Here is a 72,089-nt window from a genome sequence, read left to right on the forward strand (position 1 = left end):
TTGCACATGGTCTCTCAAGAAATGATACCTAATATCAATATGTTTTGTGCGAGGGTGATCAATGGGGTTCTCGGAGATCTTTATGGCACTTTCATTATCACAGAGAAGAGGAACATGTCGATACGTGATACCATAATCCTTTAGGGTTTGCCTCATCCACAACAGTTGGGTTGCACAGCTTGCGGCTGCAATATATTCGGCCTCGGCCGTGGAGAGAGAAACACAGTTCTGCTTTTTCGAGGACCAACTTACCAAGGAGCGTCCAAGAAACTGACATGCACCGGAAGTGGATTTCCGTCCCACTTTGTCACCGGCCCAATCCGCATCGGAGTACCCAATAAGATCGAACTTTGCATCCTTAGGGTACCATAAGCCTAACTTTGGGGTGTGAACAAGGTATCTAAGAATATGCTTAACCGCCGTATGATGGCTTTCCCTAGGGGAAGCTTGAAATCTAGCACATATGCCTACACTTAACATGATGTCCGGTCTAGATGCGCAAAGATAAAGTGACGAACCAATCATGGAGCAGTAAGTAGATGGGTCAAAAGGAATACCGTTGGTGTCTTCATTTAGAACTACATCTGTGGCCATGGGTGTCTTCATTGGTTTAGCATTTGTCATATCAATTTTTTCAAGAATGTCCTTGAGGTACTTAGTTTGAGACAAGAAAATTCCTTCTTGAAATTGTTGTATTTGAAACCCAAGAAAGAACTTCAAGTCCGTGTTGAGTGACATCTCAAAGGTCTTGGTCATGGAAGCCGCAAACTTCTTGCATAAATGGATGTTAGGAGAACCAAAAATGATGTCATCTACATAGATTTGGCATAAGATCAAATCACCATTTTCCCTCTTAGTAAAAAGAGTGGGATCGATCACCCCCACCACAAAACCATCATCGAGTAAGAACTTCTTAAGATGATCGTACCAAGCACGGGGTGCTTGTTTGAGGCCATACAGAGCCTTGTGAAGTTTGTATACATGGTCTTTGTGGTGAGGGTCAACAAACCCAGGTGGTTGTGATACATATACCTCTTCTTGTAGGGGACCGTTAAGAAAAGCACTTTTCACATCCATTTGATGCAAAGTAAAACCATTGAAAGCAGCATAGGCCAATAGAATGTGAATGGATTCAAGATGAGTAACAGGGGCGAAAGTCTCACCAAAGTCCAAACCTTCAACTTGGGAGTACCCCTGTGCTACTAACCTTGCCTTGTTGCATAGGACAGTCCCATTCTCATCTTCCTTGTTCTTGAAGATCCATTTAGTTCCAATGACATTGTGTTCCTCAGTTGGTCGTTCTACCAATGACCATACTTCGTTGCGTGTAAAACTGTTTAACTCTTCTTGCATAGCAAGGAGCCAGTCATTGTCACATAATGCATCCTAAACCCTGTGTGGCACGGTACTAGAGACAAACGAAAAGTGAGCACAAAAGTTTGTTAATTGTTTACGAGTCACTCTACCTTCCGATACGCTGGTGAGGATTTGATCAATATCAACACGACCGGCCACACGTGGCATGATGGAGGTTAGGGTTTCACGAGGTTCGACTTCGTTTCCATCATCAACATCCTCAACATATGGATCATTTACGTGCGGTGGAAGATATTCTTCTTCGCGTTGCACCTGTTGAGGTTCATCATCAAGCATATCCATACTTTGGTCTAGCTCTTGAAAATCAACTTGTTCTTGAGTGTGATCAAAGTGAGAGACATGTTCTCCCACTTGATCCTCAACAACTGGCATGATATGTGTGCTAGTATCTTGTGGAGGTACGGGCAGTGAACTGTCTTGAGGATGAGAAATACTCTCATCATCTTCATCATCATCATTGGGTCTTTGTTCCATGGGAAGAAGTGCACCTATACCCATGTTCAAGATATCTTGTGAGGAGTCTTCTTCACCTGCATCACTTAGATCAACTTGCTCCCCATGGGAGCGGTTAAATTCATCAAATGTCACATCACAGGTTTCTATAACACATCCAGTGGATTTGTTGTAGACTCGGTAGGCGTGAGAGTTTGATCCATAGCCAACAAAAATCCCTTCGGCTGTTTTGGATTGAAATTTTCCTAACCGTTCCCGTTTGTTGAGGATGAAACACTTGCATCCAAACACACGAAAGTACTTAACATTGGGCTTGTTCCCAGCTAGGAGCTCATATGGAGTCTTCTCCAATATTGATCGAAGGAAGAGCCGGTTTGATGGATGACATGCAGTGTTGACGGCCTCAGCCCAAAAACTATGTGGTGACTTGTATTCGTCTAACATGGACCTTGCCATTTCCACAAGTGTCCGGTTCTTCCTCTGTGCTACACCATTTTGCTGAGGGGTGTAAGGTGCGGAGTACTGATGTTCAATTCCCTTATCACTAAGAAATTCTTCTAGGGTGTAGTTCTTGAACTCGAAGCCATTATCACTTCTTATTGCCTTGATGTCCTTGTCAAACTTCCGCTGGACTTGTTTGGCAAAATCAATGAAGGTGATCTTCGTCTCGTCCTTGGACTTGAGAAAGAACACCCATGTGTATCTTGAGTAATCATCAACAATGACTAGGCCATACTTTTTCCCTCCAAGACTTGCCCATGAAGGAGGCCCAAACAGATCCGCATGAAGGAGCTCTAACGGCCTCGAAGTGGATACAATGTTCTTGGGTGGATGTTTTGATTGATGTTGTTTCCCAGCTATGCATGCACTGCACACACGATCTTTCTTAAAAGATACATTTGTTAGTCCTAGGATGTGATTGTCATTTAAGAGATTTTGAAGATTTCTCATGCCGACATGGGCGAGCCGGCGATGCCACAACCATCCCATGTCGGCCTTGGCCATTAGACAAGTTGTATGGAAGGTGCTCTCTTTCGAGAAATCAACCGTGTAAAGGTTGCCATCCAACTCTCCAACAAAGGCCACTTCGAGAGTGTCTCTCTTAAAGACTTTCACATCTGTTAGTCCGAATAATGTGCCATAACCAACGGAAGCCAATTGGCAAACTGAAAGTAAATGATATTGAAGACATTGGACAAGCATGACATTTGCAATAGACATGTCATTAGTGATTGCCACCTTGCCCAACCCAATTACCTGCCCTTTCGACCCTCCACCAAATACAATGCTCATGTATGGTTGAATGGCTTGCATGAAGTCATAGAGCAAGTTACTATCTCCGGTCATATGATTGGTGCATCCACTGTCGATCACCCATTTGGCTCCTCCGGAGAAAACAACCTGTAACGAATTAAGACTTGGTTTGAGGTACCCATTTCATCATGGGGCCTCTCACATTAGTTACAAGAGTCTTAGGGACCCAAATAGCATAAAATCGGAATGCATTACGGGGACCAACGAATTTAGCATAAACCTCTCCTTCCTTTGATTTGCAAAGTACATAGGATGGAGGCATGAATTCAGTTGTCTTGTTGTGAGTAGGCGAACCCCTAGTGGCCGACCCACTCACAACCTTACCTTTCTCCTTGTGTCCCTCTCGTACAAATATTTCTTTAAGCGGAGTGGTACACTTGAGAGGAGATGCACTTTTCTTGGCGGTGCTTGGATTGAACCCAAGCCCTTCCTTGGCAAGGCCTCCATTGTGTTGACTTAAGATCTCATTGAGAGTCTTTTGTCCTTGTGCACATGTCATGAGACCTCTATCTAGTTGTAGCTTTAGCAAACAGTTTTCCTCAAGGATAGATGTCAGTTCACTACTAGAGTTAGTGGTGCAGGTATCAACATTAATAATAGGTGAGGAGTAAGCCTTAGCAAAAGTGTCAAGATAAGTAACCTTGAGTGCCTCAAAGCTCTTTGTAAGAATACTGAGTTTCTCTTCCTTGTCTTTGAGAGACAAGGATAGACGCTCACAGTCCTTAGAAAGGGAAGCATGAGAGTTCACTAGTCGGTTTTTATCATTTAGTAACTCTTTGCGCACAGATTCAGCCTTTTTCAAGGAGGCAAGATCATTAGCATGTTTATCAAGGTTTTCACCAACTTTTGAGCATAATGCATCATTTTGTGCTTCCTCATACAGGACTTTCTGCTCAAGGATTTCATTTCTTTCCTTCTCCTCAGTGACGAGTGTCGTGGGTATAAGTCTGACAGTAGATGTGTAGGGTACGAAAGGATGGGCAGAGCCTTAGCTACGGCGAGGTTGTATGAGTTCAGGCCCCTCTACGGTGGAGGTAAAAGCCCTACGTCTCAGTGCTCTTGGGAGCTTAGTGTCGAGTGGAATATAGGTTACAGTAAATGCCAACCCCTGCACCAGTGGGGAAGGGCGGCTTATATAGAGTGCGCTGCCCTTCACAACGGCCCGGTGGACAGGGGTGGATTAGTGGTGAATAAATGCCTACGTTACAGGTAATGTATGCCTTAAATGCTAATAATGGTGTATGAAAACGTATGACCATTGCCCTCCAGGGAGGTTACGATGTACAGAGTGGAATCCAGTCGGTACGTTTAATACGCTCCGAATGCTCGTCACCGACTGGATGATGGGGGAGTCGTCACCGACTGGATGATGGGAGGTCCTTAGTTCAGTCGGAACTGTCTAAGGGCCTTGTCCTTTATGAAGGGTAGTAATTGGATAGGACCTATAGGGCAGGACTATGAACATACCCTGGGACTATAACCCCATCATTAGTCCCCGAATGGATCGGGGTTGGAACGACGAAGTGATGCCTGGAGTACGGATCCGACTGGTATGGATGTGACTTTGGCGTTGTTTGCCTCGATCCATTTTATCCTCTCGACCAGTGATCCGAGTGAATATATCCGTGAAACGAATCGTCAGGGACCGAGTGCTTCCGCGGAATCTTTCGATGTGACCGGTCAACTGACAGCGGCGGATTTTCTGGGATCCTCAAATTTCGGTTGTCGCGCGCTCAGCGGGGATGACGACATCGTCATCGAGTAGTTTCTGCTGCCTCGATTACCGCGCCTTTATCTTCTCCACTAATATCGCAGCAGCCGGTCGGGGGATAAGATTTCGGGGCCACCTGTTAGTGACCCAGTCGGAAGCTTATTTAAGCATCTCCAGCAGGGGTTTCTTGTTGCGCTACCTTGGTTACTCGTACTCGCCTCGCTTCTCCCGTAGCTCCCTGCGCGCTCCAAGCCTCCTTCTTCCTCTCTTCCTCTGCGGATCTGCTGCCTCCACCATGACAAAGGGGCAGACGAGCAAGATCGAGTCGCAGAAGAAGAAGAAGGCGGCGGCCCCTGCTCAGCGGCGACAGCGGGCACTGCCGGCGGGTTAGATCCAGGGGGATTTCCTCCCCTCCATGGTGACGGCGGACGACCTGCTGGAGCTGGTGGAGCAAGGCATGATTGCCAACAAGTCGTGGAGGTTGCCGGCGGAGGGCGAGACGGAGCCGGCGCCGCAGGAGGGGGAGCGCGTCTTGCTGCTCAGCCACGTGTACAGGGGCTTCTCTCTGCCTCCCCACCCCTTCTTCAGAGGTATTATGAACCACTTCGGGGCGCAGCTCCATCATTTTCCTCCAAACGTGATAGCCCATCTCGCCGCATTCGTCACCCTTTGCGAGTGCTTTATCGGATGTCCCCCCCATTGGGGGCTCTTTAAGTACATCTTCTCCGCTAGGTCCCAGACTGTCAAAAAGCTTAGCCAGTCGGACGACAAAACCCATCTCCTCAGCTCTGCGGGGGCTTAGGCTTCCAAAAGAAAACGAAGAGTAGCGACCCCTCTCTCCAGTTGTCCGAGTCAGTTAGGAACTGGCAGTCGACCTGGCTTGTCCGAATGCCACGACTGGGTTGCCACCCTTTAGCCTAGACCGTCCGGCCCCTCCGAGGCAGCTTGCGCTCACAAAGGTGGAGAAGATCCAGATCCAACCTCTGGTCGATGCACTGATTGCTGTCGTCCGCAAGGGGGTCACCGACACGGATTTGCTAGAGACTTTTCTGGGTCGGCGCATCCAGCCGCTGCAAGCCCGACACCACGCCATGTGGCACTACACGGGGCCTGAGGACTCCACTCGGACTCATCCAAAATGCGTGATCGGGGAGGTTGTGACGGCGTGGGTCCGCGGCATCACAGGCGCCTGCGATAACCCCAGAGGAGCCCGGCGAGTGAAGCCCTTCCGCGCTGACAATCCTCCTTCGAATGAGGTGAGCACATCTTGTCGAGTGCTTTCAATCTTCTTAGATTTATCGTTTTTTCTTGTACCACCGCCTGACGTCTGACGTTGTCGACTGTACTTTGTGCACGAGTGGACCAACTGGTATTCTCCCGTCTCGAACGAGAATCCAGCTGAGGAAGAGGAGGGCAGCCAGGAGGGCAGCGTGGACAGCGCCGAGTACGACTCCGACAGTGGGGAGACGAAGGAGGAGACTGAAGAGGAGGAGGGGAGGTTGGGGAGCAGAGCTCACCACCTCCACCATCAGAGCCTCGAACTAAGCGCCGTCACGAACCTGCGACTCCGTCGGCTCCTCCAGTGGCCCCGAGTGCCCCGCCAGCTCCTCCCGTGGCTCCGAGTGCTCGGAGCGTGAAGAGGACCGGGGACGCTGCTGCCGAGCCCACGGACCAACCTTCCAAGGTGGCCAAACCGAGTGGGTCCAAGCCTCGGAAAGCTTTGCCTCGGATGAGGATCGCTGTTCCAGTTGCCTCAGCGTAAGTATCTTGTTCTCCTATCTTCTTTCAGTATTCGATTGAACTCATGCTTATCGGTCGAGTGGATTTTACTCGACAGAGCTGCTACCTCCGCCACCTCTCTGCCACGCCAGGACGACGATCCCATGGATATGGATAATGCTGCCACATCCCAGCAAGGTACGTTGTGACGACTCCGAGAGTTTGCATTATTGTTTCGTGAGTGCTGTCTTTAATCTTGCCCTTTTTCTGTAATCTCATGTTGTTCAGTCGGGCTTCCTTCGGAGGTGATTCATCTGGAGGAGGACGACCAAAAGGGGCCAGGGTCAACTTTGGCGCCTGTCCTTGAGGCTGTTCCATCTGCTGCTGCTCCCACCATGGACGCGCCACCGACCGAGACGATGTCGTCGACTGAGGCGGTGCCCCTCACGGCGGAACCGACTGGAGCGGGACTTGGGATGCCCAAGGAGTCTTCTGTCGTGCCGGGTCCGTCGACCGTCCAGTACGACGTCCGACACCTCCCGGAAGACCAAGTGGGAGCCGCCAAGGAGGCCATGGTGCAGGTGGAGTTGATGGTGGGTGATGCCAAGGGAGCGTACGACTCCATCGCGTCTTTGTACAAGAGAAGCTTGGAGCTCCGGGACGATATCCGAGTAAGTGCGCTAGTAAGTGTTTGCTTTCCTCTTGTAACCCACTCGGGGTTTAAGTGATATACTCGGATACAGTAGGATTATTTTGCAGTGGGTTCACTCCGACTGAACCCAGTGGGTGTAGTCCCCGAGACTTCTGTCGAGTGCTTGCACCGGCAGTTGTCTTTATATGCATTTTCCGTGACTTGATCGGATCAGAGCTGGTCTGTCCGAATGGTACCAGTGGGGGCACTCCGAGTGCACCCACTGGATGTAGTCCCCGAGAGTAGTTTTACTCAGGTCGGGTAATAGTAGTCTCATAGGCTTGTCTGTTTGTCATGTAGCTCAATAGGGCGGACCTGTTCGAGCTTCATGCCAGTGGGGTCACTCTTAGTGAACCCACTGGGTCTAGTCCCCGAGACCGCTGTCGACTGCTTGCGTCGGCAGGGGCCGCAGAAGACTTGCGAAATGGGATCCGCGTACAATGCTCTGAAGGCTGAAAAGATTCAGCTTGCCGCGGAATTGGAGGCGGCTGTGAATGACTTAGCCGGTGTGAAAGGGGCTCTTGCTGACCGAGAGAAGTCTTTGGAGGAGTCCCGGGAGACCAACAAGGCATTGGTGGCCGAAATTGAAAAAATGGGCAAGCAAAGAACTGAACTGATGGGTCAGATGAAGTTGATGAACAGTCGGTGCATTTCGCACGAGAAGTACGTCAGCGACTGGGCGAAGAAGATGATTGCGCTGCTCGGTGTTAAGCTTTTTGTCGAGTGCTTCCTGACTTTGTAGTTCATTATGCGCTTAATTTCTGCTCGTCTTTTCTTTGCAGATTTTTGTATGGACGCTCAGGCTGAAGCAGCTGACATTGAGCGGTCGGTTATTCCAAACGTTCCACTCGGCGACGAAGCCAATCGGGACATGCTCCGAGCGCATATTCGCCTTGGCAGAGTGGGACCTTTCATCGGCCGCCTGAGAGAAGTCATCGGTCGGATCGACAAGGAGCTGTGGCCCGAAGACGATTCCCGGCGGAAAATAGAAGGGTTGATGACTCGGTTGGAGGACGTCCCGAACAGAGTGCAGGCGTGGAAGAAGCCTGCCGCTCGTTGTGGTGCGGACGTGGCGCTATCGCTGGTCCGAGTGCACTGCAAGGAAGCTCGCGAAGAAAAGCTAAAGGCGTTGCAGGTCGCCAACACCAAGAAGCTTCGATTCGAAGATTTCATGGAGACCTTCCTCGAGACAGCCACTCGCATCGCAGACGGGATCGACCTTGACACCTTTGTGGAGCCTGCCAGTCCCGGTGCCAGTCCTGGTGACGCTTGAAAAACTTTACCTCGGTATGCCGAGTGGTATCTATATCAAACTTTGGCCACTGCTCTTGGTCGTCACATTCGTGGTTCGGTGTGGATAAGCTTGATCCACACCGGGCCGACTATCGTAGATCCAACTTTGAATTCGAATTGAATATTTTGTTGTTCTTTCGCCAAAACAAAAATTGACATGATTTTGACTCGTGTTTTTTGTTTGGCATTTCTTGGTGAAGCCAATGGCAAACATGCGGAGCATGTAATTGTCAGTTCTCTTCACATCCACTGAGCCTCATTGAGGGTCTGCCAAGTCTCCGGGTGCGCACTCGGAGCGAGCTTTCACTTAGGCGACTCTTCGTCGCGGCTAAGTCTCCGAGTGCGACTTTTAGTGCACACTCGGAGCGAGTTGTTACTCATGTGGATGTCAGTTGTCTTCACATCTACATGAGCCTCAATGAGGGTCTGCTAAGCCTCCGAGTGGATCTCTAGGATACTCTCGAAGAAGCTTTTTACTTAGGCGATTCTGGATCGTGGCTAAGTCCCCGAGCGCGACTTTAAGCTCGCACTCGGAGTGAGTTGCTACTCATGTAGTTGTCAGTTGTCTTCACATCCACATTAGCCTCAATGAGGGTCTGCTAAGCCTCCGAGTGGATCTCTAGGATACTCTCGAAGGAAGCTTTTTACTTAGGCGATTCTGGATCGCAGCTAAGTCCCCGAGCGCGACTGTAAGCTCACACTCGGAGTGAGTTTGTACTTAGGCGACTCTATGTCGCAGCTAAGTCCCCGAGTGTGACTTTTAGTGCACACTCGGAGAGGATTTATACTTAGGCGATTCTGGATCGCAGCTAAGTCCCCGAGTGCGGCTTTTAGTGCGCACTTGGAGAGAGTTTGTACTTAGGCGATTCTGGATCGCAGCTAAGTCCCCAAGTGCGGCTTTTAGTGCGCACTCGGAGAGAGCTTGTACTTAGGCGATTCTGGATCGCAGCTAAGCCCCCGAGTGCGAGTTTTAGTGCACACTCGGAGAGGATTTATACTTAGGCGATTCTGGATCACAGCTAAGTCCCCGAGTGCGGCTTTTAGTGCGCACTCGGAGAGAGTTTGTACTTAGGCGATTCTGGATCGCAGCTAAGTCCCCGAGTGCGCTTTCAGTGCGCACTCGGAGAGAGTTTGTACTTAGGCGATTCTGGATCGCAGCTAAGTCCCCGAGTGCGAGTTTTAGTGCACACTCGGAGAGGTTTATACTTAGGCAATTCTGGATCGCAACTAAGTCCCCGAGTGCGGCTTTTAGTGCGCACTCGGAGATAGTTTGTACTTAGGCGATTCTGGATCGCAGCTAAGTCCCCGAGTGCGACTTTTAGTGCACACTCGGAGAGGATTTATACTTAGGCGATTCTGGATCGCAGCTAAGTCCCCGAGTGCGGCTTTTAGTGCGCACCCGGAGAGAGTTTGTACTTAGGCGATTCTGGATCGCAGCTAAGTCCCCGAGTGCGACTTTTAGTGCGCACTCGGAGAGAGTTTGTACTTAGGCGTTTCTGGATCGCAGCTAAGTCCCCGAGTGCGACTTTTAGTGCCCACTCGGAGAGAGTTCGTACTTAGGCGATTCTGGATCGCAGCTAAGTCCCCGAGTGCGACTTTTAGTGCACACTCGGAGAGAGTTTGTACTTAGGCGATTCTGGATCGCAGCTAAGTCCCCGAGTGCGACTTTTAGTGCACACTCGGAGAGGATTTATACTTAGGCGATTCTGGATCGCAACTAAGTCCCCGAGTGCGGCTTTTAGTGCGCACTCGGAGAGAGTTTGTACTTAGGCAATTCTGGATCGCAGCTAAGTCCCCGAGTGCGACTTTTAGTGCACACTCGGAGAGAACTTGTACTTAGGCGTTTCTGGATCGCAGCTAAGTCCCCGAGTGCGACTTTTAGTGCCCACTCGGAGAGAGTTTGTACTTAGGCGATTCTGGATCGCAGCTAAGTCCCCGAGTGCGACTTTTAGTGCACACTCGGAGAGAGTTTGTACTTAGGCGATTCTGGATCGCAGCTAAGTCCCCGAGTGCGACTTTTAGTGCACACTCGGAGAGGATTTATACTTAGGCGATTCTGGATCGCAACTAAGTCCCCGAGTGCGGCTTTTAGTGCGCACTCGGAGAGAGTTTGTACTTAGGCAATTCTGGATCGCAGCTAAGTCCCCGAGTGCGACTTTTAGTGCACACTCGGAGAGAATTTGTACTTAGGTGATTCTGGATCGCAGCTAAGTCCCCGAGTGCGACTTTTAGTGCACACTCGGGGAGAGTTTGTACTTAGGCGACTCTGGGCCGCGGCTAAGCCCCCAAGTGCGACTTTTAGAGCACACTCGGAGCGAATTTTTTAAATTTTTTAGACCGGAGTCTGCCAACGCGGAAGAATTTTGAACTTGCAAGAAATCAATCTGCTTTGTATTACTTCAATGATACTTGTTCTTTACATTGCCTCCGTCGGCGGTCACGTGTAGAAGCGCTTCAGGAGATCTCCGTTCCATGCTCGCGGCTCGTCCGTTTCCCTGTCGAGGTTGTAGAGTCGATATGCTCCGTTGTTCAGCACCTTGGAGATGATGAAGGGTCCTTCCCAGGCGGGAGCCGACTTGTGAGGTCTCTGCTGATCCACTCGGAGCAGCAGGTCGCCTGCTTGGAATGTACGACTCGTGACATGTCGCGCGTGAAAACGCCGCAGGTCTTGTTGATAAATTGCTGAGCGAGTCAGTGCCATCTCGCGCTCTTCTTCTAGAAGATCCACTCCGTCTTGCCTGGCTTGCTCTGCTTCGGCTTCGGAGAAGAGTTCGTCTCGTGGAGAGTTATGAAGCAAGTCACTCGGAAGGACTGCCTCTGCTCCATAAACGAGGAAGAACGGGGATCGCCCTGTAGATCTATTTGGAGTTGTGCGGAGGGCCCACAACACCGAAGGCAGCTCGGTGACCCATGCGCCGGCGGCATGTCCAACTTCTCGTTGGAGTCGAGGTTTCAACCCTTGAAGAATAAGTCCATTCGCCCGCTCTGCTTGCCCGTTTGTTTGGGGTGCGCCACAGATGCAAAATCCACTCGGATACCTTGGCCAGTGCAAAAACCTTTGAATCTGTCCGAGTCAAAGTTTGTGCCATTGTTAGTGATTATGCTGTGCGGAACCCCGAATCTGGCGATGATGTCTCTGACAAACTTGATGGTCGTAAGGGCGTCAAGCTTCTTGATGGGCTTGGCTTCAATCCACTTGGTGAACTTATCGACTGCTACCAACAGATGAGTGAATCCCCCTTGGCCTGTTTTGAATGGTCCGACTGTATCTAATCCCCACACTGCGAACGGCCAAACAAGAGGGATTGTCTTCAGCGCAGATGTTGGCTTGTGGGACTTGTTCGAATAGAACTGGCAGCCTTCGCATCGGTCGACCATATCTTTCGCCATTTCATTCGCCTGCAACCAGAAGAAGCCAGCTCTGAATGCTTTGGCGACGATCGCTCTGGAGGAGGCCTGATGGCCGCAGGTTCCCGAGTGAATTTCTTCCAGGATTAACTGTCCCTCCTCAAGGGAGATGCATCGCTGAAGGATGCCTGAAACACTTTCTTTGTACAACTGGCCATCAATGACGGTGAAGTACTTCGACCTGCGGACGATCTGCCTCGCTTGGACTTCGTATTCTGGTAATTCTTTCCTCAGGATGTACGCAATGAATGGCACAGTCCAATCGGGGATGAGATCAAGAATCTCCATGATCAAATCAACCACTGCAGGGACCTCGACTTCAGTCGGATCTGTTGAGCTCTTCGGTTGTACCGGTTCCTGTGTGAAAGGATCCTCTTTTACTGAGGGGAGATGTAGGTGCTCGAGGCAGACATCACTCGGGACTGGTCTCCGAGTGGATCCAAGTTTAGCCAATTCATCAGCTGCTTGGTTTTCCAGTTGTGGAACGTGGTGAAGTTCTAGACCTTCAAACTTCTTCTCGAGCTTCCTTAATGTGTTGCAGTATGCAGTCATGGTGGGATTCCTTATGTCCCACTCCTTCATCACTTGATTAACCACCAAATCTGAATCGCCGTAGACCATCAGGCGACGGACGCCGAGTGTGATGGCCATACGCATTCCGTAAAGGAGAGCTTCGTACTCTGCCTCGTTGTTGGAAGAATCAAAATGTATCTGCAACACATACTTGAGTTTATCACCTTTTGGCAATATGATCACTACGCCAGCGCCGGAGCCATTCAACATCTTGGACCCATCAAAGAACATTGTCCAATGAGCCGAGTAGATGTGAGTCGGTTGTCGTTGTTCTACCCATTCTGCTATGAAGTCAGCCAGAGCTTGAGACTTTATAGCCTTCTTGGCTTCAAACTTGATGTTGCAGTATAACATCTCCATTGCCCACTTCGCCACTCGGCCTGATGCGTCCCGATTGTGGAGGATTTCTGACAACGGAGCATCAGAAACGACAGACACCGAGTGGTCTTGGAAATAATGAGACACCTTCTTTGCAGTCATGTAGATCCTGTAAATAAGCTTTTGATAATGGGGATACCTCTGCTTGGAAGGAGTCAGGACTTCGGAGACATAATATACTGGCCGCTGAACCTTGTACGCTTTGCCTTCTTCTTCGCGTTCGACTGTGAGAACAGTGTTGACGACTTGATTTGTAGCCGCGATGTACAGAAGAAGGGGTTCTTTACTGAGCGGGGCAGTAAGAACCGGCTGCATGGAAAGCAGGGCTTTGAGGTCGTCGAATGCAATTTGGGCTTCGTCTGTCCACTCGAAAGTATCTGATTTCTTCATGAGTCGATACAGAGGTAGCGCCTTCTCGCTGAGTCGACTGATAAACCTGCTCAAAGCCGCTAGGCAACCTGTGAGCCTTTGAACATCATGTATTCTGACCGGCCGCTCCATTCGGACGATGGTCCCGATCTTTTCGGGGTTGACATCGATCCCTCATTCGAAAACGAAGAAACCGAGTAACTTTCCGCTGGGAACAACGAATGAACACTTGGCAGGGTTGAGCTTGATATCGTACCTACGAAGGTTGGCGAATGTTTCTGCCAAGTCATTCAGCAGGTCAGAACCTTTGCGTGACTTGACTACGATATCATCCATATACGCCTCCCATTTCGACCGATCTGGTCAAGGAGGCATTTTTGGATCATGCGCATAAAAGTTGCTCCTGCATTCTTCAAACCGAATGGCATAGTGATGTAGCAGAAGCACCCGAATGGGGTGATGAAGGCTGTTTTTAATTCATCGGGACCATACAGACGGATCTGATGATAGCCCGAGTAGGCATCAAGGAATGACAAACGCTCGCAACCCGCAGTCGAATCAACAATTTGATCAATGCGGGGGAGCGGGAAATGGTCTTTCAGGCAGACCTTATTGAGATGCTTGAAGTCAATGCACATTCGGAGAGACTTGTCCTTCCTGGGCACCATGACAACATTGGCGAGCCACTCGGAGTGGTGTACCTCATGAATGAAGTTGGCTGCCAAAAGTTTAGCCACCTCATCTCCGATTGCCTTCCTCTTGTGCGTGGCGGACCGACGCAGGCGTCTCGGACGGGCCGAGCAGCAGGATCCACATGCAGTCGGTGCTCAGCCAACTCCCTGGGTACACCTGGCATGTAAGCGGGCTTCCATGCGAAAATGTCCCAGTTCTCACGGAGGAATTGGATGAGTTCGGCTTCCTATTTTGGATCAAGGGTGGTGGAGATGTTCGTCGGGGCAGCAGTGTCGTCCGTTGGGTGCATGCTGACCTTCTTCGTGTCTCCCGCCGACTGGAATGCGGACTCCGGAGCTGGCTTCTTCGAACACATCAAGTCAGCGGGGTCGGCTGTCTTCTTGTACTCGTCCAGCTCGAGGATAGTCATCTGCTAATCGGCGATCCTCGACCCCTGCTACAGACACTCCTCAGCCCGCTGCCGATTGCCTGTGACAGTGATCACACCTTTGGGACCCGGCATCTTCAACTTCAGATACACGTAACATGGACGGGCCATGAAACACGCATACGCCGGATGGCCCAGAATCGCATGGTATGCACTCTGGAAGTCCACCACCTCGAATGTCAGCTTTTCCTTGCGGAAGTTCTTGTCGGAGCCGAAAACGACGTCAACGCGATCTGGCCGAGTGACTTGGCCTTTCATCCAGGGACGACTCCGTGGAACTACATGCTGCTCTCGCTAAGTTTGGACATCGGAATGCCCATCCCCTTGAGAGTGTCGGCGTACATGATGTTCAAGCCGCTGCCGCCGTCCATGAGGACTTTGCGCAGTCGGACTCCTTCCACCACCGGGTCGACGACCAGAGCCTGCCTCCCTGGGGTGGGCACGTGTGCTGGATGATCCGACTGATCAAAGGTGATCGCAGTCTGAGACCATTTGAGGAACGTGGGGTTGGTTGGGGTGGCCATGTTCACCTCCCTGTTCACCGGCTTCAGTCGGCTCTTGCTTTCCACGTCAACAAAAATCATCAATGTTGCATGGACTTGGGGGAACGGATCCTCCTTGTCCTTGTCATCCTGCTCGTTGTCCTTTTCACTCGGCTGCCCTTCGCCGAACCCTTGGACCAGGAGGCGACATTGCCGAGTGGTGTGCTTCGGGAATATGGCGTTGCCTTCTTCGTCCATCTTCGTGTGGATTGGACATGGCTGATCCAGGATGGAGTTTCCGAACTGCTTCTTCTTGGGGGTGTACTGAGCTTTCCCCTTGCCCTTGAACTTGGCATTGGTAACGGCTGCTGCCTCTGCCTGCGGAGTGGACGGAGCTTTCTGCTTCTGCTTCCGATTGTTGTTCCCATCTCCATCGGCGACTGCCTTATGCTTGCCGCTACGAATGCGGTCCTCTTCTTAGCCATTTGTATAGCGTGTGGCTATCTCCATCATCCTGCTCATGGAGATGTCGCCTGTCCGACCGAACTTCAAGTACAAATCTCTGTACCGCACGCCTGCCTTGAAGGCGCAGACTGCTTGGTGCTCTGTGACGTTCTCCACCGTGTGGTAGAGGGTCGTCCAACGCTGGATGAAATTGCGCAGGGGCTCATTCTGCTTCTGGACACAGTGCTGGAGCTCCAAGAGACCAGCAGGGCGTTTGCACGTGCCCTCGAAGGTCCTGATGAAGACTCGGGCCAGATCTTCCCAGTTGTAGATGCTTGAAGGGGCCAACTGGTTCAGCCACGCTCGTGCCGAGCCGTCGGGCATCAGGGGGAGATGTTTCATGGCGAGCTGGTCATCTCCGCCACAGATCTAGACCGCCACTCGGTAGTCGTCCAGCCACGTTTCTGGCTTGGATTCTCCTGTAAACTTGCTGATCCCCGTCGCCAATCGGAAGTTGGGAGGGATGTCAGCTGAACGGATGGCCCAACTGAAGCACTCGGGGCCAGAGACGATGGTCCTGCTTCCACTCAGACGGTCTCTAACGTGACCATCACGGTGGGCTCGACTCGTGTCGACCTTCCTCTAGGCGATGTACCCTCTTGCGTCGGGCCTTGGATCATACGTGTCACTAACTGAACGCCGATCATCATGATGTCGGGGCCCGTAAGGCCCACCCCGCGGAGGGGTGCGTGAACGGCGACGATCTTCGGGATTCATGGAACGGCTGCCTCCTCTGCATCGATGATGAGAATCGGGGCTGTAAACTGACCGATGCATGTTCGCGTGAACAGAACTGTTGTGGATCCTGTTGTGCGACTGGGAGACCGCCGAATTCTGCTGCTCCGCCGTGTGCAACAGGGCACGGATCTGCTCGATCCCTCTACCAGCCTCTAAATCAGTCGGTTGGAGGGAATCAGCTATCTTGGCAGCGGCAGCCAGGTTGAGGACGGGTGTGCGCAACACCTCCACGTTGCTCTAACAAGTGCGTCGACTGGCAGAACGACGGGGCTGACGGCGAGCGTCGGATGACTCGCCGACCTCGTGCTCGTTCCGACCAGTCTGGCGGGGACTTTCATGGGAATTGGCCATGAGAACTTCGGTTGTAGGCCCGCGACCCAAGTACTCGGAATGCAACTCAGTCGGAACTGAGTCCAAGCACTGGGACGGTGGCGCGACCACAACCGACTCGAGGACCGCCACTTGAGAGGACGTGTTCTGGTGCGCCTGGGCGTGTCGCACCCAACGCTGGAGCCGCGGATGGCGGGACCGCTTGTTGCGGCACGTGACGGGGGCGAAGATCGACACCGGAGCCGATTGCTGGAGAAGAAGGACGCCGCGGGCACCGGCACGGAAGTGTGTAGCCCCGCGACTGGGGAGCGCCTCGACGTCGAGAGGCGCATCCCGATTCCATGCCGAATCATCGACGATGAAGGAGAGTGCGCCGAAGAGGATCTCACGACCCATGCACAAATCTCCACCGGACGACATGATGAAAAGATGAAGTCGCAAACTCGCCGGAAGTCGCTTAGACGCCTGCCCCACGGTGGGCGCCAACTGTCGTGGGTATAAGTCTGACAGTAGATGTGTAGGGTACGAAAGGATGGGCAGAGCCTTAGCTACGGCGAGGTTGTATGAGTTCAGGCCCCTCTACGGTGGAGGTAAAAGCCCTACGTCTCAGTGCTCTTGGGAGCTTAGTGCCGAGTGGAATATAGGTTACAGTAAATGCCAACCCCTGCACCAGTGGGGAAGGGCGGCTTATATAGAGTGCGCTGCCCTTCACAACGGCCCGGCAGACAGGGGTGGATTAGTGGTGAATAAATGCCTACGTTACAGGTAACGTATGCCTTAAATGCTAATAATGGTGTATGAAAACGTATGACCGTTGCCCTCCAGGGAGGTTACGATGTACAAAGTGGAATCGAGTCGGTACGTTTAATACGCTCCGAATGCTCGTCACCGACTGGATGATGGGGGAGTCGTCACCGACTGGATGATGGGAGGTCCTTAGTTCAGTCGGAACTGTCTAAGGGCCTTGTCCTTTATGAAGGGTAGTCCTTGGGTAGGATCTATAGGGCAGGCCTATGACCCTACCCTGGGACTATAACCCCATCAACGAGGGTTTCCAGTTCCTTGATGGTATTGGTGTGCTTACTCACCATTTCCATAAGTATGCGAAACATAGTGAGCTTCTTTCCTTTAAGAGAGCACATAAATTTGTTTATTTTGGCAAACATGGGATGATCTAAGTCATTATCCTCATAGTGATCTTCCGCATCAAGATACTCATCAGGAGAGGTAGAAGCTAGACTGAAAGAGTTTAACCGTGGAGTTACCTTAACCTTATTATGGGAGCTTTGGTATTCCTCATCTCCCATGGTAGTCTTTGCCATCAAACACTTGTGGGCGTTGCCCTTGTAGTCTTTCATATAGTTGTAGTGAACAACATCACCACTTTTGTTGACTAGCCTCAAGGTGTTTTGTGTATCCTGAGCTACTCCGGCAACCCCACCAACGTCTTCTGGATCTGATTCTTCTTGTGCAACCATTGCTCTTCCATCTGTTCTCTTGAGCTTGAAGTTCATAGGGTTTGGCAACTTCTTCTTTACAAAGGTCTTCGGAAACCTTGGTTTATCTTCTCTCTTCTCATAAGGGCAGTCATTGGAGAAGTGGTTGGTTTCCTCACAGTTATAGCATTTCCTTACCTTCTTCTTTGGGAATCTTCCCTTGAATTTTCCCGCACTTAACTTCTTTACAAAGAGAACAATGTCCTCATAAGATGGGCTTTCATGAGAGTCAACATCATCACCATCTTCGTAGTCATCATCACCCTCTTCTTCTTCACTTTCTTCTTCATCACATTCATGCTTGGCTTTCAAAGCAAGATTGATCTTTGAAGTTGAAGTGACATGCATGGCAAGGTGCTTTGTTGCATTTGCCTTTGACTCTTCAAATAATTGGAAAGTGGATATGATGTCATCTGGAGTCATTTCTTTGAACCCATGGTGCTGCCTCATGTCCCATACCATTTGATGGTGGTACGGAGCAAGACCATGAAGTAACTTGTCCACGAGAAATCTCTTGGTCAGATTGAAACCATCTTGCGTCTTGTCACAGTCACAGGACTCAATGTCTGCGGCGAGAGTCATGAGCCGTTCTAGCAGTTGCTTGGGAGATTCACCCTTTTCCATACAGAAATTCTGTAATTGCCCCTTGGCAATTTCATATTGAGCAAGCCGAAGAGTGGAGGTACCGGTCTTGGTCCTTATAATGTTGTCCCATAGTTCCTTGGCACTTGTGATGTGAATGTAAGGTCTCCGTTGCTTGTCATTCATTCCCTTTCTTATGCACATGATCACAGTGTCATTGAGATGCTTGTCATAAGTTTCTCTGGGAGTGAGGCACCTTGGATCTACAGGATTGTACCCATGCTCGAGGATGTCCAACATCTCATCATTGGCGTACCTAAGATGATCCTGCATACCAACTCTCCACAAAGCAAAATCGGAATTGTCATCAAGCAAGGAAGGTTTTCCTCCAGGATTGTACTTAGGTTTCTCAATTTGAGATCTAGCATAAAGCCATGGAACACTGGTTTGGTTCCTTTTCGGAGGTTGTTGGCCAAATGAAGAACCGCGCACATGTGGCCATGAGGCCCTCGGGGACGTGGCTGTCCCCGTGGTTAATGATGCCAGTCTTATTTGGACCAAGGCCTCAAGAGAAGCATCATGGTCCTCTTTTTGCTTGGCAAGGGCCCGTTCCAGGTCCTCAGAGGTGAAAGACTTGACTTCCGTGGAAGTCCCGTCCCTCTTAACTGGAGCTACAGTAGTGGGAATCCCGTCCATCTCGCTCTAGGGCGGTTAAGTCACAAGAATAGAGCAAGAGGCTCTGATACCAATTGAAAAGGATCGAGATGGACCTAGAGGGGGGGTGAATAGGTACACTTCCAAATTTTAATAATTACTTAGCAATTTTAGGCAAAGGTGAGGAATATGAGTGTAGGCCTAATAATTGCTATGGCAAGGAGTAAGCTATTTAGAGTGAAGTAAGGCAAGCGGTAAACAATAATCAAATAAAAGTACGTAATAAGGATTAACACAAGTAGAGAGTTAGGGTTAGGAATAACCGAAACTCCAAGAGAGACGAGGATGTATCCCGATGTTCACTTCCTTGGAGGGAAGCTACGTCACCGTTAGAGGGGCGGATGTTACCACGAAGGCACACCAACGCCACTAAGGCTCACCCTATTCTCCCTTTGAGATAAGTCCACAAAGGCGTTTCTCAACCACTGGTGGTAAGCCTTGAGGTGGCTTCCAAACCTTCACAAACTTTCCGGGGGAAATCACAATGGTTTGATTCCTCTCCGAAGACTCCTACCGCCTAGGAGTCTCCAACCTCCAAGAGTAACAAGATCACGGGGATTGCTCAAAACTTGCTCAAATCACAAATCACTTTGGTGGGAAGGAGGAGAAGGAGACGATCTATCTTTTGATTGGAACAACACTCAAAGGGACTCACAAATGCTCTTGAGGTCTAAGATTTGGTGTAGACAAGAGTGAGTGAGAAGAAAGGTGTTCTTGGATGTGTTCTAGCTGTGTTGGACACCCTCTCACGAAGTGGGAGGGGGTATATATAGTGGGGAGTGTAAAACAGCCGTTGGGGACACTTTAAGTCACAGAGGGTTCGGACGTCCGATAGTTTACGGAAGTCCGGGCGTCCACAAGGAGTCGGACGTCCGACAGGGGTCGGTCGTCCGAGGGCTGTAGATATAACTGGAAACACTGTGAGTTGAACAGGGACCGGACGTCCGGAGAAGGCCGGAAGTCTGAGTTATTCGACTTAACTTCTTCTGGTGCAAGGTTCCGGATTTCCGAAAGGGGACGGACGTCCGGCCCTCGGACGTCCGGAGGGAGCCAGAAGTCTGAGTTATATGGCTCACATTCTTCTGGTGCAGGGCTTCGGATTTCCGAAGCTGGTCGCTCGACCGGCCCTCGGACGTCCGGAGGGAGCCGGAAGTCCGAGTTATATGGCTCAAGTTCTTTTGGTGCAGAGCTCCGGATTTTCGAAGCTTGTCGGTCGTCCGACCCTCGACCGGCCCTCGGACGTCCGGAGGGAGCCGTAAGTCCGAGGCAATAGACCTGTTTTGAGATAGGAGCAGAGTAGAAAATATGTGGTATTGAGCAGAATAGTGAAGATGTGGTATGAGCAAATTCATCGCAAAACCTGTGATCCCCTCTTAATAGTGCGGGATCCCTATACTCAAGAATAGTAAACTCAAAAGGATAGTCTACATCATCTTTTCTCATCCCGAGCCTTCTTGATATATAAATCCCGATCTTCTCAGACCACCTTGGCACATAATTCTCAATCTACTAAGGTACTTGCCATCCTGAGATACACTCAACAAATAGGATTAGTTTCCTATGTATGTGTTGTCATTAACACCAAAAGTCGATTAGGGGCATAACATGCACTTTCAGAATTGACAACTCAACTGCTAATAATCGAGAGTATTCTTTGGCTTCCCCTTGTGTCGAATCAACAAACTTGGGTTGAATACTCTACCCTCGAAAACTGTTGCGATCCCCTATACTTGTGGGTTATCATCCATCTCCCCTGGTCAACCCGCGCCTCCCTTAACCCGACCAACACCGCCCACGCCTCCCTCACTCCGATGCTGCATATGCCTCCCCTCATCCCGTCGCTGGTGGGATTCCGTCACCACGATGTCCCCTCCTTCCAACGTCGGAGATACCGCAGACCGGACCGCGTGAATGCCGATTTGGCCACCACCATCCCAAATCTCACGCCAAAGCAAGGAGGGTGGAGGACGGGATGACCTGGTTGCTGATTTGGTCGCCACTTTCCCCACAATCTGTATGATGCCGCAGTCGCGCCCATACCACACTAGGCTTAATGTTCAGGTAATATGGTGATGCAAAACTTCATGGATTTTGGTGTAGAGTATTATCACGCACTATGTGCACTTGCTGGAGGTCGTTTGGTTGTGTCTGATGCACAAACAAATTCAATAAGTTGCTGGTTCTTGTAGTTTCTTGGTGCTTTTTTATTTCCTCGACTGCTGATATGAGTAGATGGTAGATACCTTTGGCAAAATTGTAAACTGATATTTTCTCTACTTTGCATTGTGAACAGACTAATAAGGAAGTTTATTGGAATATTTTTGACTCTTAGTGATGAAGGACAACTGGACAGTTTGTGAGTCTATATTTTAATTCCTTACAGCGTTACCAAAATCATATTAACTTCATAATTTCCTGCAACTCACTTTCAAGAAGGTTCAAATAATATGTACTATTTGATACTCCTGATGTGGCTTTTGTAATAACTCAATGTGGTTGGTGTCGTCGTGGCATGGTGTTGCACTTTTGCAGACCTGCCACACCGCGGTCGCCCTCATCATCATTCGTCATGCCGCCTGGTGGAACCACGCGCTGCCGAGTTTGGTCGTGCCGCCATAGACTCCTCGCTGCTACGAGGTCCAAAATATGACCACTCCCATAATTGTTGGGTTCAGTTCTATAGCCAACTGTTTGCATATAGTTTTCCCTGTAACATCACCATAATTGTGTCTTCCATATTTGATGTGGTAGCAGTGGAATCGTTGTCCACATAAGAACCGAGGCATTACGATAGCATTGGTCTTCGGTCAACGATCTCTGACTATAAAAGCTGATAAGTTGTAGCTGCAAATTCTTAATGTTGTCCAACTTAGAATCTTTAGTGGATGCTATTGTAACCTGCAACAATTTCCTCATGTAATGCCACTCTTGAACTCTTTTTCATGACCAGGCTGCATGCTCATAGCATGCTCATGAAAAGTTGGATTAGAGGAAGCAAGAAAAACACGTGAAGGAGGGGATAAATATAGAATATTTTTTGTGTTGCCAATCAATAGTAGTAGTGCTAGAATAAATATATGTAATATGTTACAGATGCGCCATGTGATCAAATATGTAGGCCCTAGGAAAGGGCCTACATATGTTCCGAAGACCACTATTTTTCTCTCTTTGTTCCAAGTTTGTATCTCTTACATGTTCACTTGGACAAAGCTTAAGTTTATAGTCATATAAAGTTCATAAATACATTCTAAAATATTCATGAAATATTCAATTCCATTTTTGTTGTACACTAGGTCAAAATAGACTGTCCTGGATGTATGACACATACTGCATGATTGTCATTTCTTCTTGGTCTTCTTAAACTTCACATGTCATCCCCAAATAGGCAAATCGTGGGACAACAAACTGAACCGCTTATTAACTGCCATAAAGTCGAAGGTGTATTTTCGTTGCTCCTGGTGGCTAACTGTTTGGCATAGGTCGATGCAGACTTCGTGCAAGTCCTTGAGGTGTGTGCCTCACCGAATGGGTTTGCGATGAAGTCAAAGTCGCTGGATTGCGGAGGAGTGATTTCGATGACACTTGTAGTCCGTCTCGACGACGCTCCTCTTCCAATGGCGTATGTGTCTGGTGTGGATATCTAGGTTGGCTGGTGGTGCCCCTTTGTGGGTTGTATCGACTTTTTCCTGTTTTTCCGTAACTAAGTAGGCAAAAATCTTCTTTATTATTGAGATGAGACAAAGTTTTTACCTCTGTTTAAAAAAAGATTATTTTCATAATTGTTAAACAGTTTTCTATTGTGTTAATTATATTTTTGTTCATTTTATTGATATATTTTATTTCTAGGACAAATGATAAAAGAATTCATCTTACTATAGGCTGAAACAGTACACCGACCCTGCTCGTGCTCTGGCACTCCCCCCTTCCCTCCCAGATCTGCACGACCACCGCTCCACCCCCCCCCCCCCCCCCCCGGCTTCGGCGATCGCCGGAGCCAAATTGCGGCGGCGGCGAGATGGACCTACTCATCGCGCAGATCACCACCGATCTCCGCTCCTCGGACGCTCTCCGGCAGTCGTCAGCGCTCTTGCAGGCCCTGCAGCAGTGCGCCGCCGGCCGCGACGTCTCCGCGCTAGCCCGCACCGCCGCCACCGAGATCCTAGCGGCGCCCTCCTCCGCCGTCTGCAAGCGCCTCGCGCTCGACCTCCTCCGTGCGCTGCCCCTGCCCCCCGATCTCCTCGACCCACTCCTGCTCTCCTCCCTACGCTCCGACCTCTCCTTCCCGGATCCCGACGTCGCCGCCTCCTCCATCGCCTCGTTCCCGTCACTCCCCTCGCACCTACTCCCAACCCTCCTCTCCTCGGCGCACGCCGACATCGCTGCCGCTCTCTCCTCGCCCGCCGAGTCACTCCGCCTTGCCGCCGTCACCTCCCTCTCCTCCCTCCTCCCGCGCGATGACCTAGCGCTCATGTGCTCCACCAACCCCTCGCTCATGGGGCACGCCACAACCTGGTGGGGTCGTCTGACCGAGCTGGCCTTGGACTCTGCAGACGCAGTGGCAGCCGCAGCATTCGAGGCACTTGCTCGGCTGTTCCAGGAGCTTGACGCGCGGCGTATGAGCCGGCTTGCTGGGGACAAGCTCGTTGATGGAGAGGGCGCGCTTGCTGTGCGCGCCCAGTGGGCAGCCGACGCCATTGACTTCATCTGGTCCAGGCGAAACATGCTCATTGCTCGATCCATGGTGATGCCCGTTGAGAGCTTCCGGGTCACTGTGTACCCTCTTGTGCATGCAGCAAAAATGGTTGCATCTGGCGCGGTGAACATCCTGCGGCAGATTGCCAAACCAGGAGACACTACAATAGCCGATACCGTAGAGGCGAGTGCGGAGAAGTTGGTGGGGGTGTCTGACATTGTCTCGCACTTGCTTCCTTTCCTTAGCTCACTGGAATCGCCACTGGTATATGAGGTGGGGATCAATATGCTCTCGCTGGCAGATGCGCCTGGAGGCAAGCCGGAGTGGGCTTCAGCTGCCATTATTGCAATCCTGACACTATGGGACCGGCAAGAGTTCTCGTCGATGAGGGAGACGATTGTCAGGGCTGTTGTGGCGAATCTGCATCTGCTTGATCTTGGAATGCAGGTACTAAATCAATTGACTTATAAGAGCAATTCTACTTAGTCTGATTAACTCGATGATTGTTGTTTACTAATTTCCCACGGTAAATCTACTGGTTGTGTCTTGTGCCCAATGCAATGAGGCAACTACTGGATTAATGATCCTGGAAGTGGGCATTGATAGTGGTAGCCAAGTTTGTATGAAGTAATTTTGGAGGCTTCTAGTTTCGTGCAAATACATGGATTTTTCTGTCATCAATTATACATTGAAACATAGCCAGCCTTTCAGCCACATAAGCTATTGTTTGAACTAGAGTCTGTCAAGTAATAATTCCAGTTACACACAATTCTACTAGTTAGTTGTTTTTAGTGCACAAGCCTGAAACGAAACCATACAGATCTGAAGATTTAAAACTAATATTATAAATCTCAATTCTCAGTATCATGAAGAGTTATTAGTTATCAGATTCATAAATTCTGATCCCAATGCTGACATTCTTGTTTGAACCAAACAAATTAAGTCTTATCCCATATGATCTCCTATTTCAGTCTTATGTCAAGAATCAAAAAAACTATTTTATCATTGTTAGACTGGTAAATCAAATGGCACTTTAGTAGGTTGTATTTCCATCTGCTGATTGTTGTCTGTTTATTTTGACAAAAAATGTTATTATGAAATGCTAGTATACACCTTTATTTATTACATTTTTCATCATTTGATGTCATATCTTAAATACGGCAAGTAAAAATCTTGCTTGTGTAGCGCAACTACTTTGTTAGTGTATTCCTTAGCATTAGCATTACCTTATGACTTACATTATTATAGGTACTATATCACAAATCAGAATTTATTTATTATTCTACCTTATCGGCTAAGCGTTGATTTGTATTGTCATGATAGATCAGTAACTAAGCAACTTAAGCCCATAGGTGATACAATGTAGTTTGCTCGCTATCCATTCAAATTCAGCACAGACACATTACTTAGCATATAATCATCATTTCATCAATATTTATAACATGTGGAGTCAATGCAAAATGGTTATGCATCATTACTTTGATACGTGGTTTAGTAGTATACAATTGGCATCTTGCTTACCAATTAATGCTACTATGTTCGGAAAGTAATTCTGGCAACTAGTTGCCCATACACCCCATATTCTCCTTTTCTTTTTCTTTCTCTTTTCTGAGTATCTAAAAAATGTGAAATAATTCATTGATTGGAGTCATGCCATATCATGTTCTAGCAGATCTTTACCAGTTTCTTCCTTCCATGCATAACTTGTGAAGAAGATAGCGAGAGGGACAGTTTCAGTTCAGTGAACAAGTGTTGTGCAAATTTGTGTTCAAGATAGATTTACAAAAGCATGTTCTTTGATGCAGGTGTCTCTGTTTAAAAGGCTGCTTCAGATGCTGAAAAATTTGAGAGCAGAATCAGATCGCATGCATGCATTGGCATGCATTTGCCGAACTGCTCTTTGTGTTGATCTTTTTGCAAAGGAGAGCGTTCGAAGAGGCCAGAAGCCCGTTCCAGGAACAGATGTGATATCTCTTTTTGAGGATGCAAGGGTGAAGGATGATCTAAACAGCATAACAAGCAAAAGCTTGTTCAGAGAAGAGCTAGTTGCCTCACTCGTTGAAAGTTGTTTCCAGCTATCTCTTCCACTACCTGAGCAGAAGAATTCTGGGACAGAGAGCAGAGTTATAGGAGCATTAGCCTATGGAACTGGTTACGGTGCGTTGAATTGGACAGAACCTGCTTTAGATGTGGTGGAAGTTTGCAGGCCTTGTGTTCTCTGGGACTGTGATGGGCGTACCTATGCAATTGATTGCTATCTGAAGTTGCTTGTACGGCTTTGTCATATATATGATACCAGAGGTGGCGTAAAGACAATCAAGACTGGTGCATCTCAAGATCAGATTCTAAATGAGACTAGACTTCGAAATTTGCAGCTACAGCTTATCAGGGATCTTCGCGAGGTTATGATTCATCTCATTATTTTCATATTCAAACACATTTTGTTATGCATTTAAATACCAGTTGGAGGTAAGGTGCGTTTTTTATTCATTACTAACGCGATAGCATAATATTTTTGTTTTGCTTGATCCCACCTAGTTCTATGCCAATAAATTTCCTATTCATTACTAATTCAATGTAAGGCGTGGGCTTTATACTCTTATTTATTAGTACTAACTCAATGGCACCTACTTTGTCAATGCTTTACCTGTGTTTGGATCTGACTATGCCTGCCTTTGCTTGGTTTCCTTGTACACTTTGTTCTTCTTCCACTACAAATAGTTGCAGCTTAAACCGTGCCATTTTGTAAAGCTTGTTTTCTTGTTAGAGATGATTGATAGAAGACCAATGGTGTCATTAATTCCTCAGTACCTTTTGTTAAATCCAGATTGGCCTATACATTTATTAAATGTGAATAAATGTTTCAGGTTCATACCTCAAGAATATCATCACGGCTGATATGGGCAATTTCTGAACACTTTGATCTTGAAGGTCTTGATCCTCTTTTAGCTGATGACCCAGAGGATCCTCTGAATATCATCATATCTAACATGCATAAGACTTTATTCAACACCGATTCCTCTGCCACTACATCAAATAGGATACAAGATGTGCAGGCTGTCCTCATATGCGCTCAGCGTTTGGGAGCCAGAAATGCAAGAGCTGGCCAGCTCCTCAGTAAAGAATTGGAGGAGTTCAGGTCAAGTACTTCGGCTGATTCTGTAACCAAGCATCAGTCACGTTATGTCTTACAGATAATAAAGTATGTGACGAATCATCCAGATAACAGGTGAGGGTTGCATCTTCAAACTAAATACTTTACATCAGGTTGCACTATTTTGCAGAAGTTCTATATCTAAAAAAAAAGAAATACTCTACTGGAACATGCATTTGGAGAAAGAATCACCTACCATTTTTAACTCTCCAATATTTCATCCAGGTGGGTTGGTGTCGGTGATGCTACAGGAGATTACCCTTTTAGCCACCACAAGCTTACAGTTCAGTTTTCAGAGGCTGCTGCTGCACAAGATAGGAAATTGGAGGGATTAGTTCATAAGGCTATTCAGGAGCTTTGGAGGCCCAATCCCACCCAGTTAACTCTCCTACAGACAAAGGGTATCGGTGCTTTGCACAAAGATCTTCCAAAAGCATGCACTCTGACTGGCAGCAGCGATCCATGCTACATTGAAGCATATCATTTGGCGGATCCAACTGATGGCAGAATCACCCTGCATCTAAAGGTATAACCTGATCAATGATCTTTTCCGTGTACATTTAACATAATTTCTATTTATCTGTACTGCTGTGTTATGGTTACTGTTGAACACTGGTTAGGTTAGGAACTTTATATTTAGTTATTGCTCCTGTGTAGTTTATGTGCACTTTGCCACCTGGTAAAATGGTGAGAAATTAAAACAACTATTTGTGTCTGCTGACATATTACTTTGCTATAAGCCATAGTATTATTTGACTTGGAGTTGTATGATTGTCCTTTTTTACTAATGTACACTTTTGCAGATTTTGAATTTGACTGAGCTGGAACTCAACAGGGTGGATATCCGAGTTGGGCTCTCTGGAGCATTGTATTATATGGATGGATTTTCCCGCACTGTTCGCCACTTGCGTAATCTTGTTTCCCAGGTGCCTCCACGATCTTGAAATGCCTATTTTGCATATGCTTTTACCGTGCAGTTTAATTTCAATTATGTATCATCATTAAATATTTTAAAATTTGACAGTAATTTTAAGAGTTTGTCATTAGTCAGAATGGGCAGGCAAATCTAGGGCTGCAGGTAGTGGTATTTGAATGTAGTTTATAGTGAAACATTTTCTTCCTCGGCTAGTGAACTTCTCAATCTATTTCCTGGCAAAATTTACCACTACCTTTTAATGTAGTATACCTGTCTAGCCAGTTGAGTTCACATTATATTGCACACTAGATATAATGTGGTAGTTGAGACTATCATGATCATGATGTTGTTAAATGTAAGTGATCTTCAAAGAGCCAGGCCGTCTAGCATTGCGGCGGCTTTCAAGTTAGTGACAGTATCTTGTTTCCAGACGAGCTGCGCTTAAAATTTGTAGGCTATTGATAAAAATAGAATAGCGATAATAAATATTACTCCCTCTGTTCCTAAACATAAGTCTTTTTAGAGATTTCACTAGGGACTACATACGGAACAAAATGAGGGAATCTACACTCTAAAGTATGTCTATATACATCCATATGTAGTCCGCTAGTGAAACCTCTAAAAAGACTTATACTTAGGAACCGAGGGAGTATATCATCGGGCAAGTACTGTCATCACAGAGTAGCTAATCCATATTTGCATCTAATTTATTTGGAAAATGCCTCGTCAATTCTGCAGGATCCAATCCAAAGTAGTGTCACTGTGGGAGTTTCACATTTTGAGAGATGCTCTCTCTGGGTTCAAGTCCTGTATTACCCATTCTACGGAAGTGGAGGATCGGCAGACTATGAAGGAGATTATGCAGAAGAGGACTCACAAATGACGAGGCAGAAGCGTGCGCTCCGGCCAGAGCTTGGTGAGCCTGTTGTTTTGCGGTGTCAGCCCTACAAGATCCCTCTCGCCGAACTTCTCTTGCCATATGAATGCTCTCCAGTTGAGTACTTCCGTCTATGGCCAAGCTTGCCAGCCATGGTTGAGTGCACTGGCACATACACATATGAAGGTAGTGGTTTCAAGGCCACCGCTGCTCAGCAGTATAATAGCTCTCCTTTCCTCAGTGGATTGAAGTCCATTTATTCTAAGCCCTTCCATCAAGTCTGCTCTCATTTCATCCGAACAGTTGCTGGGTTCCAGGTAAGCATTTGATAGTCACTTAGACGGTGTTATGCCTCGGTCTTGATTCTATTGTGTGCAGAGTTACCATTTGCGTAAGGTTATAACACATGTATCTTCCACAGTTGTGTTACGCCGCAAAGACATGGTTTGGTGGGTTTGTGGGCATGATGATCTTTGGTGCAAGTGAGGTCAGCCGAAATGTTGATCTGGGTGACGAGACAACCACGATGATATGCAAGTTTGTCGTGCGTGCATCTGATGAATCTATCACAAGAGAGATCGAGTCGGACCTCCAGGGCTGGCTGGACGACATCACGGACGGCGCTGTTGAGTACATGCCCGAGGAGGAGGTGAAGAGCGCAGCTGCGGAGCGGCTGAAGATATCCATGGAGAGGATAGCACTACTCAAGGCGGCCAAACCTAAGATGCCTCCAGCGAAAACCGAGCAAGAAGAGGAAGAGGAGAAGAAGCAGAGCGAGGAGCTGGACGGGTTTGGGAACCCCAAGGGCCCCTCGACGCTCTCCAAGCTCACGGCGGAAGAAGCCGAGCACCGTGCGCTCCAGGCAGCCGTGCTCCAGGAGTGGCACCAGCTCTGCAAGGAGAAAGCCATGAAGGCACAGTGAGGCCTGGGGTTGGTTTGGGCTCCGCCTGTGTAATTTTGTATCTGCCTTTTCCTCAAGCCACATTTTGATTTCTTTTCTTTTTCAGCCGACATTTTGATTTTTTTGAGTATGTATAATCCTGCAGATTTCCTGATTTGTTCATTGTATTCACAGAAGATATTGTTGTACCACGACATGTTTTATTCTTTTTGTAACAATAGCTCAAAGCTTTAGTGTGAATGAGAATGATTTTTTCCTCCCGAATTTTTTGTGAATCATTTGTAGCACGATGATTTTTGAATCGATTAGGTGGTGAATTAATTCCTTCTCCTTGTGCAGACAAATTTTTGTCCACCCTGAAAAAAAGACTATTATGCTCACTGACTGTTGGGTCAGGCGAAAAGAAATGAACCCTACTTGTCTGTCTGTGCCGCCTATGACATGCATGGCCCACCTGGCGTTCTCTCTCTAGTCTGTCCCTCGCTGCGAGGTCAGCTAAGTGCGAACTCCCAACTCCCCTACCACCCGGTGGCGCCGCCGCCGCCGCCACCAACCTCTCGCCGCCTCCTGCAGCCCAGCGCTCTTCCCACAACAAATTAACAAGGCGCCGGCCTTGCTCGTCGCGAACTCGGCAAGTTGGTCTGGACAGCGAGCGAGCTGTATGGGAGTCGAAGCGAGCCCGGAACCGGAAGATAGTCTCGCGGCGAGGAGGAGGCGGAGGAGCAATGACCTGGGCGCGGACGCAGCTGTCCACGCGGCTGATGAACGTCTGCCTCGCGGCGCTCTGCCGCGGCGGCGGCATCGCCCGGGCAGAGTCCGTCCTCGTGGACGCCATCCGCCTCGGCATGCCCCCCGACGTCGTCACCTACAACACCCTCCTCGCCGCGCACTGCCGCGCCTCGGGCCTCGACGCGGGGTTCGCCGTCCTCCACCGGATGCGGGAGGCCGGGGTGAGCCCCGACGCCATCACCTACAACTCCCTCATCGCCGGCGCCGCGCGGAGGGGGCTCACGATGCGCGCCCTCGACCTGTTCGACGAAATGCTGCAGGCGGGGGTCGCCCCCGACGCCTGGAGCTACAACGCGCTCATGCACTGCCTGTTCCGGTCTGGCCACCCGGAGGATGCCTACCGGGTGTTTGCCGATATGGCCGAGAAAGGCGTCGCACCGTGCGCCACCACCTACAACACACTCCTGGACGGGCTCTTCAGGTTTGGTCATGCGACGAACGCGTACAGGATGTTCAGGTACCTGCAGAGGACGGGGCTCCCGGTGGGCATCGTGACTTACAACACTATGATCAATGGGCTGTGCAAGTCAGGCAAGGTGGGGTACGCCCGCATGGTTCTAAGGGAGCTTGGGAGGACCGAGCATGCCCCGAACGTCGTCACTTACACCACGGTCATGAAGTGCTGCTTTAAGTATGGCAGGTTTGATCAGGGGCTGGAGACCTTCTTGTCGTTGCTGGAGGGAGGGTACATTCCAGATCTCTTCCCATACTGCACGGTGATTAGTGCGTTAGTCAAGAAGGGAAGGATGGAAGAAGCAAACACCTACAGTGAGCTAATGATACGGAGTGGGTTCAGGCTTGACAGTGCATGCTATAATACGCTGATTTACCTGCGGTGCAAGGAAGGAAAGCTGGATGACGCGTTTGAGCTGCTGAGTATGATGGAAGAGGGCGGTCTGGAGAGTGATGAGTACACATTCTCAATTTTGGTTAATGGTTTGTGCAAGATGGGGCATTTCGAGGCTGCACATAAGCAGTTATGTTACATGGAGATAAGGGACATGGAATCAAATGTTATTGCTTACAATTGCTTGGTGGATGCACTCTGCAAATCTGATGAGGTGGATGCTGCCATCAAATTACTGCACAACATGAAACTCAAGGATGATTTTACTTACACCTCACTAGTCCATGGTCTATGTAAGGTTGGTAGGTATCATATGGCATCCAAATTCTTGCGGATCTGCTTGCGTGAAGGGAACAGCATTCTTGCATCTGCAAAGCGTGCTGTCATTGCTGGCCTTCGTAGTGCAGGTTTTCAGAATGACGTGAGGAAAGTTCGGGCAGCATTACGTATGGCTAGGCTGTTAAAACCATAATCCAAGGAAAACAGTCTGCAACTTCATTGGGTGGTCCTGCAGAATCGAGAAGATCAATTGAGAAGACAAATTGAAATTCGGAGATGATCCTGCATTAGATGAATGTCAAACATCCAGTTCGTGTGGCATAAACTGGAGGATGGAAAGTAGGATCATGCTATTGTTGACGGGTGTTACTGTTATACATCAGCTCTTGGAGATACCATATTGGCTGGCAATGTTGCAGTATGTAATCAGCATTGTCACCCTTAGAACCAAGCGTCATTTGAAATTATACAGCAGGAGAAGATGCAACATGTGACCACTAGAGTGGTCATGATGCCAGCACAGTATACGCAGGAAGTGATCTCTGCCTGGTCCACGCATCACCTTGGATGTGAATATTATTTGGATGGCGCTGATAAAATCCATGTGATCATTAGCATCCCAAAGTTTCAATAGAGGTAATTATGGATCATATATTTGCTATCAGTAGTTTTTGTTTAACGCAGTGAATACCCTATCGTCGTCATGGAGTTCAAATTTTGTGTGAAGCGTATTGCTAATTCCCCCTCTTTTAGGTGATCGGTGTGATGATTTGATCAGGATCCTGTTGCACCAGACATGATGCGCACACTGCAGTATAAGATCACAAAATGCAAATATTGGTACTTAGTACACAACAGTCGGTTTGTTCATCTTTTTTGCTTCTTTGTTTAATTCTTGTGAAGTGGCAGAAAAATAATCTTTTTTGGGAAACATCATGTAACAGCATTAACCCGTTGGAAGAAAATATGTATGCCAATGAAAGAAACATTAACAACATAACCGTGTTTCTGCTATGCTGCCTATTCTGTAGATTTGTCATTGGGCAGGCATGCTGCTGCCTATTCTTAAGATTTTGATTGTCTAACTTAAACCATCACCAAATTATTTTGGACCCTGATAAGTGCCACACGTGTGGCACGAAACAATTCCGTCATGACATTTTTTGATGGCAATTTTAGTTATCTGAGGATGACAACTTTAGTTGTGAAGCATGGCAACTTTCTGTTTGGATGGCAAATTTCAATATTTTTTGGGATTGTTTTTTTTTCTTATGGCAACTTTAGTGTAAAAAAACGTCAGGACTGTGTTATTTCGTGCCACACGTATGGCACTTATCGTTTGGGATTATTTTTTGTTGCACATTATATCGTTTGCTTCTTTTCCATAGAAATCATGCAAGTGTCTGTGGAAGTATAAACTAGTCCTGCATAGCAATGTCACATTCTTGTTATTTTTGGTTTATGCTAATGACATTTTTACATATCTGAGATCATTGATATGAATTCATTGTGTTCCATTTCATTCACCTGCCTCATATGGTTTCAGTTGCTGCTCTGTTTGTCAGTGAGTTTCCCATAGTCTATGTGATTACATGCTTACATCTAAAATGCATGCTATTTGGAACCCGAGACACTTTATTATCGTTATTTATACCAAAGCTAAAGGGACAAATCCAAGACAGTTTGAAAAAAGACATCCCACACTGAGCACCAGTAGCCAAAACACTTCATTATTACTCGGCCCGCCTTATGCTGACGTTGAAGGTGTGCTCGTCGACGAGGTGGAAGACACAGAGGTCCCCGACCTTGATCCCGTGGTGGCCGGAGAAGTGGCCCCACCCGGCCTTCATGCGTGCCTGGTCGCTTGTCAGCGTCAGCTTCACGGGCCACGATCTCCCGCCCGAGTCCTTGAGTATCATCAGCCGCTTCGTCGCGATGCCATTCATGACGCAGAACTTCTTCCCGATGTTCTACACGAGGCCCAAGCCAAAACAAACACTATAAGTTCATGGTGCATATCTATCTGACCTAGGGAGTATAGATTTGATTTTGAACCAGCTAAAGAACTTGCCATGTAGCTGTAGCGAATGTTGCAAGGAGTTGCCGTCTTGGCGTAGAAAGGGAGGGTGCCGGTGTAGTCAGACTCCTTGACCTCCGTTGCGATGCCGGAGTGGGTGTCCGCTTGGGCGTACTTCTCTGTGGTGGCATCTTGCTCGCCGTCATTGTCTTCCATCAGAATCCTGCGAGGTTTATACTGCTTCTTCACCTGTATGGCACCATCACCGGTAAGGCTCCTGTCACTGATCTTCCTGGTTTTCCGAGCATGTGTGCCACCTGCGAAACATGCAAGATAAGCCCCATCGTTGACCTTCCTGATTTTTACGCTCGCTATATCTACCTACTCGGTATATATGTGCAGATTTGTTTACACAGAATATTGGAAATGGTGAGCGGTGTTTTATCTGTACGTATGCAGGAGATGTATTTTCGGGACACATCGAGGTACTTTTTTTTGGGTATGTAGTTCTCTGAATGGGTGAACATCACCTATTCACAATGATATCCCTCCTTTAGCACATGTGCACCATTGATTATCATAGTGATTTATTTGACATTCGCCATATTTCTCGCACATATCCACTATGAGTTATGGTGTAGCTGTTCTTTTTTCTGTAAAGGATAAGTTTGGGTGTAGTTGATGAGTGTGGAAGTATACCTCTATCCATCAAAAGGAAAAATCATTCTATATATTTCCAATATTTTTGGTACTCCACAAGTAAGCGTAAAGGGTCTGTTTATAAGAAGTGAGACTGTCAAACATCAACACTTGCAAGCTGTTGTAACCCAGTTAATGAAATTAACATCCCAAGCACACATTTATAAGAGCTGAGAATATGGAATATTATTAGGGCCTCCTTTAATTCAAAGGAATTGCGTAGGAATTTTGGAGGATTACGATCCTTCAGAATATTTCCTACGTGGGTTGTTTGATTTGTGATTGCAATCCATAGGACTTTTTTAGAATTTGTTTGTACTCCCTCTGATCTATATTAGTTGTCGCTCAAACGGATGTATCTAGACACACGACAACTAATATGGTTCGGAGGGAGTACTAGACTACTAGGTTTCATAGGAAATTCCCATCCACTCCTAACCTCATGTGAACAATCCTACGCATCTTTGTGCACAACCAAACGACCATATAATCCAGTAGTTCTCAATATGCCACGACACTCGATTCCTGTGTTTTTTCTGTTCAACGTTTTACAAATAATGTGAATAAAAAACGTCCTGAAATTCAGATTCTACATGATCTTGGCTCCCTTTAATTTTTTCATGAGGTACTTTTGTTAAAAACAAAGAAGCTTGTTATTCTCCGTGTGTGATCATACTTCATATAGAGCCACACTGTTAATTTCTTAAAGGTAGTACTCTCTTCGTCCCAAAATAAATGACTTAAAAATGACTCAATTTTGTACTAAAGTTAGTGTAAATTGAAGTCACTTTTGAGTCACTTATTTTGGGATGGAGGGAGTATAAACTTGACAATTGCAACGTGATATCTTTGCAGGAAAAACACAATCACGCATAAACTCATTCTGAGAAGAAGAAGCGACGTACCATGGCCCTTGGAGGTAGGCTGCGATCCATCGCCAGTGCTGGACCGCTTCCTCGGTGCTGTCTGCTCTAACAATGCGCCGGCGACAACGAGGTCGTCGTCGTTCTTGATGCACCCGGATGTCTCGAACACCTTCACGGTGAACACCATGTTCCCTTCGTACTTGAACACAAGGAAGTTCTCTTCCTCCAGCCTGTTGGCCCTCACGAACTCGGCCCAGCCACTGGCGAAGTAGACGTCGCTGTCGCCGCCATGGCCGTCTCGGACCACGTCGACGTGCCAGAACTTGCCCAATGGGCTCATCAGGGTGGCTCGCCGAAGCCCTGGCTCCGCTGCCAGGTGCCGCCGCATGAACTTGGCCGGGATTGGCATCTTCTCCATGAAGTCCATGAAGAGCACCTTGAGGAACTGAGGCTTGCCGCCGGAAGCCTTCCGGTTGCTGTCAGCGGCCATTTTTCTATTGTGTGGAACGTGCAGCAAGTTTTTCCAGAGCACAAACCGAGGAGGAAGACGAAGAGGAAGAATAGCAAGGGAACAGCTATTATAGGCGTTACTGTAGATTTGGGGCCAATATGTTTAGCATTGAACATGGGAATTAATCTGGCCGTCATGGAATGGCTTCATTTCTCTTTGGCGAATTAAAATCTTTAGCTGGAGCCTTCAGAGCATCCGGTAAAATTAAAGAGCGACGGTAATATATTTTGCTACTAGTAAAATTGGAAGAATTATAGAAGTCGCTGGATTGCCGTGACACGTCCTCACATGGTTGAAACTTGAAAACAATAAAATTTGGTAGCAAAGTGCACTCGATTACACAACACAGAATATAAGAATGTACGGGGAATAAAAGTTTCTTTTAGTCTCTCTCTGATTATTTGGAGGACCGAATTTCTTTTACATGTCTTTCTTCGGGAACATGAGTTGTTTGGTTTATAGGATTGAATCATATAAGTATTCCTATGCGTCAATTCAAAGCACCTGATCCACCACCTCCCTCCTCGGTTGATCTCCCTTAAATTCGGCATCTGGGGCGTTCGATTCTTTAGCATGGAAACCCTACGAGCAACATTTTCTTCTACACATGTAACATTGCCGCTACATTATTTTCTCACTGTATTTTAAAAACATGTAGGAAAATTGTTTGAACATAATAGAACACACCATGTAACATTTTCTTATCCATGCGACAAACTCATTGGTTGCAACGAATCGGCAAGGGAAATCATCGCAAAAATGTACCATAGAACTAATCCAACGCATGCAACAACACGAAAACAATTTTACAGCACGAACATGACAATGCAAAAGATGTCAATGATCATTTTGCCATCCATTTGTACAAGTAAAACGTACACAAGGTTGCGAATTGTCAAGTGTCAACACAACCTATATACAACCTAAAAATTCTCCTTGCAACATTCATTTTTAACAACGACCTCAGAGCATCTACAACTGGACCCCTCAAACCCTCCTCAAACGTCCGGACACGCTGCCCGGTCACTGTCCGGTCACAAAAAAATTGATCCAGACAGATCTCTCAAACTGACCTCAAACTTCCGGGCTGACTGGCACCTTCCATTTCTAGCCCGAATATGAGCCGGATATGGGGAGCCCGGACGCGCCCGACTGGCCCGCGCTGGCCCGCATCTACGCCACATATATTTGTCCCATCCGCTCACCGGACCAAACCCTAGCCACTTTATTCCACTCCCCTCCACTCACATCCGTCACCCAAGCTCACATCCGGCATGGCTGGCAGCGGATCGGAGCCCTTCACCTCCAGATCCATCGACCACCAACTCGTTCCATGCGGCCCCAAGGAGGAGATGGCCGTCCGGCTTGCGCTCCACGCTCCCGGGAGGCGGCCACACGACGGCAGCGCTCAGACTCACAACGTCAGTAATCCATTGCTTCCACACAACTGGTGCTTGGATCCGGCGTTGCTGCCTCACCGGAGGCGATGTGGTTCATCTGGCGTCTGAATGCCGTGGCGAAAGCGCAACCACTCCGTTGGCGCGTCGAGAACGAAGCATGGCCAACCTCGGACGATGTCATGGCGTGACGTGTCCGCGAGGCGAGACAGCTGTCACGGGATGCGACGAGGCCCTCGCGACGACGGATGTTGAAGAGGCGGAATCACACTCCACGACACCTCGTAGGGTGCAGCAGTGCGCTCGACGCAACCGCATCGTGGTGGACGTCGGATCCTCCGAGGAAGGATCCGTCATCGACCTCACGTCGAGTGGCACCATCCGGGTTATAGGCTCCGGCAAGGAAGAGTAGGACATGGGAGACGGCGGGAGCTCAACTCCCATGAGACGACTAGTGTCCCATGTCCCACTCTACCTCGTGGGCGACCGGACCGACACTATAGGGGGGGGGCAGCCAGCCGCCGGACATGGACACGGCGGAGCCGGACGAGCTCCGCTTAGTATTAGGTTTATGTTGCACGTAATAATATGGATTTGAGGTTTCTAATTTAAGGTATCCAGATGTTCAATGCAATATTTGAGACATGACCGGCCAGTGTCCGTAGACGCGGCCGGACGCGTTGGCGAGCGTTTGAGGGGCCGTATTTAAGGGGTCCGGCTGTAGATGCTATCACGACCTCATGCTAGACGACGACAAAAACGGGCATGGGCAAAGGATGCAAAGCAAGTGGAGCGATTTGGCCATTCTCGCAAAAGCTTATTGTACAAATTAAAGCCGCTTTTGAAATGCTAACATAATTGTACAAATCAAAAGACAGCTGAATTGAAGAACTGAATCCTAACCGTTTTCAATCAAATACTTTTTGTAGGCCCTTATGAAATGTTAAAATAATTGTAAAAAAATGGTCATCATCTCAAGCACACTGTATTTGAAATTCGGCCTACAATGCTAACTTTCTCTCGAGGGGTCAACGACATGGCCGGCGAGCACGATGCCATCGGTCTCGTCCTCCATGATGATGTAGGCATACATATGATCAACGACGAAATCCACTTGCCGCGGAGGACTGCACCTGGACGCACAACCATACTGCATAATAACCATGGTGACAACCGCGTTCACCTCGATGACCGCATTGTGGATGACTTTGTCCATGACCATTCTAAAGCTGGAGTCGTCGAGCCCCATCATGTCAGACAGGTCCCCCAACGGGCTGAATGGCAAGTTGTTGTGGAAGGACAACTTGAACATCGGCATCGGAAATCGCTGACGTCAACCTTCCGACGAGGTAGGTGGTCGTGCAGGAAGCTCGACCGTGAAGCGATCGGATCGACCAGACTGCGCGGACCATCGACAGCGTCCGGGAGGAAGATGCACAAGGATAACTGTGTGGAGTTCGAGGTAAAGTTGTTACTCCCTCCGTTCCTTTTTGGTTCGCGTTTTAGGTTTGTCTCAAATCAAACTTTATAAATTTTAACTAATTTTATATTTTTTTTTAAAAATATCAACATCTATAGTAAAAAATATATAATATGAAAACATTTTCTATAATGCATATAACGATGTTCAATTATTATTGAAGGTGTTGATATTTTATTGAGGTAATATCACCGTGAGTCACACAATTTGCATTTGATGTTCAGTTTAATGCTAAAACTTTAAAAATACAAATTTATAATCATTCAACTTGCATTCACGTGCAAATACTGTTTGAAGTAAAAAAGTAAAAATTAAAGAACGAGAGAGATTAATGAAACATGATTCATTAGTCTTTATTGATGATAGCAATGGGGTATTTATATCCGGGCAGAAGTACACATGTTGCTTGGGAGTCAAGTAACTTGAAGTTACTTAAGGGCCAAGTTACTACATAGTTTCCTTGAGAGTCAAGGAAGTGCATAGTTGCTTGAGGACTAAGTAATCTATCTAAGAATTAAATTAATCCTAATCAGCTTAATTAATAAGCAACTAATCTATTCTTAACACTCCCCCTTGTACAACACCTCTTCTTGAGTATATGCATCATCTTCATAAGTTCTTTGAATATTATTGAAAGTCTCCTCCAAAAACCCCGTGGGAAAAATATGAGGAGAATTGTGCAGACATGTTGCTAAAACTCCTTTAAACCCAGTGGAAAAAATAATAAGGAGAAAATGATGCAACATATAATGATTATTGCCTCTTGATAACTCATATGAGAAAAACCTTTGAAGAAGGAGAAAACTCATTGGTGAGTTTAGAGAACAATTGATATGTCTTGAGTACTTCCTTTAAAAACCCCAATAGGGAAAATAGAAAGTATGACATATGATCTTTGAGAAAATATTGCCTCATTAAAAACCATTATGAGAAACTACGAGAGAAAACTCATAAGGGAAAAGAGTGCATCTGACATGCCATTGAAAACTCCTTTAAAACCTAGTGGAAAAAATATAAGGATAAAATGATATGGCATATACAAACACTTGTGTTTATATTGTATCGTTAAAAACCTTTTATGAGAAACCATTAGGGAAAAACTCATCAAGGGAAAAAGAGTACAATATATGCAATCTGATGATTGTTAATAGGTTATATTTTGGGAGATTACTCCCCGTGAACTTTGCAAATATGGAGGATGTCTCATACCAATTTCATTGACATGAACATAAGATTGTGTGTAATCTGTTGGATTTTCATATGATTTTGTTTGCAAATTATTTTCTCACTTTTCTATAATCCATCAGGATAAGTAGTTTCTGAGCAATGTGATTTATGATATTGCTCTTCATATAACCTGTAGGTATTGAGTAACACAAGTAGAAGTATCTTGATAAATCAAGTTATGTGATTCTGATGAATCTCAACCACATTATTTTGAGTGTGGTTAATCATTCTGCCAAGCCATTCATATTTTGCAATGCTTTTAGATAAAGAAATTATGTCAGAATGATAAGTGGGAATAACCATTAAAGTCCATTTAGATGACTTCCATATGGAGGCTATTCCAACAAATGCAGTCATTAATATGGCGTCATTGGGATCAAATAAAGAGCCAATATCATCATATCATATCATGGTCATATCTTGTATTTCCTGATGGAATTGTCTAATATTTATTGTGAGCTTAAGATATAAGATGATATTCCATATATCAAGCATGTAACTTTTGTTGGGGGTTGCACTCTGAGCAAACATAGCAAATATGGTGTGAGGCCTGACATAGTTTGCAATCATATGAGTGCTTTGACATTAGTGAGATATAGAACTTCAGGTCTTTATGTCACTTCATTATTAACCCTAGGTATGTACCTTATCAAAGGTAGTATGACCATACATGTCTTATGTTGTTGTTATGATATATCCACACCGAACTTCTCGTATATGTTTTGGATATATGTAGACTGATATGTATTCTTGAGAGAATGCTCAACTTGTAAGCTTAAGATAAATTTGGTTGAATCCAAAATTTCCGTCTTGAGATGATTTTGTGTATGTTTATGTCTTGCAGAGACACTGATGATGAAATCATAAATATACACTGAGGTGATGTAAGGGAATCAAATTTTGAGATTCCTTTATTAACACATAAAAATGATCATCCTTTGAGTAATCCTTTGAAGAAGGAACTCATTTAGTCGGTAGTACCATATGATTTTTGACTATTTCAATCCATAGAGTGACTTCTGAAATTTTACACAAATATGTTGCGATTTATTTTGAATTCGGAATTGTAAGCCCTTCAAAGACTTCGTTATAATTTTCTGAAACGAGTGACCCATATGAGTATGTAGTCACTACATCCATTAACTGCATGGATAATATTATTTGTACTGCCAATGATATTTATTGTCGAAACTTAATTCCATTCATACCAAGAGGGTATGTTACATCATAATTTGATGTCAGGTCTCTGCGTGAACCCTTTTGCTACAAGCCTCGCTTTCTCACCACCTCATTAACTTTGTTTAAATAAGAAGTTTTTTTTAGTATTCCTTATGGGAGATACTTATGAGTAGTAGGTATTACTGTGGTAAATACCACTCTTTGCTGAGCGAGTGCTATTCTTCATTTACTTGCTTCCTTTTATGCGAACCAATATGAGTGCAAGAGGCACTCTACCATGGATTTTGGTTTAGGGCCCAAAAGGTTTTAGCAATTTTTAGAAGAAATATATGTCGACAAATGTAGATTTATGTTATATGATTTTGGAGGAATCGATGAAATTTATTGAAATGTATTTATTCCTTTTAACTCCGTGTGATTTCCTACAACAATGGAGTCAAGGTGTTTCGATGTCCCAACACCAAAACATTTGCGCACATTTATGTTGGGCTTTGGTTGATGACCATCCAATGAGGTGTCTTTCAACTTGATGTTGAATTACATTTACTACTTAAGGATTTGATTTCCTCTATTTCCGCGGAAGCATATGCGAGATTATATCTCGTGTGGTCAGATTTCTCCCCCTATCGCTCTCATTTGGGGAGAAGAGTGGTTTATCGGGTACCTCCACTCTTTTTGACACTTTACTTCAGGAATATAAAATTGAGTGACACTTTTGTCATCAGTAAATGTATGTGGCAGATTTGCAATGAGTTGTAAATATGTGATTCTAAACTTCTTGTTCAGATTCTTTGAGTACGTGGATATAAGGACTGAATGTCAATAACATGTCTAATTTATTTCTTGGCATTCTTTGTGGTACCAATCTCCCCCTAATGCGAGAAATGTCCTTATTACTGATGCAATCAACATACAGGCTGTGAATAATTTTTATTGACGGATAAATTTTTATTCCTCACATAGATCCCTAATTTTCTGTGAGGGCCCATTGATGCATGCTGGAGTGGTGATATCGGTAGGTAACCGAATTATCGCAAATAGGAAATACTTTATTGATTTCCACGTAGTTACTAAAAGGGGAAAGTAGTATGACATGCAGTTGGCATGATTTAGATCATACTTACGGTGTGTAAGGACATATGTGTCCAGCAAGAGGCTGGTAAATTTACAATTCTTTAAAAATGGTCATGTAATTCATGTGATTATCTTTGATAAGAAATTTAGATGAACCATTATGGGTATGTACAAGTAGTACTCGATGCAATCAGAAAATGCTCGTGAAATGAGTTCAACGACATTGCCGAGTCGAATGGGTTTATCCCGTGTTTAGGATAATTTCCTCTTACTTTCATAAGTTGAGCAATTGATTCAGTTATATCATTCATGATTTTGTGTGAAAAGAGACACACTTGAAATCATTTTATAAATGTTTCTATGCGTATCATGAAGTATCTATATTATACCACATAATGGTTGAGTAATCCACATATATCTTCTGAATGTGTTCAAAGAAGGATGAGTGGCTCATTTGAAATTTTAAGGTGAGAGAGCCTTAAAACTTATTTCTCCTATGACACATGTAGTGTATATAAAAATATGATGATTTGGGAAAAATTGTAAGTTGAAAATTTTGTGACCAACAGAATTGTCAATAATTTTCTAATCATCCCCAAACCAGGATGGCTAAGGCTATTAAGCCTAATATTTAATTTATTATCATTTAGAAAATCATTGGATACGCAACAATATTAAGTATGAATTGAAACATACATTCAAATTTATCAAATATTCTATTCGAGGGATATGATATTGGACATTTTACTACATGTAGTAGTACAAGTATAGGCTAATAATATGTTGGGATAATGAGGAGAATACCTGAGGTCTCCCATATTATTGAAAAATTAATTAAAATATCATAGGCATAAAGGAATTTATCATTCTTTTATTACACTATATTTTTGGTTCTCCTTCTGATGAAGATTTGGAAACAATCATTTATGAGGATATTTCCTGGTTGTATGTTTGCAAATTTTCAACTATCCCAATTAACTTATTTGCCTTCTTAATAAATTTATGGTGTGGTTTGACCATATGTTTGACGGTTTGGTAATCATATGTATGATATTTATGTAACCACACATTTGACAAACTTGAGAGTTGTCTTTGTGATCATTTGAAAATGATCAATTACCAATTAAAAGATAATTATGTCATTGGTTATCTTTAGCCTCCACTTTACTTTGAATTCCTCATGGTTCTATCTTGTAACCACTAACTTGCATACTATTCTCAATGCTAGCAAATATTTGAAGCAACCGTTGGGTGAACATGATGATTTTAAGGAATAAAATGTTTCTTTACCATGAAAATGGTAATACCATCATAAGAGGATGTAAAGTGTATTATGAGCTTTTCAATCGGATTCAAATATGAAAAATATCTGATCATAAAATCTCAACTTAAAGTTGATTTTATAACTACCAAAATTGTAAGTTGCATTAGACTTGAGGCCTTGAAAAAATTAATTATTGGGCGATCATTCCAAATGTGCTCATGGCAGCATGTTTCTCTTAAGAGAAATATTCAAGGTGAATAAATATTCATCTATGATGTACTTAGTTTGAGAACTAAGTGAACTTGGTGACACATGAAATACACATGAATATACTTAGCTATTAACAGAATAACCATGACACATATTCCGATGGTAACACATGTGGATATAATGACTGATGTCATGAATCATCTTACGATAAATACTCCCACCTAACATGAGTTTAAAGCATTTGGAAATGTCAGCCATGTGTTACATGAAAATGCTATTACATTCATTTTAATTTACTTCTATGAGTAAGAAATATATATTGATAAAATAATTTGTTTGAGAACAACCATGGCCAAGGTGATATTTGGTGAACCTAGGTGTATCCTTCAATATAACACATCCGATGAAATTATTGTTAATGTTTTGGACTTCATTCTTGAGGAAGTGTGTGATTTTAGAGTCACTGCCAAAACGTATAGACTTGCATGTGCTTAACATTGGTTAGCCACTATAAAAGTATAACCACAATGTGATGTGGTCCTTGTGGAAGTGTTGTGACACTCAATCACTGCCATAAATTATGTGATCCATCTTGATGGATGGACGACACTATAATTAGAAATAGTGGCGTAGGCTCAATTGGCATGTATTTTACCAATGTAATAAAAGGTAATCATTGGAGTGTGCAAATATTTGCATAATTCTCTATGACGTATTCAAAGAAAATGAGGCTTGAATAATTGATATTGGTAGATAATACCATTCAACATGCAATAATCATGCATGAATTTACTATGATAGTAAAGCATTTTAGTGAACAACAACAATTTCTTCAGAGGAGCAAATTTTAGAATAGCTGATTCTTTTATAACCATATGTGTAGACCTCAATTTATACAGGATAACGCTTTGAAAATAATCACCGATATGATGTAGATCTCGCCGTATTAGAAAACATAGTTTGACTTTTGTCAGTAGATGTTCATAATTCTATTACCTTATGTTATGCTATATTTAAGAAAATCACTTTAAAGGTAATCATCTGACAGAATGACATGGTGTAGACCTTGCTGTAATAGTGGATAGTCTGCAAAATTTTGTAGTAGATGCCAATATTACCTTATGATATCTTGAGGTAGTCATATCTAAATATTAATATTCGGAAGAGCACTTTGAAGGTAGTCATCTTGCCAAAATGACAAAATGTAGATCTTACAGTACCGATGAATAATCTGTGAAATATGCAGTAGATGCCATCAAATACCTTGTGATTTACAAATAAATTTTGATTAGTCATATTGAGTATGACACATTATAATTCTTATTTTGAATTTATAGCAATGTTTGCAAGAAAAAACAATTTCCATTGCAAAGTTATAGTTGTTATCCTAAAAATGCGTGTCATAAGGAATGTTTGTCGTAAAGACATATAATGTCTTAAATTTCGAAGGAATAAATGTATGCGAAACATTCTTTTACATTAGTATCACTATGGTAATACAAATAGATGCAAAATTTAATAATTTACATATTTATGTAATATATGAAGACATGAGGCTTCAAATGATATTTTATATGATGTAAATGGTACGTAATTATATTTCTATGCCATTATGAAAAAAAACTACAGTTGAAACTGTGTCGAAAAACCGAGAATTAAAAAGTCAATGATGGTAATGTGAAGGTTAAATTCTTGAGAATAGTAAGCCTAAGGGTTGCATCATAATTTGCAGGGATTTATAAATAGTTAGGAGAAAGTTTTAGGACTAAAATCAAAATTATCCAAAAGGATAAGGTTCTTCAATTTCTCCTCCTCTGCGCTAGGGATTTGTCGTCACCATTGTTTTAAGAAGAACGCCATGTCGCGTTGGACGCCGACGCCGGGCCTAAGAGCAACTCTAGCGGACCCCACATCCTCCCCGACCCGCAAAATAACCGCCAAAATGCGGGTCGGGGCGGAAAAGCCTGCCCGATCAGACCCCGCATCCTGCCCCGGCCCGCAAAATTTTTTAGGGGACGCGGCAAATTCCCGACCCCAACCTCGGAAAACGCGAGTTCCCCCCTCGCGGCTGTGGTGCCCTGCATCACACAGAAGCAGTTAGCGGGAGGGACATTTCAGCCCACGCTATTTCCCCCCTCCTTCCGCCGCCGCCCCACCCTTGCTTCCGCCCGCCCGCCACCGACGATTCCGGCCATATCCGCAGGCGAGCCGCTGCACCGCCCTGCTACGGTAACAAAAGTCCTTCCTTGGCGCTAGGAACTCTTCTTGCTACTTCTCTTGTTTGCGTCGGTTTTTCCCTTTAAGAGGAAAGGGTGATGCAGCACATGAGCAGTAAGTATTTCCCTCAGTTTGAGAACCAAGGTATCAATCCAGAAGGAGGGTCTCGTCAAGTCTAGAGTACCTGCACAAACACAAACAAGCTTGCACCCAACGCTTCAAAGGGGTTGTCAATCCCTTCAAGATTGTTTGCATAGTGAGATTTGAAGGCGGAAAGTGCAACGAAGTAAAAAGTGTAAGGCTGAAAATATGGTGCAGAGTAGACCCTGGGGGCCATAGTGTTCACTAGAGGCTTCTCTCAAAATAGCAAATATCACGGTGGGTGAACAAATTACTGTCGAGCAATTGATAGAACCGCGCAAAGTCATGACGATATCTAAGGCAATGATCATACATATAGGCATCACGTCCGAGACAAGTAGACCGATACTTTCTGCATCTACTACTATTACTCCACACATCGACCGCTATCCAACATGCATCTAGTGTATTGAGTTCATGACGAACAGAGTAACGCCTTAAGCAAGATGACATGATGTAGAGGGATAATATCAAACCAATGATGAAAACCCCATCTTTTTACCCTTTATGGCAACAACATGATGCGTGCCTCGCTACCCCTTCTGTCAATGGGTGAGGTGACCGCACGGTATGAACCCAAAACCAAGCACTTCTCCCATTGCAAGGATCATAGATCTAGTTGGCTAGACAAAACCCACAACTCGAAGAGAATTACAAGGATATGAAATCATGCATAAGAGAGATCAGAAGAAACTCAAATAAGATTCATAGATAATCTGATCATAAATCCATAATTCATCAGATCTCGACAAACACACCGCAAAAGAAGATTACATCGGATAGATCTACATGAAGATCATGGAGAACTTTGTATTGAAGATCCAAGAGAGAGAAGAAGCCATCTAGTTACTAGCTATGGACCCGTAGGTCTATGGTGAACTACTCACGCATCATCGGAGAGGTCATGGTGTTGATGAAGAAACCCTTCGTGTCCGAATCCCCCCTCCGTCAGGGCACCAGAACGGCAGAACGTGCCCCAGATGGGATCTTGCGGAGACAGAAGCCTGCGACAGCGGAAAAGTACTTTCGATGATCTCCTGATTCTTTTGGGATTTTTAGGGAATATATAGGCGCATCCCCTAGGGAAGAGGGTGCTCAGGGGCCCCACAAGCCTGTGAGCTGCGGCCTACCTCCCTGGTCGCGGGGTGGGGGCTTGTGGGCCCCTTGAGGCTCCCCTTCCTTGGCTCTCAAGTTTCCTGATCTTCTTCCATTACGGAAAAAACTCTTCGGGGATTTTCTTCCGTTTGGACTCTGTTTCAAAATCTCCTCTGAAAGGGGTCAAAAACATGGAAAAAACAAGATCTGGCACTTGGCATTGAGTTAATAAGTTAGTCCCAAAAAATATATAAAAGGCATGCAAAACATCCAAAGTTTGACAAGATAATAGCATGAAACCATAAAAAATTATAGATACGTTGGAGACGTATCAAGCATCCCCAAGCTTAACTCCTGCTCGTCCTCGAGTAGGGAAGTGATAAAGAATGAATTTTTGATGTGGAATGCTACCTAGCATAGTTGTCCTTTGCAACTTCTTTCACGTGACATCAATGTTCAGATCCGTAAGATTCAAAACAGTAGTTTGCTATTGACATGAAAACAATAATACTCCAAGCAAACTAGCAAGGTAATCATGAAGTTTCAAAATAACAAGGCCAATAAAAGTCATCCCTACAAAATCATATAGTCTGGCTATGCTCCATCATCCTCACACAACGAATGTAAATCATGCACAACCCCGATATTGGCCAAGTAATTGTTTTCGCACTCTTACTTTCTCAAACTTTTTATAACTATCACGCAATACATGAGCGTGAGCCATGGATATAGCACTATAGGTGGAATAGAGTGTGGTGGTGGTTGTGATATAAAAAGGAGGAGATGGTCACATTGACTCGGCGTATCAAAGGGCTATGGAGATGCCCATTAATAGATATCATTGTGAATGTGTAGGGATTGCCATACAAGGGATGCACTAGAGCTGTAAGTATGTGAAAGCTCAAAAGTAGAACTAGTGGGTGTGCATCCAACTTGCTTGCTCACGAAGACCTAGGGCAATTTTGAGGAAGCCCATCATTGGAATATGCAAGCCAAGTTATATAATGAAGATTCCCACTAGTATATGGTAGTGACAAAGCAAGAAGGTCTCAATCATGAAGAACATGGTGCTATTATGAAGCACAAGTGTGAAAAAGATAGTAGCATTGTCCCTTCTCTCCTTTTCTCTTTTTTATTTTCTTTTTATTTGGGCACTTGGGCCTCTTTTTTCTCTTTTGTTTATTTGGGCGCTTTGGCCTCCTTTTTTTTATTTCCTCACATGGGACAATGCTCTAATAATGATGATCATCACACTTTTATTTACTCACAACTCAAAGCTTAGAAATGACTCTATAGGAAATGCCTCCGGCAGTGTACCGGGATGTGCAACGATCTAGCTTGACGTATGACGTTGAAACATCTCGCTAGCTATCTTACGATCATGCAATGGCAATATGAGAGTGACGGCACAAGTCATGAGACGGAACGGTGGGAGTGGCATGGCAATTTATCTCGGAATGGCTATGAAAATGCCATAGTAGGTAGGTATGGTGGCTGTTTTGAGGAAGGCATATGGTGGGTTTGTGTACCGGCAAAAGTTGCGCGACACTAGAGAGGCTAGCAATGGTGGAAGGTGAAAGTGCATTTATACCATGGACTCACATTAGTCATGAAGAACACACATACTTGTTGCGAAAGTTTTTATTAGTAATCGAAACAAAGTGCTAAACGTATACTCCTAGGGGAAGGGTTAGTAGGTGTTAACCATCGCGCGATCCCGACCTCAACACAAAGGATGACAATCAATAGATCAACTATGCTCCGACTTCCTAACATAGTGGTTCACCATACGTGCATGCTACGGGAATCACTAACTTCAACACAAGTATTTCTAGATTCACAACACCCTACTAACATAGCTTTTAATATTACCAAATCCACGTCTCAAAACTAATTGAGAGGAATCAAAACTTCTCTTTCTACTCAATGCACATGAAGATGGAGGTTTTTGCATCCTCTTTGGGTACCTATCACATTTGGGACTACTTTCATAGCATAAGCCAACTACCAAATCACACACCGCCGTGCTCTAAAAGATATAAGTGAAGCACTAGAGCAAAAGTATCTAGCTCAAAAGATATAAGTGAAGCACTAGAGCAAAAGTATCTAGCTCAAAAGACATAAGTGAAGCACTATGAGCATTCTAGCAAAATCACGATGAGTGCATGTATCTCGCTCTCAAAAAGGTGTGCAGCAAGGATGATTGTGACACAACAAAAAGAAAAGACTCCTATGATACAAGACGCTCCAAGCAAAACACATATCATGTGGTGAATAAAAATATAGCTCCAAGTAATGTTACCGACGGATTGAAGACGAAAGAGGGGATGCCTTCCCATGGCATCCCCAAGCTTAGGCTTTTTGGTGTCCTTGAATTTGGCTTGGGATGCCTTGGGAATCCCCAAGCTTGAGCTCTTTCCACTCCTTATCTCTTTGTCCATGAGAACATCACCCAAAACTTGAAAACTTCACAACACAAAACTTAAACAGAAACTCGTGATAACATTAGCACAAGAAAACAAACTACCACTTCTTTTGGTGCTGTAGCAAACTTGAATTCTATCTATATTGGGCTACTGTATTCTCACTTTTCCATGGCTAGTACCCCCCGATACTAACCATAGTTTCATCAAAACAAGCAACCAACTCAACAAAAATAGAATCTGTCAAAAACAAACCAGTGTGTAGCAATCTGTATACTTCGTATACTTCTGGTACCTCAAAAAATCTGAAAAATTACGAATGCCTGGGCAAAAGGCATATCAACCAGCAGAAAAAAGAATCAACTCAAAATCTCTTTCTGAATAAAAATGAAAAATCATCTCGTGAGCGAAAAGTTTCTGTCTTTTTCCAGCAGGATCAAACAACCATTACCAAGACTAGTCATAAAGGTTTTGCTTGGCTCAAACACAAAAAGAAACACAAAAAACACAATCACAACAGAATTGTGATGGTGTGTACGCAGCAAAACAGAAAGAAAAAGATAAATCCATTGGATTACCTCCCAACAAGCGCTATTGTTTAACGCCCTTAGCTAGGCATTGATAATTCAATGATGCTCACACAAAAGACAAGAATTGAAGTAGAACGAGAGCATCATAAAGCATGTGAAAATCACATCTAAGTCTAACATACTTCCTATGCATAGGCATTTTATAGGAATTTTTTTTGTCAAGACAACCAATAGTTACCATATGCAAGGAAGAAGAAAGAGATAATAGCAATCTCAACATAACGAGAGGTGATTTAGTGATATGAAAGTTTCCACCACCATATTTCCCTCTCTCATAATAATTACATGTGGGATCATATTTGAATTCAACAATGTAACTATCATATAGGATATTCTTTTCATGATCCACATGCATGCAAAGTTGACGCTCTTCAAAAATAATGGGATTATCATCAACTAAAGTCATGACTTCTCCAAACACACTTTCAATAATATTGCAAATATCATATTCATCATGAGGCTTATTTTTTTAAAGATCATAAGAAAAATCATCGCCCCACTCATGATCATTGCAACAAGTAGTGGACATAGCAAAACTAGCATCCCCAAGCTTAGGGTTTTGCATATTTTTAGCATGATTGTCACTAATAGAATTTATAGTGAAACCATTGCAATCATGCTTTTCATCTAAGGAGCCCTCGCGAATCACTTCATAAATTTCTTCCTCAAAATTTTCGGATTCACGCATCTCAAGCAAAACTCCATAAAGATAGTGAAGTGCACTCAACTCACTAGCAATTGGATCAACATAATTGGATCTCTTAAAGAGATTAGCAAGTGGATGAGGATCCATATCACTAGATTCTCAACAAGCAAAGATGCAAGCATATTGAAGGCACATGGCACACAAGCGAACAGAAAGCAAGCGAGAGAAGGGCGAACAAAAAAGGCAAACGAAAAAAGGCAAATAGGTGAAGTGGGGGAGAGGAAAACGAGAGGCAACTGGCAAACATAGTAAATGCAAGAGATGAGTTTGCGACACTTACTTGGATGAGTAATTGACTTGATCCTCCTCGGCAACGACGCCCGAAATCCTTCTGCTACGGTAACAAAAGTCCTTCCTTGGCGCTAGGAATTCTTCTTGCTACTTCTCTGTTCGCGTCGGTTTTTCCCTTGAAGAGGAAAGGGTGATGCAGCACAGGAGCAGTAAGTATTTCCCTCAGTTTGAGAACCAAGGTATCAATCCAGAAGGAGGGTCTCGTCAAGTCCATAGTACCTGCACAAACACAAACAAGCTTGCACCCAACGCTTCAAAGGGATTGTCAATCCCTTCAAGATTGTTTGCAAAGTGAGATCTGAAGGCGGAAAGTGCAACGAAGTAAAAAGTGTAAGGATGAAAATATGGTGTGGAGTAGACCCTGGGGGCCATAGTGTTTACTAGAGGCTTCTCTCAAAATAGCAAATATCACAGTGGGTGAACAAATTACTGTCGAGCAATTGATAGAACCGCGCAAAGTCATGACGATATCTAAGGCAATGATCATACATATAGGCATCACGTCCAAGACAAGTAGACCGATATTTTCTGCATCTACTACTATTACTCCACACATCGACCGCTATCCATCATGCATCTAGTGTATTGAGTTCATGACGAACATAGTAATGCCTTAAGCAAGATGACATGATGTAGAGGGATAATATCAAACCAATGATGAAAACCCCATATTTTTACCCTTGATGGCAACAACATGATGTGTGCCTCGCTACCCCTTCAGTCACTGGGTGAGGTCACCGCACGGTATGAACCCAAAACCAAGCACTTCTCCCATTGCAAGAATCATAGATCTAGTTGGCCAGACAAAACCCACAACTCGAAGAGAATTACAAGGATATGAAATCATGCATAAGAGAGATCAGAAGAAACTCAAATAAGATTCATAGATAATCTGATCATAAATCCACAATTCATGGGATCTCGACAAACACACCGTAAAAGAAGATTACATCGGATAGATCTCCATGAAGATCATGGAGAACTTTGTATTGAAGATCCAAGAGAGAGAAGAAGCCATCTAGTTACTAGCTATGGACCCGTAGGTCTATGGTGAACTACTCACGCATCATCGGAGAGGTCATGGTGTTGATGAAGAAGTCCTCCGTGTCCGAATCCCCCCTCCGGCAGGGCACCAGAACGTGCCCCAGATGGGATCTTGCGGAGACAGAAGCCTGCGGCGGAGGAAAAGTACTTTCGATGATCTCGTGATTTTTTTGGGATTTTTAGGGAATTTATAGGCGAAACCCCTAGGGCAGAGGGCGCTCAGGGGGCCCACATGCCTGTGGGCCGCGGCCTACCCTCTGGCCGCGGGGTGGGGGCTTGTGGGGCCCATGAGGCTCCCCTGCCTTGGCTCTCAAGCTTCCCGATCTTTTTCCGTTACAAAAAAAATCTTTTCGGGGATTTTCTTCCGTTTGGACTCTGTTTCAAAATCTCCTCTGAAAGGGGTCAAAAACATGGAAAAAAAGGAACTGCCACTTGGCACTGAGTTAATAAGTTAGTCCCAAAAAATATATGAAAGGCATGCAAAACATCCAAAGTTTGACAAGATAATAGCATGAAACCATCAAAAATTATAGATACGTTGGAGACGTATCATGCCCCTTCAGATCCGGTGAGAAGAGCCGCCTCACGCCGCCGCCGCCGGGGATCGACCACCACCTCGTCGCCGCCGCCGGTTAGTACCTTTTTTGTGGTTCCTACTATCCTCCCGCCAACTGCGTGAGAAGATGGAGTTGACCCCGTGCGAGAAGTTCCTACTATCCGATTCGTTCAATTTGGACGGCTCGGATGTTGATACCATGCTTGCGACCTTCTGTCAGCAAACATTAGTCATGGCGCTTGCCGTGAAGGAGCATGAAGACGAGAACCAAAAGAGGAGGCGAGGATCGACTGTCGGGCATTTGTGCATTCCTCAGAATCGCCATCTTGGGAACGAGATGTTGATGCAAGACTATTTCACGGAGAATCCTACATATCCTCCACACTTCTTCCGGAGAAGGTACCGAATGCTCCGATCCCTCTTTGTGAAAATTGTTCAAGCTTGCGAGGAAAATTGCCGGTATTTTACTCAAAGAAGGAATGCCGCGGGCTTAAAGGGATTTAGTGCATATCAAAAAATCTATGCAGCTATGCGGGTGATTGCATATGGCGTTCCGTCTCTTCGGTCCTGAGTATTACAATTGAGTCTGTGCATAGATTTGCGGAAGTGATCATCCATCTCTTCGGTGAGTATCTTCGGGCACCCAATGAAGATGACCCAAACCGCATTAGAGCTTTTCTTCAGACATACAAGGAGATTGAAAATCCAGACGCCCACTTTCAACTTCAGAAAGATCTCATTGAACACCATTAGCAAAGGGCTGGACAGTGACTTATTTTTGTATTCATTTGTATTTGTATTCATGACAAGTTTTGAATAATTATTTGTAATGCGGATGATTATTGTATTGTGTTCGATTCGAATAATTCAGTTTATTTTCGGTTGTTGAATTATGTTGTATTTGATATTTGCGGGCTGATGATATGCGGGAAGCAGCGGTGCAAAAAAGCAGACCCCGCAAAGCCGACCTTAAAAAAGAATATTCCGCAAATATTTTTTTTTACGAATCCATTTGGCGGGCCTGCATCTGCGCCAGCGCGGGCCAGCGTGCAAAAGCTGTTTTTCGCGACCTGCAAACGTGTTTTGCGGGCTGGCGGGATGCGGGGTTTGCTAGAGTTGCTCTAAGGCCAAGGACGTCACTCCGCTGAAGGGCATCGCTGTCGCGGGCGCCCGCGGGGCCGTAGCCACGGGCAACCACACCGGAAGGCGCTGCCGTGCCGTGCGTGACGCGCCGAAGAGCACTTCGCTGGATGGCGCCAGATCTGAGGACCATGGCTGATGGTAGATATCGCCGCATCTGGAGCCTCGCGTCGTGGCTGACTGGCTGTAGTCTCCACTATGCTTGAAGGACTGATGCTTCTACGTGCATCCGTGCATCCCTAATGAGGTTTTTTTTCTACTGCAGTTATGGTGAGCAAGAGAGGTCGCTAGTATTCAATGAATTAGAAACAAACATGGTACCTTCTTCTTCCCTTGGCATGACTGAATAATACGTTCTATTCATCTCACCATGCCCATATGTTCGGATGAAGGGATCCACTGCTTGCAGTACACGATTTATCCATTCTTACTTTATCCTGATCAATTTCAGTGAACAGATTCACGTACGGCATTCCCAAGAACAAAATCTTTAGAGTATCGATCTTAATCACAAGAAGGCAATAAATTAACATTTCCCTGATCAATTTCCTGTAGGAATGCTTGTATGTAGATTCTCTGTAGGAGACTAAGGATGCATGCATGCCCGTCTTTGCTTCCTTCATTATTCCGTTGGAAGCAGTGCTGGATCGTCTCACGCCCGCTCGATACTTGCACTGGCTTGTGCAGCGTTTCGTGGCCGAAATCCACCGTGTAAGGTTCATCTTCACGCGTTGTCGCCGACCAGATTCCATCATGTTTTTTTGTATGCCATTACTCTTTCTTGATAGAGTCTAAGTGCTGATAACGTGTTTAAAGTAAAAGGTAAAAAGTAAAGAACGAGAGAGATGAGAGAGATGAATGAAAGATGATTAATTAGTCTTTATTGGTGATAGCAATGGGGTATTTATATCAGGACGGAAGTACACATGTTGTTTGGGAGTCAAGGGCCAAGTTATTACATAGTTTCGTTGAGAATCAAGAAAGTGCATGATTGCTTGAGGACTAAATAACCTATCTAAAAATTAACTTAATCCTAATCAGCTTAATTAATAAGCAACTAATCTATTCCTAACAAATACGATCACTTTGCTCGTATTCAGAGGTATATCGCGCCTATGTGGCAGGCCAGCGTGGCTATGGTCCACTGTCCGTGACTGGAACAGCTTGGGTGACGTGTGCATTTTTTTTTCTGAAGCACCCAATTTCTGTATTCGAACTTTCGACCTCGTACACACCACTGCACCAAGTACATACTCCCGCCTGCTGTAAAAAAAACCTACATACTCACGCCTATGAAGAGTTACACATGGTTTTATATTGGCGCGGGTATTTTTTAGATTCCCTTTTTTTCTGGGTTTTGTCGGGACACATGTTTGCAAAAAATGTCGTATTTTTTACTATTTTTTGAATGAAATTCAAATAGAAAAAACAGCGTCGAAATGTACAATGTTTAACCCATAACATACAAAACTTCTCCATGAGCGAGTTTTTTAATTCCTTTTTTCTGGGAAGGGTCCTGGAAATCCAGGTTTCAAAATACCTCAGCAACCCCAATTTTTTTTGCCTGGCATTTCAAAATAAATTCTGAATTCAAATATTTTTAGCACCTAAATATATTTAGTTTTACAAAATCTAAATAAGTGCTTCCTATTGTAGTGGTCAGCTCGACTCCTCTCTTAAGAAGGTCATAAGTTCAATTCATTCTTACGACCTTCTTAAGAGAGGAGTCGAGCTTCATGAATGAATTGAACTTGCGACCTTCTTAAGAAAAGAGTCGACCCTACCACTAAGTGAACTGTGTGATTCTCATATTGTGTATACTTATATTTGTATTTGACATGGTTTATGTCGTTTACATTCAAAATTTAAGGGCGATAACATTTTTTTCTGGGAACACTAATTTTTTCGGTAACCAATGAAATTTCCGATAGCCAAACAGTTTTCAGAAACTCAGTCGAGAAGATAAAAGTAGTTGGCGTGGCCCAGAAAAAGTTATCGTCCCTCAATATAAAATTCGGTGTTTCTTTTTTAGACCCAAATAGGTATTTGTTGTAGTGATTAGCTCTTGCGCTTCCACGCTCGAGGTCAAAAGCTTGAATTCATCGGACCCCTTTTTTCCTTATTAAAAATAAAATCATCCATGTGCCTACACTACAAGCTGTGGGTTGATTCATTGACCAATGAGCTTATTTATTTGACTAATTTGGAAAAACTTGACAGTCTTTTGTTTGTAATCTTCTATATCTAAATAAAAACTCCCACTACTTGATTTCTCTTGACATGCAACTTATTCACATAAGTAATATACATGCAACCATTCATTTTAACAAACCCAAATATTAAAAAGTGCAGTTGCACTTTTTTGTCGGGACCCCGATCCTAAGTTATAAGAACCCAATCTGTAACACATCACATCACTTTACGGCCTCACGCACGGTAAACTCCACGGCTGCCACCTTACCTTGGCCGGGACCGTTTGTGTCTTTTGGCTCACGTATATGAATGTGTCGCTAGTGTTCAAACGACAAATAACCCGGGTCGACATGACTAGTTATATACCCAAGTGATACATCCGTACAGGGACAAGCATACATAACCCAACAAAGCAGGTGTCGGTCATCAGCGTGTGTAGACGAGTCGTAGCAAGCTACAAGGACTCCATTACACCGCATGACATTTTTCCGAAGGGACACACACAACAACAAAGAAGGATACATGTCGGTCAATCAATGTGTCCGGAGCAGTAGCAAGCTACCAAAGCTCGGTGGAAGCACAAAGAGGCATTTCCCCGTAAAGAGTACTATTAAAGACACACAACTAGGTGTCGAATCCCACACATATAATGCATTTCATAACATACACACAATATGCACGATATGTGTAGATACAACATGGCATCACAACATAACTCTATGACTCAAGCTTTTATTAACGACACATAAGAGTCAACATAGTATGATACTGCAAACGGGGTCTCGTGACCCGTCTCTCAAGTCATACAAACATCAAGCGGAAGCACAACAAGTCTGGGTACAGACATCTAGTAAAAGTGGCTGGAAGAGCCTGCAAAGCTACGACGACCCTACCAAAGGAACCAGACCTCTGTCTGGGATTCCCAAGCTATTCCGGTCAACATCGAACACCTCGCGTAGAACCTTTTAATGAGACTAAATCTTCTCTGCAAAACATAAATAAAGCAGCCGTGAGTACAAAGGTACTCAACAAGACTTACATCAGAACTATCTACATATGCACCAGTATCAATGAAAGGATTGTGGGGTTTGATTGCAGCAAGCCAGCTTTGACTCTTGGCTAACCTGTACTACGACTACTAGTTCTTTCTTTGAGGTGGGATAGCACACACGCGTCCACATATTCACCAATTCAATACACCACTATGGATCCACTCTCATCTCCCTACGAGAAGGCCATCCATAGCACTCACACTTATGTTGCATGTTTTAGAGTATCCGAGCATGTCTCACCACTTAGCACCATATGCACGTCATGCATCTCGGCAACCTTCAAGCGGAAGCACTGGCGTGGGTGTCGGCCACGACCGTTAACCACACAAAACCCTAGTCCAGGTTTATCGCCTATTTGAGACTAAACCCGCAAGGAAGTTCGGCCGAGGTTTCCTCTACGACACCAAACAATGTGCGCAGGGTTCCCAAGCCCACCATCCGGGTGCCACTTGGTACACCGTGCCACTGTGTATCTACCGCAGAGAAGCCTACCCCGTCGAGCAAAGCTAAGCACGGCCTCCAACACTTTTCCTACGAACAACATAAACTAATTGCAACTCCTGGACAGAGATCTAGGCAATTAATAAGCCGAGCGGGGTCAAATTTCAGGGCCCAATGCATGGTAGTATCTTGTCTTGGATAACATACACAGAACTCAGTTCTTAAGGACGGTCCCAATGAGACAACCCACCATGTACTCCTACATGGCCTTGATACCTCCATTTTGCATCATGTTTTCATGTTGATATTTATCGCTTCTTTGGCTGTTATTTCACTTCATGGTACAATTCTTATGCATTTTCTCTCTTATTTTCCAAGGTTTACATGAAGAGGGAGAATGCCGGCAACTGGAATTCTGGCCTGAAAGTGGAGCAAAGTTGAGATACCTATTCTGCGCAACTCCAAACGCTGTAAAAATCAATGAGGATTTTTTTCCTGATTTATCAAAAATACTGGGCCGAAGAAAAGTGCCATAGGGGCGCCAGGGGTTGGCCACAAGCCTGCACGGCGCGGCCACCCCCGAGGCCGCGCCATGAGGGCTTGTGGGCAACCTGCTGGCCCACTTGCCCCCTCTTTTGCTATATGAAGGGTTTCATCGAGAAAAAAAAGCAGGGAGGAGCTTTTTCGTGGTTTCGCCGCTGCCACGAGGCGGAACTTGAGCAGAACCAATCTAGAGCTCCGACAGGACGATCCTGCCGGGGAAACTTCCCTCCCGGAGGGGGAAATCGTCGCCATCGTCATAACCAACAGTCCTCTCATCGGAGGGGACTCGTCACCATCAACATCTTCATCAACACCATCTCATCTCCAAACCCAAGTTCATCACTTGTAACCAATCTCTGTCTCGTGACTCCGATTGGTACTTGTAAGGTTGCTAGTAGTGTTGATTACTCTTTGTAGTTGATGCTAGTTGGATTATTTGGTGGAAGAGTTTATGTTCAGATCCTTGATGCTACTCATTACCCCTCTGATAATGATTATGATTATGCTTTGTGAGTAGTTACTTTTGTTCTTGAGGACATGGGATAAGTCATGCTAATAATAGTCATGTGAATTTGGTATTCGTTCGGTATTTTGATATGTTGTATGTTGTTTTTCCTCTAGTGGTGTTATGTGAACGTCGACTACATAACACTTCACCATTATTTGGGCCTAGAGGAAGGCATTGGAAAGTAGTAAGTAGATGATGGGTTGCTAGAGTGACAGAAGCTTAAACCCGAGTTTATGCGTTGCTTCGTAAGGGGCTGATTTGGATCCACTAGTTTAATGCTATGGTTAGACTTTGTCTTAATTGTTCTTTCGTAGTTGCGGATGCTTGCGAGAGGGGTTAATCATAAGTGGGATGCTTGTCCAAGTAAAGTTAGTACCCAAGCGCCGGTCCACCCACATATCAAACTATCAAAGTAACGAACACGAATCATATGAACATGAGGAAACTAGCATGACAGAAATTCCCGTGTGTCCTCGGGAGCGTTTTTCCTCCTATAAGACTTTGTCCATGCTTGTCCCTTGCTACGAAAGGGATTGGGCCACTTTGCTGCACCGTTGCTACTTTTGTTACTTGTTGCTTTCTACGAATCATCTCACCACACAATCACCTGTTACCGACAATTTCAGTGCTTGCACATATTTCCTTGCTGAAAACCACTTGTCAGATCCTTCTGCTCCTCGTTGGGTTCGACACTCTTACTTATCGAAAGACTACGATTGATCCCCTATACTTGTGGGTCATCAAGACTCTTTTCTGGCGCCGTTGCCGGAGAGTGAAGCGCCTTTGGTAAGTGGAACTTGGTAAGGAAACATTCACATAGTGTGCTGAAATTTATTGTCACTTGTCACTATGGATACTAATCCTTGGAGGGGCTTGTTTGGGGTATCTTTACCTCGAACGGAAGCACAAATAGTTGCTCCTCAACCTGCTGCACCTACTAAAAATATTTTCTTTGAATTTCCTTCGGGTATGCTTGAGAACTGCTGGCTAATCCTTTTACACTAGATGGAACATCACATCCAGACTTGCATCTAATCTGTGTAGATGAAGTTTGTGGTTTATTTAAGCTTGCAGGTTTGCCCGAGGATGAGGTCAAGAAGAGGGTCTTTCCTTTATCTTTGAAGGATAAGGCATTGACATGGTATAGCGTATGTGATGATACTGGATCATGGGACTACAATCGGTTGAATTGGAATTTCATCAAAAGTTTTATCCTATGCATTTAGTACATCGTGATCGGAATTATATTTACAATTTTTGGCCTCGTGACAGAGAAAGCATCGCTCAAGCTTGGGGGAGGCTTAAATCAATGCTATATTCATGCCCCAACCATGAGCTCTCGAGAGAAATTATCATTCAGAACTTCTATGCTCGGCTTTCTCACGATGATCGCACCATGCTTGACACTTCTTGTACCGGTTCTTTTATGAAGAGAGATATTGACTTCAAATGGAATTTATTGGAGAGAATTAAACGCAACTCTGAAGATTGGGAGCTTGAAGAAGGTAAGGAGTCAGGTATGAATTTCACGTTTGATTGCGTTAAATCCTTTGTTGAGACAAATACCTTTAGTGACTTTAGCGCTAAGTATGGACTTGACTCGGAGATAGTAGCTTCATTGTGTGAATCATTTGCTACTCATATTGATCTCCCCAAAGAGAAGTGGTTTAAATATCATCCTCCTTTAGAAGTCAATGTAGTTAAACCCACTCCAGTTGAAGAGAAAGTCATTGCCCATAATGATCCTGTTGTTCCCAGTGCTTACATTGAGAAACCACCTTTCCCTGTTAGGATAAAGGATCATTCTAAAGCTTCAACTGTGATACGTAGAGGCTATATTAGAACACCTACACCCCCTGAGCAAATTAGAATTGAACCTAGCATTGCTATTATAAAAGATCTTCTGTCCGACGATGTTGAGGGACATAATATTCACTTCTGTGAAGATGCTGCTAGAATTGCTAAACTTCACGTTAGAGACAAACATAGGCCTGTTGTTGGCATGCCTGTTGTTTCTGTTAAGATAGGAGATCATTGTTATCATGGCTTATGTGACGTGGGTGCTAGTGTTAGTGCAATACCTCAATCCTTATACGATGGAATCAAAGATGAGATTGCACCTGTTGAGATAGAGCCTATTTATGTCACTATTCAGCTTGCCAGTAGAGATACTATCTGCCCTGTGGGAATTGTTAGGGATGTTGAAGTCTTGTGTGGTAAAATGAAGTATCCTGCTGATTTCCTCGTTCTTGCTACCGCACAAGATAGCTTTTGTCCCATCATATTTGGTAGACCTTTTCTCAATACTGTCAATGCTCATATTGATTGTGAGAAGCAAACTGTCACTGTTGGCTTTGAAGGTGTGTCACATGAGTTCAATTTCTCTAAGTTTGGTAGACAACCTCATGAAAAGGAGTTGCCTAGTAGGGATGAAACTATTGCCTTAGCCTCTATTGCCATGTCTCCTACTGATCCCTTAGAGCAATACTTGCTTGAGCATGAAAATGATATGCATATGGATGAAAGGGATGAGATAGATAGAGTTGTCTTAGAACAATATCCTATTCTTAAGAATAACTTGCCTGTTGAACTGCTTGGGGATACACCCCCACCAAAGGGTGATCTGTGTTCGAGATTAAACAGTTGCCTGATACTCTTAAGTATGCCTATCTTGATGAAAAAGAGATATATCCTGTTATAATTAGTGCTAGCCTCTCAGAGCATGAAGACAAGGAGTTACTAAAAACTCTGAGGAAGCACCGTGCTGCTATTGGATATACTCTTGATGATCTTAAGGGCATTAGTCCCACTCTATGCCAACACAAGATTAAAACTGATCCTGATTTCAAACCAGTTGCTGATCATCAAAGGAGATTGAATCCTAAGATGAAAGAAGTAGTAAGAAAAGAAATACTAAATCTCCTGGAAGCAGGTATCATTTATCCTATTGCTCGTAGCGATTGGGTGAGTCCGGTGCATTGCGTCCCTAAGAAGGAAGGCATTACCGTTGTCCCTAATGATAAGGATGAATTGATCCCTTAGAGGATTATTACTGGCTATAGGATGGTGATTAATTTTAGGAAATTGAATAAAGCCACTAGGAAAGATCATTACCCTTTGCCTTTTATCGACCAAATGCTAGAAAGACTGTCCAAACACACACACTTCTGCTTTCTAGACAGATATTCTGGTTTCTCCCAAATACCAGTTGCACAATCTGATCAGGAGAAAACTACTTTCACCTGCCCTTTCGGTACCTTTTCTTATAGACGTATGCCTTTTGTCTTATGCAATGCACCTGCCACCTTTCAAAGATGTATGATGGATATATTCTCTGACTTTTGTGAAAAGATTGTCGAGGTCTTCATGGATGACTTCTCCATTTATGGGTCTTCCTTTGATGATTGCCTGAGCAACCTTGATCGAGTCTTGCAGAGATGTAAAGACAACAATCTTGTCTTGAATTGGGAGAAGTGCCACTTTATGGTTAATGAAGGCATCGTCTTAGGACATAAAATTTCTGAAAGAGGTATTGAAGTCGATAAGGCTAAGGTTGATGCAATCGAGAAAATGCCATACCCCACAGATATCAGAGGTATAAGAAGTTTCCTTGGTCATGCTGGTTTCCATAGAAGGTTCATTAAAGACTTCTCTAAGATTTCTAGGCCTCTTACCAATCTCTTGCAAAAGGATATTCCTTTTGTCTTTGATGATGATTGTGAGGAAGCCTTCGAAATACTTAAGAGGGCTTTGATAACTGCACCTATTGTTCAACCACCTGATTGGAACTTGCCTTTTGAGATCATGTGTGACGCTAGTGATTATGCTGCTGGTGCTGTTCTAGGGCAAAGAGTCGATAAGAAGTTGAATGTTATTCACTATGCTAGTAAAACTTTAGACAGTACCCAGAGAAACTATGGTACTACAAAAAAGGAATTCTTAGCAGTCGTGTTTGCATGTGAAAAGTTCAGGTCTTACATAGTTGACTCCAAAGTCACTATTCACACGGATCATGCTGCTATTAAGTACCTCATGGAGAAGAAGTACGCTAAACCTAGACTTATCAGATGGGTTCTCTTGCTACAAGAATTTGATTAGCACGTTGTCGACAGAAAGGGTGCTGATAACCCAGTAGCAGATAACTTTTCTAGGTTGGAGAACGTTCTTGATGACCCACAACCTATTGATGATAGCTTTCCCGATGAGCAACTGAATGTCATCAATGCTTCACATAGTGCATCGTGGTATGCTGATTATGCAAACTATATCGTTGCCAAATACATACCACCTAGTTTCACGTACCAGCAAAAGAAGAAATTCTTCTTTGACTTGAGACATTACTTTTGGGATTATCCTCACCTTTATAAGGAAGGAGTAGATGGTGTTATTAGACGTTGTGTACCTGAACATGAACAGGGATAGATCCTACAGAAGTGTCACTCTGAGGCCTACAGAGGACACCAAGCGGGAGATAGAACTGCACACAAGGTATTGCAATCAGGTTTCTATTGGCCCACTCTCTTCAAGGATGCCCGTAAGTTTGTCTTGTCTTGTGATGAATGTCAAAGAATAGGTAATATTAGCAAACGTCAGGAAATGCCTATGAACTATTCACTTGTCATTGAACCATTTGATGTTTGGGGCTTTGATTATATGGGACCTTTTCCAAAATCAAATGGGTATACTCACATCTTAGTTGCTGTTGATTACGTCACTAAGTGGGTAGAAGCTATCCCCACTAGTAGTGCTGATCACAACACCTCTATCAAGATGCTGAAAGAAGTTATCTTCCCTAGATTTGGAGTCCCTAGATATCTAATGGCTGACGGTGGTTCACACTTCATTCATGGTGCTTTCCGTAAAACGCTTGCTAAGTACGATGTCAACCATAGAATTGCGTCTCCCTATCACCCTCAGTCCAGTAGTCAAGTAGAGCTAAGTAACAGAGTGATTAAACTAATTCTACAAAAGACTGTTAACAGGTCTAGAAAGAATTGGTCTAAGAAGCTCGATGATGCACTGTGGGCTTATAGAACTGCCTATAATAATCCCATGGGAATGTCTCCGTACAAAATGGTGTATGGGAAAGCATGTCACTTACCTCTTGAGCTAGAGCATAAAGCTTATTGGGCAATCAAAGAGCTCAACTTTGATTTCAAACTTGCCGGTGAGAAGAGGTTATTTGACATTAGCTCGCTTGATGAATGGAGAACTTAAGCATATGAGAATGCCAAGCTGTTCAAAGAGAAGGTTAAGAGGTGGCATGATAAGAGGATACAAAAGCTTGAGTTCAATATAGGTGATTATGTCTTGCTATATAACTCTCGTTTATGATTCTTTGCAGGAAAGCTTCTCTCTAAATGGGAAGGTCCCTATGTTGTTGAGGAAGTATATCGTTCCGGTGCTATCAAGATCAACAACACGGAAGGTAATTGTCAGAGAGTTGTAAGTGGGCAGAGAATCAAGCATTATATCTCAGGTACTCCCATAAATGTTGAAAGCAATATTATCAATACCATCACTCCGGAAGAATACCTAAGGGATATTTATCAGCCTGTTTCAGACTCCGAAAATGAAGAGGTATGTGATTCGGTAAGAAAACAGAGTCCAAAACTTTTCTAATAGGATTTTTTCTCCGTTTTGGAATATTTGAAAAAATACACTAATTGGAAGTAGTCCAAAAAGTGGGCGTGGAGGAGACAAGCGTGCACGCCGCGGGCCCACCACTGGCCGCGCCGCAAGGGCTTGTGTCCACCTCGTGCGTGATACGTCTCCATCGTATCTACTTTTCCAAACTCTTTTGCCCTTGTTTTGGACTCTAATTTGCATGATTAGAATGGAACTAACCTAGACTAACGCTGTTTTCAGCAGAATTGCCATGGTGTTGTTTTTGTGCAGAAATGAAAGTTCTGAGAACGTCTTGAAAATTTACGAAGAATTTTTATGGAAAGTATGAAAATTACCTGCGCAAAGATCCACCGGAGGGGAATGGCCAGTGGGCCACAAGCCCTGTTGCCGCGGCCACCCCCCTGGCAGTGGCAACCAACCTTGTGGGGCCCACGTGGCTCTCCCGCCCCCAAACTCAGCTCTATAAATTCACTTTCGCCCAGAAAAAAAATCAGAAGAGAAGATCTCGTCGCGTTTGCGATACGGAGGCGCCACCACATCCTGTTCTTTATCTGGAGGACAGATCTAGAGTCCGTTTTGGGCTCCAGAGAGGGGAAATCGTCGCCATCGTCATCAACAACCTTCTTCCCTCTCCAATTCCATGAAGCTCTTCATCATTCGTGAGTAATCTATTCGTAGGCTCGCTGGGCGGTGATGAGTAGGATGAGATCTATCATGTAATCAGTTAGTTTTGACGGGGATTGATCCCTAGTATCCACTATGTTCTGAGATTGATGTTGCTACTAGTTTGCCATGCTTAATGCTTGTCACTAGGGCCCGAGTGCCATGATTTCAGAGATGAAATTATTATGTTGTCACCAATATATGTGTATTTTAGATCCGATCTTGCGAGTTGTAGTTACCTACTATGTGTTATGACCCGGCAACCCCGGAGTGACAATAACCGGAACCACTCCCGGTGATGACCATAGTTTGAGGAGTTCATGTGTTCACCAAGTGCTAATGCGTTGTTCTAGTTCTTTATTAAAAGGAGAACCTTAATATCCTGTAGTATCCTTTTGGACCCCGCTGCCACGGGAGGGATGGACAATAGATGTCATGCAAGTTCTTTTCCCTAAGCACGTATGACTACACACGGAATGCATGCCTACATCACATTGACGAACGGGAGCTAGCCAAATATCTCTCTGTGTTATAACTATTGCATGATGAATATCATCCAAATGATTCACCGACCCATTGCCTACGAGTTTGTCCCACTACTGCTGTTACTTGCTACTGTTGCTACTGCTGTCACTACTGCTGTTCCTTGCCACTGCTATTACTCGTTACACTGCTGCTACCTGCTACAATTCTGGTTCGCTCGTCGTTGACGGGAAAAGACAATTTCCGTCAACGAGCAACTTCTGGCGCCATTGATACGACCGTTAGAAATAGTCTGCCGTGTCAACAGATTGTTTCTGACACCGTTGTTATCATACTACTTTGCTGCTAATATTTTGCTTGCAGATACTAATCTTCCAGGTGTGGTTGAATCTGACACATTCAGCTGCTAATACTCGAGAGTATTCTCTCACCTCCTGACTGGCATACCAACAAATTTGGGTCGAATACTCCACCGTCGAAAACTGCCGCGAACCCACGCGTTGGTGGGCCATTGCAAGACAATTGCTAATTGTTGAGCAACTGGGAGCAGTTCTGACTCTGTTGTCGCGAAGGCATCAAGTCAGGGACTCGTCAACAACATTGTTCTAGTGTCGTTGCCGGGGACTGCTAAGCAACATTTTTCCGGCGCCGTTGCCGGGGAAGGTATTGCTATATTCTCTGAGTCACTTGGGATTTATATCTGCTGATCACTATGAAGAATATGAAGGATGCAAAAACCAAAGTCTTGCCCTCAACTACGAGGGGAGGTAAGGAACTGCCATCTAGCTCTGCACTTGATTCACCTTCAGTTATGAGTAAGTTTGCGACATCACCTCCTGCTAGAAATCTTGATATGTCGCCTGTGCGTGATGATGCTTATGATGCTACTATGCTTGATGCTATTCCTGATACTGCTAGAGATGCTATGCTTGATACTGCTAGAGATGCTATGCCTGATACTGCTAGAGATACTATGCCTGATACTGCTAGAGATGCTATGCCTGATACTGCTTTGCCTGATGATGCTAGAGATGCTATTTTGCCTGATGATGCTATGCTTGATACTGCTAGAGATACTACTTTGCCTGATGTGCCACTAGGGGTGTTCCTTGATGCTCATATTGCTAGAGTTACTGCCAATGCTCGCGATGCTTCTGAAACTGCCGATATTATTGAGATAGAACCTGCTTTTGCTCCTGCTAGATCTAGCTCTCCTAGATCTGAATTTCCTGATATACCTGAGGGTTATGTTATGGAGGGAGAGATAGCTGAGGATTTTGTTGCGTGTAAGGATGCCTATGACGCTGAGAAATTACTTCTCAAGTGGAAGGAAAAATCTCTGAAAGGTAGGATGAAATACGACCCGAAGTTTGCCAGTTCACCTATCTTTATCACCGATAAGGATTATGAATTCTCTGTCGACCCTGAGATAATCTCTCTAGTCGAATCTGATCCTTTCCACGGTTATGAGTCTCAGACGGTCATAGCCCATCTTACCAAACTACACGATATAGCCACCCTTTTCACGAGTGAGGAGAAGATCCGCCACTACTATATCCTTAAGTTGTTTCCTTTCTCTCTAAAGGATGATGCTAAACCCTGGTTCACTTCTCTTGCTCCTGGATGTGTGAGTAGTCCCCAGGATATGGTCTATTACTTATGTGAGAAATATTTCCCTGCCCATAAGAAGCAAGCTGCCTTGCAGGAAATATACAACTTTGCTCAACTCAAAGAAGAGAGTCTCCCACAAGCTTGGGGGAGGCTCGTCCAGCTACAGAATGCTTTGCCTGATCACCCTCTTAAGAAGAACAAGATACTTGATATCTTCCATAACGGACTTACCGATGCTTCTAGAGACCACCTAGATAGTTGTGCCGGTTGTGTTTTTAGGGAACGAACTATAGAACAAGCTGAGACTCTACTGAATAACATCTTGATCAACGATAATGCTTGGACTATTCCCGAACCACCTCCTAAGCCAACTCCGAAGAAAAGAGGTATCGTATTCCTCAGTCCCGAAGATATGCAAGAAGCCAAGAAATCTATGCAAGAGAAAGGCATTAGATCTGAAGATGTCAAAAATCCGCCACCTATCGAAGAGATCCATGGTCTCGATAACCCGATACACGTAGTGGAAGCAAATTCTCTGCGTAGGTTTGATGAGAGTGATATTCCTTTTGATAAACCTACTAGCCTATGCTTTGATGAATTTGAAAACTTTGTTGCCAAACAACAGAGTTCCAATGATTATGTTAGCAGACATTTGGAACAAAGTACTCGTATGCTTAGTCATCTAAGTGCTTGTGTAGACAAAAATGTCAATGATCTGAAGCTTCTGAGTAAACATGCCTCTATGATTACTACTTAGGTAGAACAACTACTTAAAGCTCAGAATGACCTGCTCAATGAATTAAATGATAACTCTGTCAAAGTCATTACTAGAGGAGGAAAAATGACTCAGGAACCTTTGTATCCCGAAGGTCATCCTAAGAGAATTGATCAAGATTCTTAAGGAATTAATGCTGATACACCCAGTCATCCTAAGGAGAAGAAGAAGGATGATAGAAACCTGCATGTTAGTTCATCAAATACTGTCACATCTAAAGAACCAAATGATATTTCTGTGTCTGATGCAGAAACACAATCTGGTGATGAGCATGAACCTGGTGACAATATGGACAGCAATGTTCATAACAATGCTCAACCTAGCAATGATAAGGACATGGAGATTGAACCTACGGTTAATCCTGATAACCCACAACCTAAGAGATACGATAAGAATGACTTCACTGCTAGGAAGCATGGTAAAGAAAGGGTGCCATGGGTTCAGAGACCTATGCCCTTTACTCCTAAGCCATCCAAGAAAAAGGATGATGAGGATTTTGAGCGCTTTATTGAAATGATAAGACCCGTCTTTTTGCAGATGCGGTTAGTTGATATGCTCAAAATGTCTCCATATGCCAAGTACATGAAAGATATCGTGACCAATAAACGGAAGATACCAGATCCTGAGATCTCCACGATGCTTGCCAATTACACTTTCAAAGGTGGAACTCCTAAAAAACTTGGTGATCCCGGAGTGCCCACTATACCTTGCTCCATTAAAGGAAACTACGTAAGAACTGCCTTATGTGACCTTGAAGCCGGAGTTAGTGTTATGCCTCTCTCTCTTTATCATAGACTTGAACTAGATAAGTTGATACCCAATGAAATCTCTCTGCAAATGGCCGACAAATCAACTGCTTTCCCTGTTGGCATTTGCGAGGATGTGCTTGTTGTGGTTGCTAACACCACTATCTTAATAGACTTTGTTATCTTGGATATTCCCGAGGAGGATGCCATGGCTGTCATCCTCGGAAGACCCTTTTTAAACACTACAGGGGCTGTTATAGATGGCAACAAAGGCAATGTCACTTTCCATGTAAACGGTAATGAGCATACCGTGCACTTTCCAAAGAAACGATATCAAGTACATTGCATCAATGCTATCAAAAAAACTTCATCGATTCTTATTGAGAGCTTTGAATGCCCTATTCCTCGTGTCAAGATGAAGTATGATTTGCTTGTTGGGGAGATTCATATCCCCATTGAGGTGAGTTAGTGGCTATTCGAAAATTCTCTGTTCTCTCTTGCGATTCGAGAAAGTTTTGTCATAAGGATTTGATCAACGCCATTGACGGATTTCTTTCGATGACCATGAAATGGATGAATCATAGAGTCACATAGATCTGTTTTAAGCTTTCACTTTCTTTTGCTTAGAAGAAAAATGATAGATTTAGTTTAGTTTTCCCTGTTTCCTGTTTTAGCGTCCCGGAGAAAAATACCCCGAAAATAAAAATTCTCCGATGGTCCTGAAAATCTAGTATGATTTTTTCTGGAATATTTGAAAAATACTGGGACAGAGAGCTGGCGTGTGGGCTACCCCAGTGGGCCACAAGCCCTGTCACCGCGGCCACACCCCTGGCCGCGACAAGCAAGCTTGTGGGGACCACAGGGGCCCCTCCACTCATTCCAGCTCCCATCCTCTTCTTCTTCCTCTAGAAAAAATTGTTTTGCAGCTCAAACCCGTGTTCTTGCTCATTTGGCTGTGATTTTCGATCTCCTTGCTCAAAGCATCATTCTCCGAACAGTTTTGGGGAAATTACTCCTTGGTAAGTGACTCCTCCATTGGTCCAGTTAGTTTTTGCTCTAGTGCTTTATCCTTCGCGTATTCTTTCTACCTTGGTGACCCTGTTCTTGAGCTTGAAATGTTGATTTTAGCTGGTCCCAAGTAGTTTTAGCGCGTGATACGGTCTCTAGGCACTAGTAGGAGTAGTTGCTACAAGGTGTGGTTGGTCTTTATTCACTTTTCTCTTGAACTTCAAAATTTCAGCAAAAAGAAATTATGTTCAGGAGGAAGTTTCATGCTGGTTCCTCAAGTAAGAAGGGTCCCCGTCTTTGTTTTCGGGAGCCCGATCCTTATCAACTAAGGGACGCACCGGTACAACCATGTGAATGGCCTTCCGATGAGTTCATGATCGAAGCAGGCTTCAAGGATGAGTTTGATACACTTGTCTGCAATGCCGGGTTAGAAGAAGTCCTCTCAGATGAATGTGAACAGTATGCTATGCTCACTATCTCTTTCGTGCGTAGATTTAAATTTTCAGTTGGCCGTGACTCATCCATACTGTTTGACTTGTATGATAAATCCTATGCCATGGATTTGGAGGATTTCAATAGGATTTGCAAAATACCCGATGGGGGTAATCTTAAAGATCCTGCTAAATCTTCGGTTAGAGATTTTTTTCTCTAGTATATCTGTTGGAGAAACTAGAGACATCACCCAAGCTACCATAGGAAGCATTCATTTCCCTACCTTGCACTACTTTTCCCTCTTCATAGGTAGATGCATTAACGGTAAGGTTGAACATTGTCACCTATGTGCTTCCGACCTTAGTATCCTTAAGAGCGCAGTTACGGGTGACAAAATCTTCAACATGGGAGCTATTATAGCAAGGGGGCTGAATAAAAACGCTATTGAGGGAGATTTATTTGGCGGCATCTATGCCACTCGCATAGCAATTTTTCTTGGAGTACCCATCCGCGTAGGAGATCCCCCGCTCCATACAGCTTTCCTTGACCGCGTCGCTTTGACACGCTACCAGTTTCTTGAGAGGGATGATGAATCCCTCCTATACCAATTGATATTTAACCGACAGCGTGTCTTCCATATTACCCTTCCTGCTCCTGCTTTCTTTGACTTTCAGGTAAAACAAAGATACTACATAACCATAGGAGAGGCACAGGAATATGAGAGGGAGGTGACGGCTGCTCGTCTTCGTGAGGCAGCTATCCAGGCAGTGGCTGCAGCACTCCCATATAACCCCGATTATGATTTTGGGTTTCGCCAGGACCGTCCTTGGGAGTAGACCAAGCTAGGCCAAAAGCCTAAGCTTGGGGGAGTACGTGTTCTCACCGACCTTACATTCATGCTTATGCTTTTACTTTGTTCGTCGGTGTTTACACTTTGCCACTGTATTATCCATGCTAGTTTATTTTTGTTTTCTTGTTTTCTTGTTTTGTGTCCTTTTGAGAAAACCCAAAAAGATTTTCCTTTCTTCTTTTTGCTTGTTGGGAGCTCTCCCATGTAAATAGTTTTATTTTTTCTTTGGGTCAAGGTAGAAGATATTGGTTACAATGTTTAATGGCTCTTGCATGCATACCTGTTTAGCTTTCAAAGAGCCATATTACTTTGTTTTCTCCTTTGTGTTTGCCTGCAGATTCAACTTAGTCCATTGCACGAGCACGCTTATTATTGTTCACATCGTTCGATCATGCAAGTGAAAGGCAATAATGATGATATATGATGAAGTGACTGAGACTGGAAAAGCTGGTATGAACTCTATCTATTTTTTTGTAAATATGACTAGCTTGTCGTTCCAAATTCATCTTTGTTGTGAGAGAACCATGTTTGCAATGACAACTTAGAGATCATAGTTTCTGATGCCATGCTTATTTAGCTAGGAGCTTATAATGGTTTGTCTTGAATGCCAACATAGATTTTGAGATGACTATGATGTAGTATGATAGGATGGTATTCTCCTTTGAATGATTCAAGTGGCTTGACTTGGCACATGTTCACGCATGTAGTTGAAACAAAATCAACATAGCCTCTATGATGTTCATGTTCATGGTGATTTATATCCTGTTCATGCTTGCACTCCATATTAGTCAAACTCATTGCATCTTGATGACTGTTGTCGCTCTCTAGTTGGTCGCTTCCAAGTCTTTTGCTAGCCTTCACCTGTACTAAGCGGAATGCTTCTTGTGCATCCACTTCCATAAACCCAAAAGTTTTTCCATGAGAGTCCACCATACCTACCTATTTGCGGTATTTACCTGCCGTTCCAAGTAAATTTGCATGTGCCATTCTCTAAACATTCAAGAAATAATCTGTTTTGCATGCCCGAACCGCTCATGTGGTGACAGGGGGCTATTAGTATCTTCCATGTTAGGCGTGTTATCCTCTACATGTGTTTATTCATTGTCATTCACGAGAAAGGGGCCGGTAATTGGAATGCCCACTTCCACGCCTAAATCGAAAACATAACTGTAAAACAAGACTCCCCCCAGATTGATGTTAGTATGGACGATACCCGAGCATTCGGCTAGCCGTTGAGTGTGATTGATTGGTGGTGGGGGAGTTAAAACTTTACTTTTCTGTTTGGGAACCGCCTATAGCATGAGTAGAGTGGAAGATATTG

General features: G+C 44.8%; 3 protein-coding genes, 1 long non-coding RNA gene and 1 pseudogene across 4 annotated transcripts; 3 read left to right on the forward strand and 2 right to left on the reverse strand.

The window, feature by feature from the left end:
• The first annotated feature begins 23,161 nt into the window (after nucleotides 1–23,161).
• On the forward strand, nucleotides 23,162–30,057 carry LOC123447960 (protein TPLATE). Its single transcript, XM_045124709.1, has 7 exons — nucleotides 23,162–24,392; nucleotides 25,751–26,347; nucleotides 26,813–27,174; nucleotides 27,325–27,625; nucleotides 27,903–28,025; nucleotides 28,754–29,209; nucleotides 29,314–30,057. The coding sequence occupies exons 1-7, from the start codon at nucleotides 23,268–23,270 to the stop codon at nucleotides 29,812–29,814; spliced, it is 3,465 nt and encodes a 1,154-aa protein (XP_044980644.1). The 5' UTR covers nucleotides 23,162–23,267; the 3' UTR covers nucleotides 29,815–30,057.
• Nucleotides 30,058–30,220: 163 nt separating this feature from the next.
• LOC123447961 (putative pentatricopeptide repeat-containing protein At4g17915) lies at nucleotides 30,221–32,705 on the forward strand. Its single transcript, XM_045124710.1, has 2 exons — nucleotides 30,221–32,344; nucleotides 32,462–32,705. Exon 1 carries the CDS (start codon nucleotides 30,519–30,521, stop codon nucleotides 31,899–31,901), a length of 1,383 nt encoding a protein of 460 aa, XP_044980645.1. The 5' UTR covers nucleotides 30,221–30,518; the 3' UTR covers nucleotides 31,902–32,344; nucleotides 32,462–32,705.
• A 502-nt stretch (nucleotides 32,706–33,207) lies between these two features.
• Nucleotides 33,208–36,138, reverse strand: LOC123447962 (putative B3 domain-containing protein Os04g0347400). Its single transcript, XM_045124711.1, has 3 exons — nucleotides 35,330–36,138; nucleotides 33,708–34,042; nucleotides 33,208–33,666 (listed from the first exon to the last, which is right to left on the reverse strand). Exons 1-3 carry the CDS (start codon nucleotides 35,778–35,780, stop codon nucleotides 33,442–33,444), a joined length of 1,011 nt encoding a protein of 336 aa, XP_044980646.1. The 5' UTR covers nucleotides 35,781–36,138; the 3' UTR covers nucleotides 33,208–33,441.
• Nucleotides 33,902–34,423, forward strand: LOC123447963. The gene is made up of 2 exons (XR_006631576.1): nucleotides 33,902–33,993; nucleotides 34,128–34,423. It is a non-coding gene; the product is annotated as an uncharacterized LOC123447963 (long non-coding RNA).
• Nucleotides 36,139–38,207: 2,069 nt separating the features above from the next.
• Nucleotides 38,208–53,968, reverse strand: LOC123450309 (annotated as a pseudogene).
• Between the last annotated feature and the right edge of the window lie 18,121 nt (nucleotides 53,969–72,089).

The sequence above is a fragment of the Hordeum vulgare genome, chromosome 4H (assembly GCF_904849725.1).
Source record: "Hordeum vulgare subsp. vulgare chromosome 4H, MorexV3_pseudomolecules_assembly, whole genome shotgun sequence".
In the NCBI taxonomy this organism is placed as follows: Eukaryota; Viridiplantae; Streptophyta; class Magnoliopsida; order Poales; family Poaceae; genus Hordeum; species Hordeum vulgare.

Bases quoted from the DNA above. Each gene is read 5' to 3' on its own strand.
- LOC123447960 (XM_045124709.1), top strand. From the start codon at position 23,268: ATGGACCTACTCATCGCGCAGATCACCACCGATCTCCGCTCCTCGGAC. The intron at 26,348-26,812 runs GTTATGATTCAT...TAAATGTTTCAG, and splicing joins TTATCAGGGATCTTCGCGAG to GTTCATACCTCAAGAATATC. The intron at 27,626-27,902 runs GTATAACCTGAT...ACACTTTTGCAG, and splicing joins GAATCACCCTGCATCTAAAG to ATTTTGAATTTGACTGAGCT.
- LOC123447961 (XM_045124710.1), top strand. From the start codon at position 30,519: ATGACCTGGGCGCGGACGCAGCTGTCCACGCGGCTGATGAACGTCTGC.
- LOC123447962 (XM_045124711.1), bottom strand. From the start codon at position 35,780: ATGGCCGCTGACAGCAACCGGAAGGCTTCCGGCGGCAAGCCTCAGTTC. The intron at 34,043-35,329 runs GTACGTCGCTTC...CATGTTTCGCAG, and splicing joins GCCTACCTCCAAGGGCCATG to GTGGCACACATGCTCGGAAA. The intron at 33,667-33,707 runs GTGTTTGTTTTG...AACATCGGGAAG, and splicing joins ATATGCACCATGAACTTATA to AAGTTCTGCGTCATGAATGG.